The sequence below is a fragment of the Myiozetetes cayanensis genome, unplaced genomic scaffold (assembly GCF_022539395.1).
Source record: "Myiozetetes cayanensis isolate MyiCay16 unplaced genomic scaffold, myiCay2020 scf5-8, whole genome shotgun sequence".
NCBI lineage: Eukaryota > Metazoa > Chordata > Aves > Passeriformes > Tyrannidae > Myiozetetes > Myiozetetes cayanensis.
In genome coordinates, this window is record NW_026087742.1 from 88,107,878 (window position 1) to 88,179,966 (window position 72,089).

General features: G+C 36.5%; 1 long non-coding RNA gene across 1 annotated transcript; it reads left to right on the forward strand.

Annotated features, from left to right (window-relative positions):
- The first annotated feature begins 2,565 nt into the window (after nt 1-2,565).
- Nucleotides 2,566-53,205, forward strand: LOC126649781 (uncharacterized). Its single transcript, XR_007631170.1, has 3 exons — nt 2,566-2,655; nt 26,026-26,120; nt 53,057-53,205. It is a non-coding gene; the product is annotated as an uncharacterized LOC126649781 (long non-coding RNA).
- Nucleotides 53,206-72,089: the final 18,884 nt, after the last annotated feature.

The window sequence follows — 72,089 nt, forward strand, 5'->3', positions numbered from 1 at the left end:
AGAGCATTGTGGCAAATTGGGAAGTTGAGATGGAGCTGCTAATTATTCCAAGGCATATTTCTGAAAGGACAGGAGGTGTGGGATGTTCTCTGCCAAAAGCCCCTATTTCTTGAATGCTCTCACCATCTCCATATGCACATATGAAACTTTTAAGCTATGCTGTGTGTATATAAGCTGTAGATAATGTGGTCTTATCTATTTCTTGAAACCTTGAAAATCAGTAAGATACAATTCAATAGTGGTGAGGGCAGAAGTAGAATAATTTGGGTAAGACTAGATTATCAAAAAACAAAGAAGAAACTGCTATTAGCATCTGTTACAGACCCCCAGGACTATAAGAGAGTGAGGAAAAATATTCATAGAACAACTCTGGAGTAGTTCAAAACCACACAGTACTGTCCCAGAGGGGACTGTAACCGTCCAAACATCTGTTAAATTATAAAGCTACTGTAAATATAGATCAGAGATTCCTATACACAAATGAAAGTGTGTGGATCCTAAAAAAGATTCCTATCTTTAGAAGTGGAGTACCTTATCAAATATATAGTGCTAACAAGTCAATAAGGAGAAGGTACTTTGAAACAATGGGAACTATAGCAAGAATACATGAATACAGTTGGAAAATTCTAGTGAAAATGTGCTAATTCAAGTCAAAAACATATCAATAAAACAAATTACAACGTCACAACAGAAAGGAATCTTTTTTATATGAGACTAATCTTTACTTGATGTAGTGTTGTTGCAAAACCTCTCTCTCTCTCTCTCTCTCTATATATATATATATACACGAAGAAATTTATAAAAAAATTTGACCAGGAAGAACATTAATGGAGGTTTATAAATAAGAGTCATACAATAAGAGCCTGAGGTGTTGCAAAAGGTTTCATGTACACACATATCATGAAATTGCTAGAAATGGAGAGGAATTCTCTGAGTAAGAAATTTACTTCCTTTTTCATAGTGCTTGTCCCTCTAATTTGTGTTCTTCCTTTTCTTTTTCTTTGAAAAACAAGCAATTGTTTCTTTTCCATACTGGATAAGGACTGAAACACCAGAGGAAATAGTTATTTGTGATGCTGACATAACTATCTACTGACTCTTGCCTTTGTTTGCCACTCAGGATTGCAAATGTTTGACTTTGCAGATGTTTGAGATACTCGGAAAAGATTGTTCCTCTCCCTTTTAACCATTTGGTTGCCACAGAAGTTTGAGGCCATCTGGAAACAATCCTTACTGATTCCCAAAGCTTTTTTTTCCCCTTTTGGTGACCTGTGGCCCTTTCATAATGATGCACCAAAATTTATCTTTTGGTGCTTCATCCAGGTACACCAAGGTGTATCTGACCAAGGTGTAGCTACTTGGCCTCCATTCAATTGCTCACCAAAGGTAAAGCAAAGAAAACTATTTAAGTAGCCTGAAGAAAATTTCACTGGTCACTGAGTTACAGTTAGTGCTTTATTGACCATTTTGGGCTTCTTCAGAAGCATGAAAAGGTGCATGCTGCATTTTATTATGTTAATGAAACATGAGAGGAACATGTTAAAAAGCACTTGATTCACCCTGGAGGTACCCATTTCAAAATACCTGTATGTGGTTCACTAGCATAGGTAATTGAGTTCCAGCTTATTTCTCCTGTGAGTCCTTCTAGAGGGATGGTCTGTAAAGTAAGAAACAAAGAAAATTACATTTAAGGTACTGTTCCATTTTTTTTTTAATTTGAGCCAGAATGGAAATATTCTGTCACTCTACTATTATATTTTCTTTTAAGGGAATATTTACATATCCAAAAAGAAACCCTTTCCATATTCAGAGATAAGTACTTTAATACAGCCACTTATGTTGTGTATTTATGCAGGTGTTTTGCAAAAGAGCAAAATACCTGCTTGTAACAGGCTGTGATGACATGGGCATCCTGAGAATATAAATTTTTATGAAGAATAGGCCCCTTGATAATTACAGATGTGCTAGTGACTTTTTGCTTTCACTAAGAACTCGTTTACTCTGTGCATTTCTAGTTTGCATGGATTTTTAAAGAGTAGAGAAGACATTTTACTTTCCTTCTATAAAATACAGTTTATTCTGGGAAACCATTTCATGCTTTGCTTTTATTTATTTCTAATAACGTATTTTTTGTCAGGCTCCAGAGTGGGAAGAGATAAATTAAAATGCAGAGCTTCAGAACTTCTTTTATAGTTCTTCTTTCCTATGGCTGCTTACTTAGTCTTATAATTGTCATGATATGTCAGGTAGTTGAGAATTTGGTTCTTTGAAGTCCCAGTAATCTGCCTTCTTCACTATGATTGAAGAGCCATAGTTAACTCCCTCTCAAAGTCGAACTACCAGGTTGATCTCCTCAGTCACGATTTTGGACCTTCATGATAAAAATGTCTTCCACTATGTAACCTGCCCATGTCTTGGTCAAATCATCTTTTTCCCTTAGGATTTATTTGCACCTGTGGTTGCTGAAGGAATTCCCAACCCTCTTCTATTATTTTTTTTGAGACGTTGCCTCAGTTCTTCTGCACATATTCATGGCTTGAATATCTTGTTGCCTCTTTTAGACATTGAATTCCCTCTTCAAGTGCATAGACAACCTGTAATCCTGAACTCCTTGACAGTGACTGCCCATTTCTAGACTCATCTCTACCGTTTCAGGTAATTTGTGTTTATTTTATCCACAATGTTGTACTTCTGGCCCCTGGACAGATCTCTCTCTTTGCAATATATTTTGTTGTTGAATTCAATCATTCTCTCCATAAAGCTGTGAAAGTGATGAAGCAGAGTGGTATAATTTTTTTTCCTTTTTTTCTTTTTTTTTTCTTTTTTTTTGGGAGAGGAAAGAATTTATTTTCTGAAGAAATGAAATTACTGGCTCAGAGCTGTTTGTGGCTTTGTTTTCAAATCTGTGAAGTAACTCTGCCTAAAAAAACATTTAGAAATTTTCAAAATGCACTGCCATTGGCATTTTGCTAACTGCTAAGGCATATGGCTCAGACTGCTCAGCCACCTGAGGGGACCTGGAAGGAGGAGAGGCAAATTCTGCCCCACAACAGGGGCTGCTGTTACACTCCACTAGTCAATGAAGGAAAGCAGCAGTGAAATCAATACAGTGGCCTCTTGGTTGACTGGAATCACAGTTCCTGTTTTCATTGTGTACAGCATTACCAGCAGAGGACGTTAAAAAAACCATCTTTAAATCTCATATGGTATCATGATTTTTACAGATGTGGCAGAAGGAATGTCAGTCTGCCCAGGCAGACGTGTTGATCTGAGCTTGTGTCTTCCATGACCTGAGGAAATAATCTGAACACCCTGACATTGGTTAAAAGGAGAAAAAAAGAAAATGCAAACACAAAGATTGCAAAATTTGTTGCTGAAATTGTTATCATAGAGCAATGACACAAACAGAAGAAGAACAGTTTTCTATTGTTTGCCACAACTACCAATAATCTTGCCCATCCTTTCACATAGTTTTTGACCACTCCTCTTAGATTATCTTCTTATGTTCATGGCACATCCCACATAAAGTTTTCATTTGCTCCTGCCTCCCACCCTCTCACCTCTTTGGATTATGAAACTTACTCTGAATATTTTACAAAAGTTCATTTCATGATATAATAGCGATTTAATTGTGATACATGAATGAGGTTAGAAATGTTCTTCAGTCAGTCATGGACACTAAAATTCTCAAAAATCAGGGGATTGTTAAATGAAATTAGTCCAATTGTGTACTTTTACATAATACGTGACAATGTTTGTAATTCCTATGCAGTTTGAATATTCATAACAGGGACAGATCTCTGTGCCTCAAATGGTAGACTTGCCTCTCTCATAAGCTGAAGGTGTTTGTCTTTCAAATGCCATTCCTAATATTCAAACCTAAGCCTTGTAAATGCTATTGCCTTTCCATCCTAGATGCCCCATTGCCTTTGCTCAGTGCTGGGCACAGAAACAATGAAGTTACTTTTGGGTTCACAGGCAGGGATGAGGGAACATCAATCTTAGTCACTCAAAAACAGAAAGTTGCATTCAAGATGTTGGTTCAAGAAAAACACAGAACAGAATGACATCTATCAGTGAAGATGAAGGAGAGCCTGATTCTGGCAAGCACAATAATGAAATTGTTTGTGAACAGTTCATGCTTTTTTGTAAGTGACCCCCACAGGACTCATTATTCCTGCTGTTCCTGAAAATACTTCTAGGGTTAGTGAAATGCAGTGATACTATCTATACTGCCATTAAACTGGTATATGTCAATTAAATTAAATAAAAAAAAAAGTTTTGATGCTTGTATTTCCATGATTGCTCTTCCTTATCCACTGGGCCAAACAATACCATCTCTGCCCCTCTTCTCCCACTGTTTGTCTTTGTCCCTCTCCCCACTGTCCCTCAAACAAATATCTCTCCAGGTTCCTTTTGGACTTGGCAATCCTCTCACTGGGGCTAACTAGGGGGGTATGCCAGTTTGAGGGGAACTGTAGACATAATTATGCTTTAAAATACACAAAATCCATGTTCATGAAGCATAAGAACTGTACTGTAGCAGAGTGGAGACTATAGAATAAGGTCTGAGAGCTTCATTTGTAGGTGGCTGTACTTCAGCCTGGGTATGTATTAAATCTCTCTAGTGGTGCACAGCCCATTCCTCCTGGAATGTTTGTATTATTGACTCTATAGTATTTTCTCTGATCATTCACTAGGCTTAAGTATTATGGAAAAAAAAAGCTTTCCTGCAACTTTCATCTCCTATGCCTTTACCCTCCACACCGATTAGACATTTTTCTGTGCTTGTTTCCAGTTTTTAAAGAAAGGAGTTCCTCTGAAATTGCCACAGTGTTTGAATTTATGGAACTACTCGTCTAAATTACTTGCTGCTAGTGATGTCTCATGCTTGATCAAGGGTGACAGCTGCATTCTTCAATGGGATGACTGTGCTCAAGACGTTCAATAGGTGTTAAGTAAGCAGTTGTTACCTATGCTACTGGTGGTGGCCAAGACCTACCAAAACAGTAGAGGTGCTGTTACTGCTGCTCATCTTGCTTATTGCAGCAGTTGGCAAGCACTGCCAGTCAGCAGGGAATGGTTAGGGGGAAGGAGACCCAATCAAGCGTCTTGTAATTTACATCTCATTGATGAATGCATGGAGACTGTGGAAACACCAATTAGTAATAAAACTGTGGCAGCAAAGGGTTTAGGATGTGTTGTTTCACTTGTCCTCTGCCTCCTGAGTATAACCAAGAAAACTTGGAAAGTCTGACAGTTTAAAGAAATTCAAAAGGCAAACTCTGTGTGTGTCCCCAGCTCTTTTTGTATTACATTACATTGTTTGTAATATTTTGCAAAATTGATTGCAAAATGTTTATTTGGCAAATTTTTTGTGAAATTTAAAATGAAAACATAATTTGCAAGAAAAGGTAGAAATTATAAACCATTTATATTCTCATTCTGAGCATAGTTCCTGATTATAATAATTATCTAAAATTAACTTTGGATATGCTTTTGAGAATTTTTATTCAACTATGAGAAACCTGAAATAAATGTACTGTGTTTCTTTGTGTAGAATACACTGTTTTTAAATACATCAAAATAATTTTTCAGATTTTCCATACTGAGGGAAACAGTCTTACTTTAACATGCTATCCTTGAGCCAGGATTGCCTGTGCTACGATTTTGACTCATATAACCTGCTTTATGCAGTCTGGATCCTTCCTCTCTTTCTGTTTCTTATATGTGTGTTCCCGGTAGAGTGATTGATATCATTTATCTCAGTATAGAAGAATTGGAGTTGATATTGATTACGCTGTGTTAGATTTTGAAATTCCTCTGTAAATGTGTAAAGCCTGTAAACATCTACCAATCCCAGCACCTTAAAAAAAAATCATCCTTCCTCTGACCGCATAATTGTTAAATTGTGCATGCAAAATGGCTGGAGGATATTCTGTCCCTTTTCCAGCAGGTTATCAGGGAAAACTTGCCAGAGAACATTGTGTTGTTTATATATCCTGCAGGTTAAGAACTCTAAGGTCAATAGTTGCCAAAAGCAGTTTCACTTAGTAACTTACTACTTTTCCCAAGCCCTGCAACCTGCCTCAGCAGTGATTCTTATCATTTATTAGTGAAAGTGTACATATGCAGCTCCTAGATCTTTACCCATAGGCAAGTAATCTTGGTTTACTGAAATAATCTGTCCACTTTCTAGTGTAATTAATCATGATGATTAATTACCTGCATAAGCAAATATTACCCGTAAATACACTGAGCTTACATTGCAGTGTTGTAGTTTCCTAACACTTCTCACTGAGTGAATCTGCAATGCAACTTGATTGACTAAAAGTTTTCCCTTGTTTGGATTTTGCCTTTTTTTTTTCTTTTTTTTTTCATTAAATAACTAAGAATAAGATTGGTTTTGTATTTTGTTTGCTTGATTTTTAAATTAAAAAAATCATTACACTAAATTGTCTAGATTGAGAGATAGGGTGTTATCAAATATTTAAATTACATCTGTTTTCAACAGCTTGATTTTGTCTGTAAATACTTTATGAGCCCTTATTGATTTAAAGGAGTTGTTCCTGTTGCATGCTGATGGAATTGAAATGAAAATTAAGGTTATCTTTTCTGTTTTTTTGGCAAGGAGAGCTTTTTCCTTTATTTACAGGCTTTCTAAACTTTTGGTTTAAAAGGAATAAAAAAACTCTCCAATATTTCTCATTTTAACAGTTGTTTTAGAGGACAACACTTTTAGGCAGCAAGTTCTGTTAAAGCTGATAGATTTTTGCTTAGCTAAAAGGTATTCCAGAGTGCTGATAATAGTTCTGTCTTCGGGAAATACTGTTAATAGTTCTGTTCATTTCACAGAAGTTCTGCTTTTTTCCTGAACCTTTGGTAATTTTCCATCTTTGAGTCAAAACCATCTAACAATTATTGCTTAAACCAATTCTGTGCTTAGAGTATCCAGATGAAAAGATGAAGAAAAAAACCTTTATTTTAAAGTTTTGTAGATTATAAAGTAAAGGCATTCATGCTAAATCACTTCATAAAACATCCAATTAAAATTACCTTGATGCTGAAATTTGCAAATCAAGTGTGTGCATAACTTAGGGATTTTGAAATACTGCCTTTTTTTTTTTTTTTAAAATATGTGTTTGTGTTAAAACAAGTAAACAGTCCTCTCAAAACAAAACAAAAAAGTCCTAAAACCAAACTCAAAAATACAGAAACCTTTGTATTTTATCTAGAGTGCTTACAAACGAAATGTAAGATTCTGTTCAAATAGACTTGGACTTGTTTTCTTCAAATTGTGATGGCATCATCAAATCAAATAATATAGTTAATGAACATTAAAACCAAAAAGAACAAAAGAAAATAAATAGACAATGATGGGAAAGGAGTAGATGCAGTACAAGACATTAATCTAAGCAGATGAAATATCATGGAAAATTTGAAAGAAAAGAAATGAAAACATTGTCATTAGATCTTTTCTTGTCCCCAAAATTTTGATGCCATTTCTTTAGGGAATAGTTTGCAAATGATATATATGATATGTGTAGCACTACCATAAACAGGCAAGCAATTTGCCTCACTTACAATCTGTTCCATGATCTTTGTTCATCCCAAAGAAAAAAGACGAGGTGCAGATCTTGGAACACTAGGATGCGGAAATAAATCAGAGCTGCAGTTAATAGAACATGTTTGGGACATTACAATTGTAAATATTTGCTGGTTTTTCTTTGTGCATATTTCAGGATTTGTGCTAACTCCTGCTTTTCAGTGTCTTTGTGGAATATTTGTTAACCCATATTAACATAGGTAATTAGCAAACAATGAAGAAAATCAGTGAGAAATTGTGTTATATATATTAAAATCTAGATTTTTTTTTTTTTTTTCAAAACTAGAAATATTTAAAGTAATCTCATTGTGTCATGGGCAGCAAAGAATTCATCCTCTGCTTTTGCTTGGGCTTTGTTAGAACTGAGTGTCAATAAATGAGCAAGATTAAGGAGAAACCTGTAGTGGAGAAAATTACATGTCTGAGGTATTAACTGGTATATTCAATGCTGCTTACAGTTTCTGTCACCAAACACTTATTATTCTCACTCTGTAACTGAGCTGAGTACTTAAAATTTTATGGCTATAACTACTTTTTTTTTAGCTAAAAGACAGTTTGCTCTGCACTGTCCATGTGTGAGAGGGATGGAATGTCTCCCATAAGGTGCTGTCAGAGCATGGGAAAACAAGATCCCATAGTTTTTGTTGCCCTTATTCCACTCCTCCACTTCAACAATCCCCCAGCTGCTCATAGCAACTTACCACTGACCCCTGCCTTGTGCCATTTTTGAGGTCACATGTGTGACTGCACTGAGCAGCACTGCATTTGGAAACTGATTGTACAAGACTGTCCAGCACAAGTTGTGCAGAAACAGGAGCAGCTCCACGGGAACCTGGAGCCTTCAGAGGTGCTCAGCCCAGGCATGTGGCTCCTGACAAACCTTGTTGTGTCTGTTATGAGCTGCACGATCACTGGCGTGGAAATGCAGGACATGTGCTTGGATGAGAATGGCTAAGGAGATGTTTTTATTATATCATAGACTTTGTGCTCTCTGTGCCATTTAATTGAACAAAACCATCACTCCAATCAGAGAGTATTCTGTGTTATAAAGGCTGATCCAGTGATACACTTGATTCTTCCTATCTGTTTAGTGAAAACATCAAATATTTATTGCAGATAATAAACATTTCAGGGGGGGGAAATGAAAATGGCAGCAGATAGTAGGAATTGGTCTTATCCGGGTTACTTAAATTAATTCCTTTTTAATATATATCTGAATTAATCCATTTAAAAAAAAGCCAAGTCACTGGGCCCTCACCTACACACAAACAACAGTACAGTGAAGTGATGGCATAAATAAGAAGAAAAACCCATACTTTGTTTAGATTTCTAGATTTGATTATACTGCCCACATATATGCATAGTGATGACTGAAGAACAGTCTGAAATTATTAATACATATGCCAGTTGTTAATTTTTACCCTTAAATAAGGATTAGGACCTGTGAAATAGGAACAGAAAGAAAACAGGCAGTACAGAGCTGATTACACAAATAGTTCACTTACTAAGTGTTTTCCATTCATATTTAAGCAGGATTTCCAGATGTGTGCTTGCAAATAAACCTACCTCTATCAGAGATAATGGTAAAACTTGGACAACTTTTTAAAAATTACTATTTGAATTTAAAATATTGTGGTTGGTGCCATCTGAAATAAAATTGTTGACCATTCATCTAAACAAGATTCAGAAATAAATTTCTGTTTAGCCTCATATTAGAAAGAGAAAAATGTGAAGCAGGCTTAAAATGTGACAACTGATTGAGTGTGCACATGGATGCTGTGATTTTTGTGTCTGGCTTTACCTGACCAAAAAAAAAAAAGAAAATCAAATAAAACGTAAGAATCTGTAACAGGCTAAAATGTAGTAAAAATAATGGCACAGGCTTACAGTATTTAAAAATATTTAAGTAACAGAAAATGTTTTATTCCATTATAGTGTTGAACGCAGCATTATTGCTCTATGACTAAACATGCAAAATTCATGAAAAGAAAAAATAATGTGGTTGTCTTAACTTCGTTGTTTTGTGCATATGCCTTACAATAGAGGTATTTAAATACAATCAGCCTCACGTATATAGTTACATATACCAGTTTCTCAGCTTGCATATTTTAATGCAAAATATTACATACTTTTGCATATTAATCATAGGGGAAAAAATGCCACTTTTGTATGCTTGCAATAATGTTGTCATAATCATCTATCTGATCTATCTTAATTAATTCTGGGTCTGGCTAAGAGTTGCTTAAGGAGTACAGTGGCCCAAGGAAGAGTTGTCTTTTTGCAAAATTTATAGACTAATGTAAAAATTATTATCTTTTTTGGCCTGATACACAATTAAAACCACAGCAGTAATAAAAATCTTTGTCTATGACAGCTGCCTTCTCTCTGCTTGGATTCTGTTTGTTTGTGTTTTTTTTTTTTTTTTTGTCTTTTGACCTATCTTCCATATCATGTTTCCACCTTTGGTCCTATGTTCTGGCATCTCAAAAGATTAACAAAACTTGATTTCATATCACTTTTTTTTTTTTTTTTTCCTGGTGGAAATATTCCTGAAAAAATTGTAGTTGGGGAAGCAGAGATACTAAGGACTGGTAAATCCTCATTAATTTTCCTCACTATTACTCTTTCTCTTCTGTCCCTAACTGAGTGACCTCTTGGTGTCTACTGTTGAAGTATTATTGTTGTTTATCATAGATTCATAGCAAGTAGGTCTGGAAGGGAGCTAGAAAGAATGTTCAATCCCTCCTCCTACCCCAAGGCTGGACCAGCTGTAACTAAATCTTCCCTGACAGATGTTTGTCTATCCTGTTTTTAAAAACCTTCAGTCTGGGGATTCCAAAAAATCCCTAGGCAATCCATTTACTTCACTGTCCTTACAGTGGGAGAGATTGTTATTTCTTTTGTCTTTTATAATGTCTAAACTCAATAATAAGCTCCATATTGCAGTTTTCAGCATTATTCTCTCCTGCATCTTCAACAAACATAGAGTGCAATCTGCCGTCTTTCTCCTTGAAGCCACCTTTCTTGTATTTGAAGATTAGTACTGGGTTTTCTCTGTCTCGTTTTTTAATGATTGAATAAGACCCCTAGAAATTGGCTTTCTACCCTTGTACACCCTCATTTCCTTCCTTCCTTCCTTTCCTCCTTCCTTCCTTCCTTCCTTCCTTCCTTCCCTCCATCCTTTTCTTGCAACTAAGCAGCTTTTTTTGCTAAATCTTATGATTTGGATCCTCCACGTGAGGCAATAATTGCATGAGGCAGTACTGAAATTTAATGTGGTCAGAGCAGGTCCTATCCTACAGTGAATGTTTACATCCTTTATACAGCCAATGGAAAGGCCAAGCAGCTGGCTTCCTGAAGGAGATTCTGTGTTGGACCTGCATTAGGTTTTTAAACAGTACAGTAGGTCTTTTGGAGGAGCAGTGGACAATGATGACTTGAAGGAGGAAGAAGGAATGAAAACCATGACAAGTTATGTGTAAAATTAAGAGAGAACCAATCCTGTAAACAAAATAGTCCATGTCCAGAGTCCTGAGAAATCATTGTCTTCCTTGACATCGGATTAACTTGTTGAAGAACAGAGGGGGGAAGATCTGTCTGTGGAATCATGACTCCACTGGAAAGATTCTGACAGCTGCAATAAAAGGTCTGAACCTTCATTTTGCCACCTTAGACAACTGCAGTCACTGCAGGGCATACTAAATAAAGTCACGCTGTGTGTTTGCTCAGGAACAAACACTGGAAGTCCTACCTTTGCACGGTCATATTCAGTCCATTGGATTTTTTTTGGGTAGATTTTTATACTTTGTAGTTACAAAAGAAAAACAAATGCCCTCTATTTTTTGGTTTTCCTTTTTAATGCAGCTCACATAAAAAACAGTGGAATTCAATTTTTGAATAACCATTATTATTTTGCTCACATTTCAGACGATCTACTTTGTTATGAGCGTATTAGACTGTGTTCTTTTGATATATTTAATTTTTGCAATTGAAGCTTTCTAAACTCACAGTGAGGTATTTGTCGAAAGTTAATTAGCCCATGCAAATTCACTAACATCTGTTTTCTACTTTAAAATAATTGAAATTGTCTTTTATTGTACAGTTAAAAAATAAATAATTAGTAAAATTTTCTGCTATACAAATGACCCAGGCTGTGTTGGAATCTTCAGACAGGTTTGACCAACTTTCTTAGCCTGCTGATTGGAAAAAAAAAATCAATTTTACTAAATCGAGTAGCATATTAAAGACCTGATAGATACCTTGAAAGATAAAATAAAGGCAGACAATATGCTCCCATCTCTTTATGTAAAGCATATTATCAGTCTTGGAGAAAATAAGTCTGAGGTAGCTGGCGTTATTACAGTTTAAATATTGACCTTGCACAAATTAGGCCATAATCTTGCTATCAAAGTAATAAGGGAGGAGGTGGACATCTGAAAGATCAAGACACAGCAGCATTTTCTGTAACTAATCCCAATACTATTTCTTGCCCTAATCAGAACATGTTTGGTATGATTTTATCCCATTTAACTGTAGACACCAAATGAAAAATGTACCATAGCAGGGCTCCCTCTGCAAGCCAAGGAAAAGAAAAAAAAAAAACAACAAAAAAACCCGGAAACTTCAGAAGACCAAATTCCAGTAGTGAAAAAAATCCGTAGCCTGAGATCATATAAACACTCTGCTAACAACCTCATCATATAGCAAGGAAGTCTGTGAAAGCTGCCATAATCCAGGTTAGGGATCCAGGAAATACTGCAGCCTTTTCCCATTACTTGCATTTGAGTGTTTTTTCAATGTTAGACAGTTTTCTGAGGAAATAAGGCATCCAACTCAAGCATTTAGAGATCTGAAGTAAAAGTATTAACATTTAGTATGGTTATGTTTTCTCTAACAATATATTTTCTGTTGTTTCAGCATAGCGTCAAAAATAGACAAAATTTTTAGCAAAATTCTGCTTTTATGGGAAATTTTCCTTAATCTTTCCAATTTCCAAATGATCTTTCTCAAGGACATTGCTGTGATATAGGGTTATTTATGCATTCTTATATATCTTGTACAAGAATCTTCTCACACAGTCTTTACAATATGAATATTCAGTGTAAAGGTGGCCACTAGTGACAACAAAACATTAATCGAAGTATATGAAGAAATATTTAGAGGTGGAAATCCATAGTGCTGTGGCAATAAACACTGATGACCCCTGAAGAGTATCTCTGAGAAAAATAAACAACTGTGTTCTTAAATAATCGCAACATCAAATATTATAGCCACAAACAAATGGAAAATGTTCCTGAGAATATATCTGTGATTATACTGGTCAATATTAGAAGTAAAAATGCCTTTCAGTTTCTTATGAAACAGAACAGTAGTAGCAGGAGGGCTGGGTATGCTTGCATGCACCCCTCCACGGAGTTTGGTGCTAGAGGCTGCCTGTCTCACCACCACCATCCCCCTTTGCTGAGCAAAAGCAGCTACAAGGCTGCACATAAACACTCACACCAATTTATACTGCTTGGCAATCAGTTGCAGCAGGGATCCACCCAGATCACCAAGTTGTAAGTGTAACATAACCCCTCTACCAAGTGTGTAGCACTTAAATTTAAAATCTGCACGGTTCCTAAGAATCCTTTAGAAGACTGTCACCTGTTTGGCTCACTCCCTGACTGATAGCTGCATGCACTCCATGGCTTAGAAACTTTAAAGAATAAACATCTGGAATTTCTTGACAGGTGACCTTACTTGTAAAACACTCAGGAATCCTTCAGTACATGAATAAATTTAAGGGGGAAAACATAAATAACAAGTTGTGTATTAAAATACTTCCTCAACAAGTATGTGAGAGTAATGACAGTCTTCCTAACTTCAGTTCATATTACTGTCTATTTTATGTGTTAAGCCCTAGAGACAGGCAGAGGATGCAAAAGGTGCATCCTCTCCCATCCTTTCTGCTGCCATTCAGTGAACTTGGCACTGGGCACCAGCTGCCTTGAGATCAGCTTCCATACAACCAAGCAGATCAGCAGCTACTAGCTCTGCAAAGCCCCCACATCAGGTCACCTTGGGCTAGTTGTTTGAAATTAAGATTACTGGGGCCATGGATCTTGTAGTGATATTTCAGGGATACCACCAGCTCAATCTTACCAAGGTTTTGGCAAGAAACCATAAATTCCATGTTGAAACAAGTTGATGGAATTTGAAGTAAGATTTGATGAAGGAGGCGAAAATGCATCATACAGAACCAGTTTATTTCTATTCCTTGTATGTCATCTACATTTATAGGCCTCCTGTCTGGAGAAACCTATACATTTATGATCTAGATTGTCCTGCCATTTGTGTGTCTTGCTGTGGCTGTTCACTTGTATTTGAAAAGAGAATCTTGGTTTCAGATCCTTCCTCTGGAAATAGCCAGGAACAAAAAGATTATGTCCAAAGAACATTTAGCTTTTGCTGACATTCTTTTAGGATAAATGTGTACTACTATGACTGTATATGGAGCTCTGGAGCATTTACAGGAGGACTTTAATTTTTCAAGAATAGAACTTCACTGGTTATTGATGGAATCTGAAAAATACATATCCACCACTCTTTTTGAAAGGAAAGCAAACTTAAATTTCTGATTGTTGTGCACTGATCCTTATAATCCTGACCTATGATCACTCTCAAATTCTGATTATTTACTCCTCAAAACCTTAAATAACTTCAGATTTTGATATCAACAGATTTTGCAGTGGAAGTTTCAGAGACACAAACTGCAAAGATTTTGGCTCAGACTGCCAATGTAAAGAGTTTCTTAAGGCAAGGATATAAGAAATCTTTTGCTTTAAAGAAGAAATCTGACACCTTTTTTTTCACCTTTTGTAGAAGAATTGACGGCAACTTCCAAATGGCATACTGAATTTCAATACTTCTAAGAGTCATGAAGTTAAAACTAATTGCAACTCACTTATCCCAGTCCTTAACCAGTGCTACCACCTAACATTTAGGTAGACACTAAGAATATTTAGAGAAAATTTCAGTGATTTAGAAACATGACTATTATTGAATTTTGCATAGACTTTTTTCCTGAATCATTGTATTGTTCTTAAAAATATTCAGATCCTTCTTCTTTTTCTTTCCTGTATCTTTAATCAAAAAAAAAAAAAAACCCAAGCATATTTTAAATCCCGACAGAATTAGTCAAGCAGTTTGCAGAAGCAACTACAAAATGTCTGTTTTACCATTGAAACTAATAGCATTCTTTACTTAAAGCAAATGATTGTGCACTAATTTCTCAGTGCAAGAAAAAGCAATGAAAACAAAATTGTCCCAAAACAGCATGGTATCTTAACACAGTAATAATATTCCTAAAAGTTTGTAAATTGTGACTTTTTTCACTTTGGAAGACAATCTATCTTCATCAGTGAAGATGCAAAATGTAGAATCAAGATTGTAATAGCTACTTACCCACCCTTTCACTCCTACACACACTATTTAGAAACAGTAGTAGCTAAAATTTCTGCCTCTGCCGTGGAATAGAGAAGTATTTTTTCTTATTTCAGATACCTGAAAAGGTGATTTATCAAACTCTTTCTTCTTCATGTGATACCATAAAATCAGATAGCATATTGAACTGATTGCCATAATTCTTCAAAGTTTGTTTTCCTGAGCATAGCAGATGCATATCATTAGCTGTTTAAATACCAAAAAACATTGCTTGTGGATATGTTATTACATTCCTATACTTTTGTTTTCCTCTTAATGGCAAAATATGCATTTTCATAGAAAGTTGTGGTGATAAAACTACTTCAAGGTAAAGACCTAATTATTTTAAAAGCATTTATCATTTATCACATATCATTAACAAAATATTTTAATCACTATAGTTTATGTAGACTAAATGTAAGCATTTATTAATACAAGCTAAGCGCTTATTATAAATTTGCACAGAAAATGATAAAATATTATGTATGAAATGAATCATTAGCATGGACCATTAAGTCCTCTATTTTCTTTTAATTGAATTTGTCACTAGTACCCTCTTTAACTGAAAACCAGTCATAACCACAAAATTAAATAATAATTAAAGAAACAACTATTCAAAGAGTTGCTTGGTAGCTAAGGTGCCATTTAACCAAAACAGCAATTTAATGTAAATTGCAGCCCATGTAGATGTAGTTCTGAAAATTATACATCCTGCGGTTCGTATATGTTTGAATTAGCAAACTATTTTCAGCATCAAAGTCTAGATGTTCTTATAGTGGTTCTGTAAGCATAAAGAAAACTGAATAAATGGGTGAAAATAGGTATAAATAGACCTATGGCAATTAAAGCTAATTAAGACTTTACAGAAATAAATTGCTGGCTGTTCAGAAAATTTTAAGCATATTAGAAAATGCACCAGCTTAGAGTATAGGCATTCTGTCTCTGTACGCAGTCATTCAGTAAAGATGTACTGGATGTGGAACCAAAAATAAACCTTTGTCCACATGTGTTTTTTCTAACTTTACCCAATTATCAAAAAATACAGAATACAGAAACTTTGTTACACTTTCCTTTTCACACACAAAAAGAAAAACAAAACCAAACAACTAGCCACCCCGCCCGCTTCTTCCCCCCAAGAAAACACCAACCAAACAAAGAACCAAAAAGCCCATACAAAAATAAAACCTCAAGAACCAAAAAACACCACTGTCATGTTTGAGAGAAAGTGGATTTTGCTGTTTGAGTAAACAATGACGCAGCTCAGAGAAGGTCCAAGAGCCTCCATTGCATATATGGATCGCTACTTCAAAATAAAGACTGGAACTTTCTTATTGATGATGATTTGCTCATATAAATTACCTCTAGGAAGATGTGGGGTTTTTTTATTTACAAATTCTGTTTTGCACAACCAGCAGGGGGAGGCAAGATTTAAGGAAATAAACTGGGAAAACTTAATGGAAGCAAGTATGTTAAATAGGAGAAGGTGGTGGAAAGCTTTGAATAAAAGAGAGGTGAGTAATACAAGACATGAGAGTTAAGCTGGTATTTTGATTGCTATTCTCATGTAAACCAAACCATAACATGCAGTTGCCACATGTGAGAAATTTGAAAGAGCTCACATCCGTTTGTCCATTTTCCCAGTGCAACCACTTCTGCTTGCTATGAATACACAGCGGTAGTAAAAATGATTTCATTTCTGTTTTTTAGTAATATAAGCTAATATGAAAAACCAGAGCTGAAAATAAATGATGTTGCAAATTTCAAAGACAATGTCTCTTGTTTAAATATTTCACATAATTGACTACTTGTGTGTAGGAACCAATGAAAGAGATGCACAGCTGGACTGAATGCCCTAAAATTATTTTCAGAAATTGTACTTTTCAATTCTTACTTATACAGTTTTCATTCTTCTGCAGAACAATTTATTAAAAAGCTTGCATAGCTATTATGATTAAAGTTTGAATCTGCTAAAAACGTTTCAAGGTGTTTTCAGATAGAGGATCAAACATTTTGATGTATATTCATGTCTTCTCCATGACTATTATTTAGGGATGCAAGCTACATGGTGAAGACTAGTAGTCAATATGTGTACCACATAAGACCTATTTTGCAGAACAAGAAAAGGTGCAGATCAGCTGTGAACAATGGGGCTGTTCACCTGTATGTTCTGCAACAGCCAGGGCAAAAGGTACAACCAAGCCCTAAGAGCTTCCTTGGTAAAACTCCATATGCAAAGCTGCCTCCTGAAGAACATGGCCATGAATTTCATCAGGGTTGCTTATAGGTTCCTGGGTGAACAGCAAAGTATACCATGTGGACCACAAATTAATATCCTGATGGTTACCTATGTGGATCATCAATGAGCCTTTCAGCTCATTGCTCCTTCTGTACTCCTCCATAGATCCTACCTGTTTTCTGCCTTATAGATCTTCTTGCCTCCATGCAGTCTGGACTTCTTTTTACAAATATGATTATAATGTATGTGCATGTTTGTTTAAAACCCTATAAATAACATGCATAATTATTTTAGTCTCATAAACAGTTAGAACTTATAGGCTTACAAAGGAAGTATATATTAACATTTTCAACTGTAGACCACCACAGCAAGAGGGCAGCAGTCTGCTGCCCAAAGTCCCTGAGGGGGTCATTTGCCCAACAGACCCTAAGTACAGTGTGGTATGATATGGTACGTTTTGCTATCATTATTACCTTAACCATAAATGTCTAGTCTCTAGTCCCAAAGCAGGCAGATATAACAGTTACTTGTAATTACAGCTTTGACGAGTTATTTGAATCGATGTATTCCAGAGTATAGGAAAAGTTCCAGCCTCATGGCTTTGATACTGACAGATCTGGTGCAAAGTGGGTGTTTGGATACAATGCCAAGCATAATTGGTGCCAGCAGTGGAGATTACATGTGCTGGCTCTGTGGAAGCTTTTAGACTTATACAAGTGTTGCCATGTATGGTAGCACACATGAAGTCAGAGAACAGCCTCCATGTGAAGGCTATATTATTAATTTGGTTTTGGCCTTCAGTCTGATTTTTTGAACTAAGAAGGGATACAGACCTTATTGCTTTGGTTCTACATTTCTGTCAAGTTCTTCACTCAAATCAGAGGGTAGATTCTGGCACCATCCTCCAGATTCAGCTGCTCTCCTTTACCAGGTTTCAAATATAGCATCTAGAAATTTTTATTTTACCTCCTCCAGTAAGGCCATCTGTTCCCATAGCATTCCCTCAAAACACCTGGCATAATCTTTTTTAGAATTTCTGGACTTCTATGTTTGGGTTTTTTTAGCATGTTTAGGGAGAAATAAAGATCTGAAAATACACTTTTAAGTAAGGAAGTATACACACCTCTTTTGTTGCTCCTCCCATTTGTCATGCAGGAAAGTTGCAGGCCATTCTGGTGAATACAGAAGTCCATTTCACCTACAGTTCTGCCAGGATCAGATGCCTATTTAAGATGCTTTACAAAGTGAAAAGGAAAATTGTTTTAAAACCGAGTGACAATAATTCTTCAAAGCTCGAACTCAGGATTATTTTATTGAAATGGTGTTCTAACAGGAAATAGTTGGTTTCATTCCCTTTTTCCATAGCAAGTAATCTTAGCACACTACAACAGTTTTCCAGAACTCATTGTCTTAACATAAGTATCTTATATTATTACTTAAATAACTAAAGGTCTGGATTCAAAACCAAAAATTCACAACCTGGAAGGACCCCACATACTCTTTGTGATTTTGCAGTTGCATGACAAAGATATGAAGGTTTGATGGATCTAAGAAGGGATTTGTGGTCTGGAGAACTCAGTGAAATTCCTTGGCCTGTCTTATGCAGAATGTCAGACTAGACTCTGGTGATCACTTAAAATAGAATAATTTAAAGCAGATTCAGTTCCAGCAGTTTCTAAAAGGTCTGGTAGGACTTAGTGAATTAACATTTGGAAAGTTAGATCACAGTCTTGCTTCAAGTAGTCACAGCTTCTCATTGGCAGACTTTTTTTCTGTGTGAGTAACCAGGGATGAGTAATGTTTCTTGACCAGCAAAAGGATAAGACACCTGAACTGCACCTACTCCTCTACAGCCTGTAAATTCTGAAACAGGAAAACTTCTTGGCTGACAAACTGAAAAGTTTTGGATCCAGTGGCTGCCCCATCATAGGTACCATTTTCACATTACACTGCAAGTGAATCTGCCTAAAGTGCAGACTTATTTCAGGGATAGCATTTGGGACCAATGACAAATGCCTGGCTGATCCAGTTGTATAACTTATGCTAAGCTACGGAGACAACCTCAAAGAAATTGTTACAAGCTTGTGTTACAGCACTTCTAAAAAGAGGGAAGGATGCTCAAGAGCCAAACCCCATCAAGCCAATGTCTTTAATATAGGATTATAAAGATAAAGCACTGAAGTAATTTATAAACTGTCTGTCACCAGTGGCTGAACACCACCTTCTTTTCAAGCAAGCTGAATTTCACTTGAGAAAGTATGTCCTGGCTGAGGATTGAACATCATTCAACTTGCTGAAGTTGGGCTTGAAGTGATATGGGCGCAGATGCAGTGTTCAAAGGCCAATCAGCTGTGTCTGACACCATATACCACCAGATGCTTTTAGACAAAATACAGCACATGAGAGAAAATCAAGGCAAAGTATGACTGATACAATCTCTGTCTAAAAAAGAACAAAACTCCCCATAATCAGCAATGATTTCTATGCTGATCTCTGCAAGAAGAGCCAATAGTGGAGGCTACAGTATGACCTACCGCAGGGGGATGTGCTTGAGACTATATTATCCAGCATCCACATGGAACAACAAAAAATCCAGTCTCATGGCAGAAGCATTATTTCTTCAAGCAATATTTATAACTTTACCTAAATTAAGAGCTTCGCATGAGTCCAGACCAGCTTTAAGTCCATGTTCCTCAGGTGTTCATATTAGACTATCAATTTTTTTCTTTTTTCTTTTAGTGAAATCACAAGCCCAGTAAACTTAATGTAATTTGGAACAGGATGTAATTTAGAACAGGGTATAATGTGCCCACTGTTGCAATCCTCTTTATTTTGGGCACATGTAGAAAAGAAAAAAAATATAAGGTCCATGCACATAATTTTATACTGGAGCTCACAAATTCTAAATGGACACTAACCCAATAACATCATGAATGAGTACAGATACCCTCTCCAGGGGCTTAATATAAGAACAAGAAGGGGTCATTCATGTAGAGAAGTTAGACAGAGTTAAGAGGAAGTGGCTGTTGGACTATTTAATGCCTTAGACTAGCTGAATGGAACAAACTGCCTGGGCATTTTGGGATCATCCCACTGAAAACCAAAAGCACAGTTATGAGTAAAGTGAAATCCTTCCAACAGATTGAAGACTGAGGGAGTGACTGCTGGGGTGTGCTGCAGCTGTTGGCCAGCTGCTGTAAGATTTCCAACTACAAGGGAACCATTTAATAAATCATCAAGAGTTCTGCATCCCATTGAGTTTGTTTAGTGAAAAAAGGGAAAATGATCACTGACTTTTTCAAATACCTACTTGGGAATTCAAGAGTAGACTGACCAGTCTGGACATGTTTGAGTTATGTTCAAAAACTGTTGATGGCACAGAAGAATTATATGAATATAACCCATAGACATGCCAATGTGGAAAATCACAGATCAAAAAATATCTTAATGTATTGTGGATGGTAATTCTTCTGTGGAGCAAGTCATAACATGCAAAGGATTTTTGGAAAAACCATACAGTCACTCTAGAAGGGAAAAGGAAAAAACGTCTTTGATGCTCAAAAGGTTTAACTTAAACTGTTTTTTACTCTATTCCCCTGTACATTTCATCCAGCATGCATGCCTCATATTCTAAATAAGAAGTATGAAAAGATTTTACAGAGAAATTCATATAGGTGAACATCAACCAAAAAGTGCTGTCCTGTATTAGATCAGCTCTTTCAATAGTAAGTTTGGCTTTTTTTGGTGTTTGTTTTTTGGTTTTGGATTTATTTTATCCTGGGGTAAATGCATACCTTTATCAGAGGTACCATAAGACAATTCAAAAAATACTGTAAGACTTTTGACTTACAGATTACACTGATTCCCTGTCTCAGGTAGACACAGTTGATTATTAATTTTATCTTCCTTTTTTTGAAAGGAGCTGGTTGTTTTAGAGTGATTTCAGGTTGCTTGGCCCCAGACACCTTTTTATATCTGTCTCTGTGTCTCTTGACTTTGCAAATATATATCGCTTTCCTTTTCAAATCTAAACAATTCAAAGATGCTTCTTCTTCAGGTTTTGAGCCAAATGAAGGATATTATTATATTATTTTACTATAATACATAATAATTTCAATTAGCTCACCCACTTCCTTCACCTCAGTAGGATGAAAGGAGAAAGAAAGAAAACCAGGTAGAAGAATGTAAAGGTAAAGGTAATAACAGGAAAATTGCTTAATAATAACCATGGTGGGTAAAACAGACTTGCCTTGAGAAAAATAATTTATTAGCAATAAAATGGATATGGGTAGTGAGAAACAAACAAAAATTAAAAACATTAAAGCAATAACTTTCCTTTTCCATTTCCTGGGCTCATCGTCACTCCTCTACTCCCATCTCATTCATTCATGTCACATGGTATACTGGGAAATGGAGTATGAGGGCTATGGTCAGTATATAAGCATTTGTCTCTGCTGCTCCTTTCTCCTCATACTTTTCCTCTGATCCAGCATGGACTCTCCATGGGGCTCCTTGCCCTTCGTCAAATATCCACTGTCTCCCCCATGGAGAACTTCATTTGTCTCCTGCTTTTACTTTGGTGTTCACTTTGCTTTTTTTCCCTCTTAAGTTTTGGATTTTTTTTTCTCTCCTCCTCTGCTGGTCCATAAATTTTGTCATTTATTTAATATGTTTTCCCAAAGGTAACACTGGCTTGACTGCTGTGTCCTGCCATGGGTTTGCTGGAGCTGTCTGGCATCAGCTGTGTATAACACAGGGCAGCTGTTGGTCTCTTCTCACCCCTGTAGACCCCCATGGCTGATAAAAGGCCACCTGGGTCTACTATGGCTTTGCACTGAGGTATAGTGATGCTGTTCCATCGGAGGCACAGAAATCTGAAGGACTCAGTTAGTATTTTGCACGTGAGGTGTGTGTGCTTTTGCAAGCTACTGTATCAGAGGTGAAAAGTCCACACCTGGAAAAGAGAGTAGGAGGGAAGGGGAAGAACCTAAATGTCAAAATCATCTACTTTTTCTCTCATAAACCTTCCTGGGTATCCGTGTTAGTTCTGTAAATGATTATTGACACGGCCCAATAACAAATTGTTACTTTCTCAAGACAGGGGGAGCTGGTTGGGGTAAATCACGACATAGTGATCCTCCACTAGGTTATGCTGCCTTCAGATTTTCAATGCAGGTCACAGAGTGTGACCTTCAACATCTTTTTGCCTTTACTCAGGACTCTAACTACAGGTCTGACATTGCCATAAGGCTTTGTTCTAAAAGCAAGAACTTGCTTGACTAGCATTTTTAAAGGAATACTGGTAGTAAAATCATTAATAAAACTCCAAAAATATTTTGCAAAAGACAATAGGTCTTGTATTTTATATATATACATATATATATATATATATATAAATGCAGACAAATTCAGAGCAAGGAGGTGAAATAGAGAAATAGAGTCAACATTTATAATAGTTGTAATTATTACTACCCTTCAGTGGGAACACAAGTGGACTGTAGAAGTGAAGAATAATTTTGCATCTCATTTGAGCCTAGCCATTTCCTGGTTTCTACTCCCACACCACTTGAGTGGGAGAGATCTTTGTGCTTCCTTGAGGATCAGCAAGACTTAAATCTTCCTTAGATGGTGAAAGACCTTGCTGGGAAAACACCTAATCCTAGTCCAGTATAATAACAATATACCATTTCTTATTTTGAGAAAAAAACATATTCTCCATGATGATGCATTTAAAAGAAAAATAAAAAAAATAAATAAGATTTAGTCTCTAGACATTTTGTCAGTAATTAATGTGTTAATGTGAGTAAACCCAAACCTCTTTTAATATAATTCCTGAATGTGTGCTCATCTTGGGTCTTTATTTTAAAAGTTCACAATACATGACACAATATGTCAAGGAGTCACTTTGTAAATGTCAAGCTCTTGATGTAAAATAAGTCTTTCATTGTTTATAAAGATAATCACAGAAGATAATCATAGAATATATTGAACTGGAAAGGACCCACATGGATCATCAAGTGAGAATCCTTAGCCCCACATAGGACCATCCCCAAGAGTCACACCATGTACCTGACTGTATCATCCAAATACTTGTTGAACTCTATCAGGCTTGGTGCTGTGACCCCTTCCCTGGGGAGCCTGTTCCAGTGCCCAACCACCCTCTTGGTAAAGAAGCTTTTTCTAATATCCAACCTCAACCTCCTCTGACACAGCTTCAGGACTTTCCCTTGGGTCCTGTCAGTGGTCACCACAGAGAAGAGATCAGTGCCAGCTCCTGTACTTCCCCTCACAAAAAAGTTGTAGACTGCAATGAGGTCTCCCCTCAGTCTCCTCCAGCCGGAACAGACCAAGTGACCTGAGTTGCTCCTCATATGGCTTTTCCTCAAGGCCCTTTCACCATCTTCATTGCTCATCTTTGCGTGTTCTCTAATAGCCTAATATCTTTTATTCAACTAACATCCTATATCCAGAAACATCAGGACTAGATTTGTCCTGCCTAGTTACAGGTTTATCACAGCAACATGTAAATTAAGATCACTGTTCATTTAAGAATATATTTTTTCCCATAAAAGCACTGAGGAGGCTAAAAGACTGTAAACAATCAAACGGCCTGACTAAGAGCTGAGTCACTTTCAGAACAGTTCCTTTTCTTTCTTTTTCTCTATTTTTTGTCCCTAATGAGCGCTAGGGGCCATGTTTCTGACTCAATCTTATGGATAGATGATGAATATGAGATAATCTGTATAGTTGTGCTTATTATTTATCTGTTGTTTTTGTTTCTTCTTAGATAGAGAAGGATATTCTGCTTGAGCTCAGGAGGAAGCTTCTTACCAGAACGTTCTAAGATTAGAATTAGGATAAGTATCTCCTTTTCTCAGAAGTCTTTGAGAAAAGGGTGTCATATAGGAGGGTCTTTCATTTATATCACCTGATACCTGAAAACAGATTAAAAGTATCAACATTCTAGGCATTAGCAACAGTGAATGTAAATTCTTGTTTGGCTGAGTTCTCAGAGATTCTTAGGAGTTAGAATAGCTGAGCAGAGGCAGAAGGAAACAGCTACTGAAACAGTCTGTCAAGCAGATGTGGATAGAAGGCAAAAACATAACAGGGTGATGTTTACTAGTGGCACAGTTATTATGCGTAATACCCTACTCAGAGTAAAGCATTCTTGCTCAGGAAAACCATAGTGATTCATATGTGGTTGTGAATGAGTTTCTAATAATGCTCACAAATTCTCTGGAGTTTGCAAAGGGATTCTGGCATTGTTTAGTAATAAAAACCAACACATTCCTTGTACTCCCTGACCAGCACAAACAAAACTGTTTCTACCATTATTAACAGAACCCATAATGAAATTACTTATTTGGGGTGGGTAGTAGAAGTAGTAGCATTATAAAGCAGTAGCATTATAAAGTAGTAGAAGTAGTAGCATATATAGATGATCATTGATCTAGCAGACTAATTTTAACAAAATAATGAATTGCACTCCTCAAAGGAAAAATACAGGTAGCCAACAGTAGAAACATGTTAATTAGAGGCAGTCAAAAATAATCAGGTCTTTCTTGCTTTGCATGATTTGTACATTTTCCTTCTGCATGATGTATATATTTAATTTTAGACCAAGCACTTTCAAACCCAAACAATTGGAAGGAAATTTAATGTAGAAACATCAAATCTTTGTGGTTTTCAAAGAAATCTGCTCCAACAGGTCCATGTCTCTCCTGTGCTGAGCACCTCAGAGCTGGACACAGTACTTCAAGTGGGGTCCCATGAGAGCAGAATAGAGGGGGAGAATCCCCTCCCTTGTCCTGCCAGTCACACTTTAGATGCAGCCCAGGATACTGTTTGCTTTCTGGATTGTAAGTGCACATTACTGACTTGTATCTTGTATCCAGTTTTTCATCTACCGATATCCCCAAGTCCTTCTCTGCAGGGCTACTTTCCATTCATCTTCCAATCTGTATTGATACTGGTGAATGCTCTGACCCAGGTGCAAGACCTTGCGCTTAGCCTTGTTGAATTTCTTGAGGTTTATTTTGGCTCACTTCTTAAGCCTGTCAAGGTACCTCCATTATGACATCCCCACCCCCATGCATATCACCTATATATACACAATTATTCAAATTAAGTAAATATTTTATGTCCTAGATAATTCCAATTTATTCTTCAGACCAGTAAGGATTTCCACAAGAACTTTCCTTGTCTGTAGTTTTGTAAAAGACAATTACTAATTTCTGTAGATGGCTATAGAGGTTTTTTTATTCTCCTTTTTATTCTCCTAGCATCCTAGTATTTCCACACCGTGATATTTTTTTCCATACTACCACTGAAGACACTTAGGACTGTACTGTGTTTGCTGTAACTCAATTCATTTGCATAACTCAGTTCTTAATACAATGTTTCTTTAGGATCTGTGTCTGAATATAGGCTGACCTCCCTTAAGAGATATTTTAGGAAAACACTGATAGTTCAATACTACTCCTGTGAGTTTGGTTCCACAGGGTCTGATTGGTGGTGCTTTGCCCTTGTCACAATGACAAAACATTTCCCAACAGCCTGGGTAACAGTGGTGGCAACACTGGCTACACTTTTACATGGCGTTTCAGTCATGTGAAATGATTGCACTGGCATATATGTGGCTTTCACATATCACAAGAAGGATATAATACTTTCCAGTTAATGATGCTTTTACTGAACTGTATTGTATTATTTCTAGATGTCCCAGACCTGCACCTTCACCTTGAAAACACTCTATTTTGGTACCGGAAAATCTGAAGCTGTCAGCAGAGTGGAATTAGAAAGACGACACATGTAAGTCTACATAATCTTTCCAAGGTTTTAAGTGACATCCACTAGTTTAACACCTTACATATCATTAGATCTCTTGGACAGCAACAGGCCAGTGGAAAGTGTAGGTTGTCAGTAGAGTTAGTCAGAAGTTTTCCAGCAAAGCAAATGCTGATTTGTTTATCCTAAAAAGTTTTGTTTGAAGCCCAGTTGGAACTAACATATGTCAATACCATAAATTAAATCGCAGCCTCACCTTTGCTTCACTGACATTCTGTGTAATTTCCTGCTGATTTAAGATTAATTTGTTGCCTAATGATTTGAAGTGGCATCTGAGCTTCCCCTACAATGAAAATTACTGATATGTAGAAAAACATGTTAACTTGCCAAAACCCCTCACAGTTTCATTCATTTATGCTGCAGAAACAAAAGAGATTTATTGGCATCTCTTTCTCTGAGTAATGCTTGGGGCAGGAATTCTGCTATACTACTATTGACAAAAAAGTTGAAAATTATGTTAGACTTTACCTGCTTGTCTATTATGTGTCGAGGAGTATTTATGTGTGTAACTGCATTGGAACTTCTCAAAATGGTGTAAGACATATTTAAAAAGAGGAGGGTCCTTGTCTCATCAGCAAATAATTAGGCAGTATGAACAGGTTCTAGACAATTAGCCTGGAAGTGTTTTAATTTTCTAAGCCAATAGAACCTATCTATAGCATTCCATGATAAACCAAATTAATTAATTTAATTAAAACCCCATAAATTCTAAAAGGGAACATGATTTTGAATGGGTAAGTACCCATGCCAAATAGTGTCTTATAGCAATACAATCTTATTCAACTGGTTGGACAGATTACTCATGTGGCTTCACGCTTTCCTACTTGCTGGCAAGCACTAGGCATGCTTGGTTACTTTGAAACTTCTGCTGTATAGACAGATTGCCATTCAATTATAGAGAAACTCTGGTGTCCTACCTACTTTCTATAGTGTTTTTAGGCTTTTCACATAAGAGGAAAGCAAGTGCTTTATCTTCCTTTGTCTTTGAAGAGAAAATGCCAGAAAGGTGATGATTCTCCTGCTGTTAAAATCTAATGTAACGTCATAGGCCCTTCTTTACATGTACTTCGTCCCAGGGGTTTACAAGCATGAACATGAATGAATTTTCTCAGGCCTTGACTCATGGGGTAAATCTATCCAGAGACATCAGACCTCTAAAATGAATCTGAAGGAGCAAAAGGTCTACCAGGTCACTGCAGCAGTTCAAAGCATGCTGGTGCCAGTCCCAGTGCACTTACACCATACCCAGAAATTACACAGATATAATAATCTTATTATTTTCACTTGCAAATTCTCAGTGATTTAAATTCATTATAGAATGACACTCTTGTAAAGCTTTTTCTTCTGATCTTGTCCCAGGTGCCTGATTGCAGTCATCAAACATACCATACTAAGTATTTATATAAATATATCATAAAATAATCAAATATGAAGAGCTATTCCCTTTGTTCCTTTATGTTGATACACTTTTCACAAAATATTTAATATGCTTCTGAAAATGATGATGCCAGTGATAAAGCTAGTTTGCAGTTTCATAGATAATTTATGGAAGTTATAAAAAATGAACCAAATTGTCATAACAACATGACAATGTGAACATTCATGTTTACATAGTGTCCACATACAGTACAAATACTGAATATTAATATGAAATGAGAATTTATAAAATTTGCAATAAACATAATGTAGAAAAAATAACAACTTGATAAAATCTCTGCTTGTATTGCAACCTATAAAGAGATTTTACTTTATGAATGACTTTGACATTTCCTTTAATGTGTATTGTTTTACACCTTTAACCACAAATCCTGGTATATTTTAAATGTAAATTAGATCATATCTATCCTGTTTCCCCTTTCAGATAGACAGTCACTCTAATCCAAGAGAAGGAAAGAGAGTCCGTAGACAGCATTTTAAATGTACTTGGCACATATTCATCCCAAGGGGTGTAAGTAGCAAAAATTGTCTAGGTCAGATTCTGCTGCTTCTGTTCTCATAAAGTAGCTGTTTGTTCAGTGATTCTTTTGGCTTGAAGGAAAGCAATATACAGTCTTTCATCTAAATATAGGCATTTATTGCTGTTTCGAGATACGGAAAGACATTCTTTTGGGGCAGGCAGCTGGTACACAGGATCTATGTGAGACCCCCACCTTCACGATGCTACTCTGGAACAACAGTTATGGCCAGGTAGGATACAACAGGGTATCTCAAATGAAACTCCATGCTTACTTTTAGGCAAGCTGATCACACCTATATTGATAACAAGTAACATATCGCTTCTGAGGACAGCCTTTGCACATGATCATTGCCTCACAGTGATGGCAAAGGATGCAGTATCTGTCTGGTAACTCTTTGTTCTGGTGGCATCTTCTCTGTGGTTCATCGATATCTGAAGAAACTGAATGAATCATGAGGCCTGTGCCTTTGTACCATGCGAATACCTTGAGAGTATTACAGTTGTAATTATAATACTTGAACTGTGTTTATTTCAGTAATCTGTTAATTACACTACTAGCAACTGGGAATGAGTCCTGAGGTTTTCATTTTCCTAGCAACTCTAAAGCCCACTTTTTTCTACTACCTTTTGCCAAGGAATGTCCTTAGGCATGCTGAACTGTGGGTTTAAGTAGCAAATCAGAAGTGCCACAGGCCACTGGTTGCCTGTATGCATCCGTAAATTTGAAGCTTTGGTTCAAAATGTGAACATTGTCTAGTATTAGATAGCACTTCAAAGTTCCTCTTCATATGTTAGAGAGAAGTTAAATGTCACATTCCTTCATGGCAGAATTGCTCTTGTTTTCACCTTCTCTCTCTCTCTCTCTCTGTCTCTTTATCTTCATTGACTGTATAGGGACCCCAGACAGTTATAATCCTGAATTTAGATACCCAAAAATGTTTTTTTTTTTTTAAATTTAGATGAGATAAAAGTAACCCCTAATGAATTGGTTTCTCCATTACATTGATGAACTAATGTTATGTAAATATATTGTTGCTGTCTCGTGAAGGATCAGTTAAGTGGATAAAAGTGAAGTTGTGAAGTCATGTTTAAGAGTTTAGGCAATTTTATTACTCATATCAGGAATGTGAATGTTGGAATTTTTGAAATACAAATATTTAATCTGGGTGTTGTAACCCACGTCTTCTAAGGTGCATAGTACACATTCTTCTTCATCTCTTGGTAAAGCATCCATATATTACCACATCAGCTGAGCTGAGGGTATCATATAAACATAAGTGCTTTGTAAAATATTAAAACTTGAAATATTTTTATTCAAATACTGCTAACCTCCAAAAACATTGCAGAGGGACAAATGACTGAAATCGGTTATATGGCAAAAGATCCCCTGCCGCTTCATTCTGTGCTAACAAATAACACACTACTGAATTGTTATACCACTTTCAGCCTCCTTCACTGCACAGTACCCAGTATGCTTACTTCCAAGGACCAATACTATGTAACTTGGTTTAAAGGGAGAAAAGGTAATTTTTACTTCTGATAATTAATTTCTATGCCTGAATTTTATTCTCCTTTTAGCCTAAGTGGTACTCCTGTTCACAGTTTACTCTTGTTTTAACTATTTATTATGTAAATTTGTATTAGTTATTTCTATCTATTTTTTAAAAGTATTGTCCATTCCATGCATTATTCATGTCTACATTAGAAAGCCTGGGCAAAAGTACACAAAATTAGACTTATTACAGAGGCTTTCTAAAGGTTGGAAAACTTTCAGGTACAAATCAAAATATCTGCAGCAGTCTTTGGCTTATTTCTATCTTGGTGAGTAGAAATAGATCCTTAGTAATCAATTTAAAAGGTATTAGAGCCATTACTGGTTGCAATTCTTATGACACCTGATTTCAGACTTGTGAAATAATTATTAAAGGCACCATCAGTGTGCAAGGGTTTCTTTAATCGTTGGTTTTATATCACTAAGTGTTTAACAGATTTTGTCACTCTTAATATGAAGCTAAGTGTCTATTTCACTTACACAAGTATCAAAAATAAGGAAAATAAATAAAACACACACACACATTATCATAGAGACAAATCAGAAATAAAGAATTAAGGTGAAGATACCATCCTCTTTTTAGAATTCCAGGGTTCAAAATCAGAGTTGACTGGTTTGAAAAATGCTGGTGTTATATATTGAAATAGCTTGTGCCAAATAAAATATATGCAAGAGGATTTATAGCAAGAGATTAAGGAAGGGGCCTTGAAGTCTCCTTTTTCTTAATGCTATATGTGTTCTTGAGTATTTTTATTTATTTTTTTGCAGCTGTGACCCTGAATATCTGAAACTGAGTATATACCAGTTGCCATTCCTTCTTGTTGCTCCCACCACGGAGTTAGGGAAAGATATTAGCAATGGGAGTTTAGAGTCATTTGCCACATTCTCTGTAACACAGCTTTTCTCTGGACACCTCTGTAAGAGTTTTTGCTCCAGGGTAATTTGTCTTTCTGCATTGAAGGATTAGAAAAACTGGCTTCTAAATTAAGAATTCAATGCTAACAAGTATGAATATCCCCTTCTTCTTCCCTTCTGCCTCCCTCATATGCTATTTTGTTCAATATGTTACTGCATATACTGTGTTTGGCCTAAAAATGGTGTGTCCATTGATCTTCAGTGGTGATGAATGAAACGATGATGAATGGGCATCCTACAGAGGTTAAAATCATCACACCTGTGAAAGATCAAACCTACCTACATCAGGGAACTGAGGTCTTTTAACACCTGTTTTCTACACATTCTTGACATGTAGTGCTACCTGCCTTGCGCTGTGGGTCAGAGTCCTTTATTAGTTAACTCTTCTTTTGATCGTTTTGGCCTATTAAAGGTCTAGTTAAAACTGTTTTCCTGCAGTTCCTGTAGCAGAGATCAAAGGGTGCATTTCACATCTTGTATCTAGCAGTCCCGAGGCCAAACAGTTGATGTGTAGGTCACTATAGCTATGGTAACAGATTTTACATTCTAGTGGATGGCCAAAGATGTATAGCTTTATGAGGATACTAACTCACACTCAAGATCATTTGTTGTGCATATGAGATACCTGATTAAAGAATCAGGTCTTCATTTGGCTGTATCTTCGAAAAGGAAGATATGAGGCATGCATCTAAGGCTCAGTTTTAACGTCACTGATTTAAGAGAGTGAATCTAAGAGTTAGGTAAAAAACCTTGTGGGTAAGGGATGATGGCAAATAATGAGTTTCTAAAAACTCCTGGCTAGACAGCAGAGAAAAGTTATATGGGACAGATTTTGTTGCAGTGACTGAAGAATTCCAGCTCTGTATAAATAACAGTAGCAACATTACTGTCTTGTAACTATGTTTAATTAAAGGTCTAAATAGAAATGGAAAATTAAAAAATAAAAAGCAAAAATTGTACACAAAATGCCTAAATAAAGCCCATCCTTGTTTTATACCTTGTCACAGGATAACATATCTGAAACTCATCATGATGAGCTGTGTCATGAGAGAAAAATGATCCCACATGTTTGAGCTAATTCTGTAACAAAACACATTAATTTTCAAAATGGAGAATAGCAGAGAGGAAGTGTGAGTCAAAGTTGTAGAAAATTTGTGAATCTAAATGACTGCATGTATATATCAAACTAGTTACACTGTATAGCTCCTTTGGAAAGTAATGGAAGTTCTTGCACAATGAAAGGTCATGTTTCTTCCAACCATCTATGAAATAGTATCCTAATATCCTAAATAATATTTGTCTGATATCTAGTGATGAAATTTTGTAGAAGTTCACCCATGTTGCCTCTGTGTATGTATATTCACAAATATGAAACATGAATGTATGTGTATATATATACACATATGACATACATGTATTTTCATATACCTGTATTCAAAAATGCCCCCCCCCAGAGGGACACAGTGGTCTAGATCCACCTTTTCTTCTGGATTGGGTTCCAGAAAGTATTTTCTCCTCACCATCTAATCTGTTATGTGTGGAGACATCCTGTCTCCTGTGTGAAACCACTTGAATAAATTACGAGTCCTGGACAGTGTTAATGCAGTGTTTTCTTAACCAATGATATCTTTGATAAGAGATGCAAAAGGTGACACTAGGACTCTTCTTTATTCAATCTCACTTTCTCCCCTCCCCGTGGTGCTGAATTCAGCTGATCTACTGAGATGGAATGTGCACTCCAAATTTTTGTACTGAAATTTTTTTAGCATGCCCTTCTCTAGCTGTTACACATTTATGAGAGTATTATACAAAAAAAAAAAAAATCATAGTGTTAGCAATAAAGCGTGGCTTACTGAAACTAATCGGAAGATAGGACTAAGGATAGAAAGAATTAAATGAGATTATATCTTTATCATATCTTCCTAATAAGTAATCTGAAAATCTAAATAGCTATTCATTTGCTATTATGTACCATGCAAAGTGGCAGCAGTATCTACAGTGCATGGGTTGTTGGTTGTAAGTTCACATAAGCAGAGGGGGAAAATCCAAACAGGTTGTTTAACCTATTTGATATTGTTTGCCTTGAGAAACAAATGGTGAAACATTTTCCTACGTAAAAAAAAAACTTAAAAAAAAAGTTTAAAAAAATGGAATTCATAATGAGGACAGAACACCCCTTTTTGTGCAGTATTTCTATTGAAAAGATTGACAGAAATCCATCGATGTGCATTTGCAATAGCAGTGGATTGCACCATGCAAAGGAAAAGAAACGCCCATGCCTGAGGAAGATAATTACACTAGACATTATGTTTGAGTACATCACATAGGCAAACAGTAAAGCAGTGGGAGTAATACAGTTGGAGAACACCTACAAGGAGAGAGTTTTAGCAACAATGATACTGTTTGGTTACAAAACAGAATAAGGAGAAAGAAAATGATGAAGCAAGCTTAAATGCCTTGGTTCTATGGTTTGGGTAACTAGTACCTTCCTGGAAAAAGTTTCTGGAAGAAGCAATACTAACATTTACAGCTGACACTGTGACTGAATGAGTGACATTGCAGAACAAAAACTATAGGAAATATCAACCTCTTCGCTTAGCAGAAATATTGTCTGCATCCATAGGAATGGCAGGATGGGTTATAGCCAATGGGTGAATGAAATGTTAAATGCAAAGAAAATAAAAAAGACCAAAAGGTAAATTCTGTCAGCAAACCAATACTGAGACTTGATACTAGATTTACAGAAAGGCATTGTGCCTTGGAGAAAAATCAGAAAGGATTTTTTTGAAAAAGTCATGTAGTATCTATAAGAGTGTTGCAGATTCAAGACTGCTATGCCCATGTAAAACATTCTGTATGTGACAATGTCTTCAAAAGTATGGAGAGAAAGAGAGCACATCATGAAGCTCATAATCTTCTAGTAGAGGAAGAATATAATGGAGTAGCATATCTTAGCAAATCCTGTAAAAAAATGAGAAAGTCAGAACACACATCAATCCTTGCAAAACTAAAACAAAATCAAACCCACAACTAACCCACCTTGGATTCCACAAAGAAAATTTATTTACTGTTATTGGTGAATCTTGAAAACAGTTCAGGAATTCAGGTATTTTCAACATTCCTTTCTGAAGATGATGTTTTATCAAATAAAAAGATACATGAAATACAAGTTAAAAATGCAGAAAATTCATATAACATGTTTTTAATGCATACAGTGTTAAGGAATTACATGAAAAGGTCATTTGCAGTCAGGACTCTCAGAGATGTAAATGCAGGCATAGTTAAATTACTGAATTTTTGCCATAGGATGTTAGCAGTGTGAAATGTTTAGATTGGTTCCTACTCTTGGAAGACAAATCTATCAAGGTCTACTAAGCCCAAAGCTGCTATGCATGGCTCAAGAAGTCCCAGTGCTGGAAGCTGGGAAGTATCACAGTCTGTTTCTCCGTTCTTATGTTGTTTTCTAGGTGTCTCCTGTTGTGCACTGTTGAAGATGGGAAATAGACCATTGGTCTGACCCAGCTGGGCCAATTTTGTTTGTACAGGTGGAGACTATTGGTGCAATACAGACTTAATTATTGTTTAATGAAAAAAAAAAGTTTCTCATTGTCATTGAAAGTTGGAAATTTCATCAAGTCTCATCTATGTACACAGTAGAACAGCAAGACCTGTAGAATTTTACAAAATCTTAGACAGCATTCAGGACAAGGCTCCAACTTCTGCACCATCACGATTTTTGTACATGATCTTAACAGAGAGATGCATAAACGTAAGTCATAACAGGAAATCCTGACGTACACCTCTTCTTTCTTTTTTTCATGTGGTTTCACAGAAAGAAAGTATGTACTTCAAAATGGCTTGGATAAATTACAGATTTCAAGCAACTTAGTTAGAAACAAAAACCTTAAAGTAAGTAAAGAAGAATTCATAAGACATACTAAGGTTGGTGTGTCTATTACAGGTATAATAACTTTGCCTTTTTTTTTTTTCGACACTGACTATATTAAATAAAAATTGAAAGTTGACAGAGTAGTGCTACAAAAAACCCTCTATTTTCACAGAGAATCATGGCAACTTGTTTTTCTCACTGTCTAAAGAAAATCCACAGTCCAAAGCATAACAGCAAAAAGTGTACAAGTAACCAAGAAGAAATAAGCCAAGAAAAATGAGGACAGTCAAAATATTTACTTCAGCTTTTTAAAGCATCTAATTATACCTGTGGAAACTTGCTTCATCTGAGCACAGACTGAGGAGCAGAAATCTGCAGGTATCAGTGCTACCTGCAGAGTAATCTCTTCCCATGTGCAATTGCTAAGCACAGACACTGTTCTGGATAAAAAGAAGAACAGAATCACAGAATATGCTGAGTCAGAAGGGACCCACAAGGATCATCATGCCCAGATCTTAGCCCTGCATGGGACCATCCCCAAGTGTCACACTATGTGTCTGGGGGCATTTTCCAAATGCTTCTTGAACTTTATCAGGCTTGGTGCTGTGACCAATTCCCTGGGGAGCATGTTCCAGTGCCCAACCACCCTCTGGATGAAGAACCTCTTTCTAATATCCAACCTAAACCTCTCCTGACACAACTTCAGACCTTTCACTCAGGTCCTGTCCTTGGTCACCACAGAGAAGAGATCAGTGCCTGCATCTCCTCTTCCTCTCACAAGATGGTTGTAGACTGGGATGAGGACTCCCCTCAGTCTCCTCTTCTCCTGACTGAACAGACCAAGTGACCTCCCTCAACCACTCCTTATTCTCCTCAAGGCCTTTACCATCTCACTGTCCTCCTTTGGATGCTCTCTAATAGCTGAATATCTTATATTATGGTGTCCAAAACTGCACACAATATTCAAGGTGAAGACAGTATCTGCACATCACTGCAATGTTACACAGAAATATCTGGTATATCAAAGTGAAGCTCCAATAATTTGCGGCATGGTAGCAGAACACACAACTAAATGGGTTGTATGAAACACGGACAGCAAGTTTGTTTGGCTGATGCCACAGATCCCAGTGGGTCACAATCTGCAAACAGGACCACCTCCAGTGGGCAACAAAAGCATGTGAGAAAACCAGCCATGACCCTACAAATCTCTGAAAATCTAATTACTTTGGAGATAAAATACATTCCAGACAGGAGGCAGTACAAATGTTAGAAGAAGCTACTGTGTACCTATAAATGTAAGGAAAGACTTGCTCTAGGTAAGGCAGAAAATTCAAAACCAAAGAGTGGCAGGGCTACAGTGGCTGAGGTTATTATTCAGAAAGGTTGAAAAAGGTGTTTCAGTTTTACCACAGTGAGCAACCTAGACAATGCAGATAAGTGGAAGAAGCTTCTTGAAAAGATGCATCCTGAAAGTGTGTTTTCTTAATTCTCTTTTTTTAGGGTTTTATTTTATTTTTTTCCCCACTGTGCATAAGTAACCCACAAACTGTAAATAAATAGGGTCGAGAAATGGGAAGTTCTTGCTAATTTATTCTTTGCTTTGCCTGTCTGGGAGTAATCTAAAAAGAAGTAATAACAGCACAGATCTATGTGCTGTAAAGATGAAGATGACACACATGTATTTGGTATTGCCTTCATCCTCACTAGAAAAACCCAATGTATGGAAAACATCATCCAAGAGAGGCAGAGCAGTTGGCTCAGGCTAAACTTAGAAATCTGTTTAGCTAAAAGATGGGAATGTTTTGAATTACTTGGGAACCATTAGCTGCCAGAGAATCAGCCCACACGACAGCATCAAACATTCCAGGTAATAGAAACTGGGGACAAGGTCAACTCACAACTAAGTTTTTCATTTTCCTTTGAGGAAATTCTGTTCTTCTCTCAAGAACTATCTTTTCTTGAATAGTCCAAGCCTTATTTTTACAGGATTAAATGAAAATTTCAAGAAAGGTGGGAACAGTATGGTCTGTAACAGTTCATCTCAGATATACAAAACACATGTGCAAATACATGTCCCCATTTGCGTTCAGATTCATGGATCAGGCTTTACAACACATTTCTCCAAGGCTTTCCATTAATTCCTCCATCATCCAAAGGTGTGGTAACTTGGGACTCATTCCCTTCCCTCCCTACTTCAGCCCTCTTTAGAATGAAACCAGCAAACTGGAATTCTGGCCTGGCTCTTGGTAGTCCAAAACTGAGGGTATTAATGGAGAGCCCAGTGCAATTCTACAACAAAATATGTGATTATAGGTATTACATAAGTTAAAATTTTAAATTACCTTTGAATATAAAGAGATGTAAGTCCAGAACCACAGAGGGCAAGTTATAGAGAGGCAAGAATTTTTTGAAGGTGAAGTAAAGAACTGAGGTGTAAAAGTTTCATGAAAGAGAAGTAGCAAAATTAAAAGAATTGAACTTCTTCAGTACTAAATTTGAATTAAACAGTAATAGCTATGTATTTTCAGATGAACTGTTCATATTTCACATATTTGGATACTCTGTGATTCCTGAAGAGTTAATAACAGATAAAGGATTGGAAGTAATTTATTTCAGAAAGTCTTCTACATATATCAATTCAAGCTGCCATATCAAATCTGTACTATTTACAGTTTATCAATCTATCTTTAAAAGTCTGTGAAGATAACAAAGCTCTTCATATTTAAAAACCCACGTAAGATTCAAAAGATTGCTAATGCTTACTAGGGTTGCAAGTAAAGCTAATTGAGAAATTAAAAAACTGACAGGAAAAGAAAAAAAAAAGAAAAAGAAGAAAAGACACTTCAGCCATTCTTTTGGCTGCCTTTAGTTAGAATATCATGATGCTTCTTAGAGTCATTCATTAGTTTTGTCATCATGTGTGAACTTCATGGAAGGAAGAATAAAATCTTTAGTGAGAAATACCTAACAAGCTTCTGGAGCCAGAGAGCTGTGACTGCCAGGGAACTAGAAGAGGGAAAAAAAAAATTAAAAGCAGGGAGCAGGGTTACCCATGTTGTAAAGGAAAAAGAACATGGGACTGGAAATCGGATGTGAGTGGCAGTCTGCCAAGGCAACAGTTATGCCATCTGCAGCAGGGTCAGAAGTCAGAGCCATCTTTGAAAGTAAGCCCCATGGAAGATATCTAAACAGGACCAATGAGGGCACTCTCTCTGTTTTGTGAGGATACCCAATATGCTGCTGACAGTTTCCTGCCAGAGCTGCACACGGGCACAGTGTGCAGTGGGGAATGCTGCTGCATCGTGGAGGAGCTGCCCCTGATCCCTCTCACAAGGCAGTGAACACACATCGTGCAGGGTGTTGCCAGCAGGACCCTGAAACACGCTGGAGGCAGCTGCAGTGTCTTATCTGCTCTGGAATATATTTGCTTCAGTGCCAGACTGAAAATGAAACAAAATGGCACCAACAAATGAAGGAGCCTACTGGCAAGCACAGGGTCGCAGCAAAGGCAACTTGGCCAGAAAAGACATTGCCTGGAGGGCAAAGGAGGGCTGGAGTGTCGGGGAACACCACCCCGCCTTGGTGGCGTTTGTGGTGCAGGTCTGCCACACAAGGATGTTTGGCTTCTCTGTTTGTGGATGTGACAAAGACAGATTTGGGCAACCTGATTCTGGATTATTGTTAGGTTTTACTTGAAATGGGTTCTCTTTCTCCCCACTCCCCAAAAAAATTGATAGTGGAAAAAAGTGTAGCATCCACCTGACAGTGGCCTCTAGTAAATTATCTGAGTCAAATGACAGGGACAAAAAATAAAATCTACTCTCAGCAGCACTTCAGTTTCACATGCCTGGAAGCCAGCCCTCTGTAAATATTTGAGTCTTCTTTTTTTTTTCCTCTCTCATTTTTTCTTCTTACTTTTCCCTTTTTTTATCCCCTGTTTTTCTCTGGTTTGTTGTGGGTTTTTTGTGTTTGTTTTGGTTTTTTTCCCCTTAAGGTGCGTGAGTATTCCATCTTGTTCCAATACAGTTATACAAGGCATATGAGGAGGGGTCTTGAAATGCTTCTGTTCTAATAATCTTCTTCCACAGAGAAAGAACAGGTCAAAAGGCTAGCGAGAAATTTATTGTCTAGCAGGCAGTGTGTAATTACCATAACTTACAAAAAAAAAAAAAATCCACATATTGGTGTGTTTGATTTAATGCCATCAAAAGTGTAAGGTTACATGAAATAAATGGCTAATTGGGTTAATTTAATAGCAGGTTAAATCTTTCTTTTATTTTGTGCTAAAGGAACATTAAAATGGTGCAGTTTTCAAGTGGTCTTAGAAAAGTAAAGTAGAGTTTCTTGATAAAAAAATATATATAGTGTTCCTACTGCTAGGTTTATGGTGGGAGCTTCTGGCATTCTTCCAGTTCACCGCATGAAAATCTAAGCTGGCTGTATAAGTACAGAATTTAGTGTTGGGTCTTAAGGTTTTGGTTGGCATGTTGCCAGAGATGTTATGTATTTAGCTGGGAAAATTGCCTAGAAGTTAATTGAGAGGAAAACAGCAATATACAGCCTGCACCACCTTAAAAAATGCTATGGATGTGCATATGTTGCTGATCCTTGATAAGAGATGAGTGTTTGCAGTAAAGAATTAGTTTAAAAATTGGTCCAAAAATTGGCTAGATTGAGTTTTTCAAGCTTCACTACATTCACAAGTAATATTATTGTGTCTCTTCTCTTTTTAATCTCTCTGCTTGCACCATCCTTAGATGGGCCAGCAGCAGGCCACATCATGACCACGATCTTCTTTGGGGTGGGCACAGCTGAAGCGCAACACCTTCGTGCCACCTCCAAGGACCAGGACAAGAGTAAAGACCCCCGCTCTCACCTCCTATTCTTTTTCTTGTGACAGCCCCAAAGCTTATGGTGTGGCTGCTTGTCTTACTATCACCACCATCCAGTAAATTCTGGAAGTTCTAATTACAGAATGGGCATTGACACTTAAGCCGCTTAAGAACGGCAGATGACTTTTTCCTGCCACACAACTGGCCATGCTGCACGCTATCACCCAGCACAGCACCATGTGCCTGGGAAAGCCCCTTTGTGCTGGGCAGCCAGACCTCAGCAGTTTGGTGATTTTTTTCATCTTGCCAGAAAAATTAGGCTTTTTTCATCTCAGTAAGTGAAACACTGTCTTTAAACTGTACTGAGCCAGTCAGCAGCAGAGCTTAAGTGGTTAATGATCACATCTGTGAGTAGGCTCCAGATCAGACAACAGGCTACCTTCGGAGCAAGGAGGCTGGGGGGCAAGAGGCACAAGAAAACAAAACTAGGAGCTATGCTGAAAGTAAATGAGGAAAAGGTTTTCTTCCAATTGTGTCCAGCTGTCTTTTGTACACCTAGTGGATGCTCCTGATGCACTGATCTAGAAGAGACATGAGCAAAGTAGAAACAATGACATTTTGCTACTGTATGAATTCCCTCTCCCTTCAGTTAATCCTGTTCTTACTGGGGCCTTGTGCTGAAAGCTGATAATTTTGATGGCCCCTGAATAAAGCCGGTAGCTTGAATTCCTGCCACCAGCCCCCGTATAATGAATAGGGCTAATGAATGCTAGTAAGTGGTAGGAATCTGTGACCAGCTGCATCAAGGCAGGTAATACAGCTCAGATTTAATTGGGAGCAGGTATTGGAAGGCTGTATTACTTTAATTGGTGAGGGGGTTTTATAAAGGGAAGGGACAAAGCATAATGGACAAATTGTGCTGTACAATAGCACTTAAGCTGGGATTGTATGCATTCGATAATCTGTTGAGGAATGAGGCAATTCTAAACAATTTTCTCAGTGAAACCAACTCCAGAAAGCTTGTCCCTTTTGTTCTCCCTTGGGAAAATGCAAGATTGAAACAGAAAATACCTTTACCAAGGCAATCATTTGCCACGTGTGGAAAGCGGATACAGCTGTAAACTATGAAAGAGGGATCTTTGTAGTACAATAAAGGATGGAAAAAGAGATAAAGCTGGGGATAAGAGTGGGCCTGTCACTGCATCCGAAGGAGGAATAAAGTGATGACATTTACAGTGACAGATGAGACTGTAAAGAGAACTCAGGACAATTTAGAGAGGGAAATTTGATATTTAAAAGAAAGGGCTCTGATAATTAAAAGTAGCATTACATTAAACTGTTACGCATGTCATTAGTAACAGAAGGGAAGTGGTGCCTTTTGAAAAGTTAATGATTCGCACAGACCTGCTCTTGAAACTTTGTATGTAGTAAAGTTCACTTGAACACAGCATACTGTATGCAACACAGCATAAATTTTCTCTGTGTTTCATAGTGGGAAATAAGAAAGTTATATGATAATATGGAAGGTGTACTGTAAATACCATATGTCAATGTGTGTACAGTGTGGGTGTGTATGTGTAGAATCGTTGTACGCTGGAGGTCCAAGGTAGAGTTGAAAACCCAGCATATATAAATATTGTCAAAAATGCTCTTTCTGTGGAATCCTTGGAAAAGGCAGGGTGTCTCTTTCTCAAGGCACAGGTTCACACGTTTTATTTTTGTCTTGTTTGTGTTTAGCTAGATCTGTTCAACCTGGAGTGCCTATGGCAACAGAAGATAGCTTAAAGACTAACCTCTAAAGGTAGAGTGTGTTTAAAGTGAAAGAACACAGGTGTATGCAGCCAATTTACATGTCTGGTGCAGCTGTAATGGGTTAAGAGAGCATTTGTAACTGAGTTCTTCTAGTAGAGCTTTTGCTCCAGTGTACTTCGTTACAGGTGGGAAAACAAGAAGGATTGTATGTCCTTCAGAGTTCATGTAGGCTGGGAAGTGGGAGGAGAAAAACAAAACAAAGCTGAAAATGAGTGTTGAATGGGCTTTCCCAGGATCCCCAGGTGGGTTTCATGTATTGCCTAATGCAGAAAATGAGACAGATTCAGCTTTCTGTACTGGTTGTAAAGGCTGAATTATCTTACTCTTACTATTGTTCACAACTAGAAATCAATACACAAAGCTGGAGTTTATTTCAGAAATTCTTTGTCAGTAAGAACTATTTTGTTTTCTTCAACATTTTCTCATTTTTACAGATAAGGATAGAATTTGGTCTCAAGCTCACAAAACATTTGCATATATGCATAAGATAAATTCTAAATTAAAAATTATATGCAAGAGTAACATTATTTAATTCTAAAAAGGGGCATGAAATTAATACTTATCAAATTGTGTGAAAAAGGATCATAAATGTTTTTGCAGAAATCTGTGGTTAGCACTGTGTGAACTGTAGCAAAGTTTGCCAGAAAGTAGGTGAGGTACACAATAAAATAATCTATAAAAAAGCAAATACACACAAGACTACCTATGTGATGAGCTATCATCCCTTAGCTCTTCAAATAAGATGTTTGAACAGTGACAGACAAATGAGAAAGCAACTGGGAAAGAACTTAGATTTAAAAATAAATCATTATTGTGTGATCAGAGCAGACTCATTTGAAATCCTAAAAAGTCATACTGATCAATCACTGAAAGTGTCCTAAGATCAATTTCATACAATAATCATGTTTATTTGATATGGAGAAAATTAGGCAGCTTAATGTCACCCTCTCTCCTGTCATGTAACATGTGTTATCTCTGTAGAGCATCTCTGTCCCTAATCACACAACATTAAAAGACATTCAGGGAAACTCCCTTCACAGGGGAAAAAGGAGTTTCATTCAAAAACACCCGTGTTCCCGTGTTCCCGATCTTTCAAAATAAAAAACAGATTCAGAAAGTGCAATGACTTTAGTAGGCTGCTTGAATGTTTTTAAGGAAGTTGGGACCACAAACTTCATGAAACTCCTGATTATCCAGTCTCTCTCTGAGGCTCAGACGAATATCTAAATACAAAGAAAAAGAAATCTTTTCCTTCTTTAGCCTGGAGAGAAATAGCCAAATTTCATTAAAGTTTGGACAGCTTGCTTTCTCCGTCTGTGCATGTGTGTATATATATTTATGTATGTCTTTGAAATTAAAAAAATGTTTTCAGAAGCCAGTTCTGAAAATAGTAGCCCTGTCACGGAGTTTCATTATCTACATCTGCTTGCTACTACCATTAAAATCTTATTCTTCAGGCTAGATTCTTGCACCACTGCATGACCTAAGGGAACCTCAAGAAAAACTAAAACCAATAGTTAATTTACAAATTGAGAAAGGTCACAGATCACTATGCCTTGGCACTGCAGTCCTTTAAAATAGGAGCATGTGTTGTGTCCTACTTTTCCTAGTTAGTGTGAATGAATCATGATTTTGAAAAGCCAGTTCTTTGGTCTTTGGAGGTTAAGTTCTCCCTGGCACCCAGCTGGAGTGCAGAGCCAAGAAGTCTGTCTGACATGCAATGAAGCCACCACACTGTTTCAGTCTTCAAGCAGCTGCTCTATGCCATCTCTATGGCACGAGTAATATCTGGTTATTGCTCATCTCTGTTAGGTAAGGGTGGAGGAGAGGAACCAGTGCTGACTGGCTTGAAGTACAATAAAGTGCTGATTGCCTGTCATCTCACAAGATCCCCAAATAGAACTTGCCACACTGCTCTGTGGTCCATGATCATTCACAAAGTTCTTCTGTTTCTGGAACCCCAATGGTCTTCTGGCATATAGGTTTGCTCACTTAGACTTGCTTATCCAAGGAAGAAGATGATAATTCATAAAATAATTTTATTAACCATATTCTGGAAATAACATTCTTCATGAAAAACGTTAGTCTGCTTGTGGGATTTGATGTAGGTGGGACTGAGGGGGGACATTGCCACTGTTAACATGTGATCTGTATGTTGGAAGAATTTAAGGATACAGTCCACTGCATGTGCAGCTTAACACCTTTTGTATACTTCTACCACTGTTTCTGGAAAATGGATGGTTTTGACCTCCTTCTTTTGATAGCTGCATCTGAAAGGTCAGACTATTGTCTGACCCTTCCACTAGTCAGCATGATTAAGTGACTGTGTAACTTGTGAGTGCTTGTTCAACTGCAACTTCTGCAGCTGGGGCAGCAGCCTCCCTACAGTTCCCTTTATGTCTGGGCTACACAGGGGAAAAGCCATGGGAAAACAACAGTCTGTGCCCCAATCATCTCTGCTGACTGAGCCCAGTGCAGAGAGAGGTGAGGGCCCAAGCCAGTATGTGATGTGACTCCCAGAGCCAGGGTCCTCTCAGTGGTGTCCCCAAGGAAATACTGCACTATCCCCTGAGTAGGAGTGTTTGCTAATGGCCTGGTTCACCTCAAGTGACTCTAAGAAAGCTTCAGGTGGTAAAAGTTGCGCAAAAGAGAATAAATGAAATCCGAGAAGCAAATGGTAAAGAAATCTATTGAATGCAAATCAGTCACTGGAATTTACATCCCAGATTATTCTCACTGCTACAGATATTTGAGATTTTGCTATATTTATTTGGCATCAGAAGATTCTTAAGATGAATAGATACTGTTTCTATCTCTAGATATATAAGATTAAAACAGAGGGGAGATCATGAGGTAAAGTTTATTCCTCTCTATTTTCTTCTAAATGGCAGAGTGACTTCCATGGCTTACTTTGATTGCTTCTCTCCTGATTTTACACTTTAAAAATAAAACATTAAGTACATTCAGCTTCCCATGGTAGCTTTGGAGAGAAGGAAAGAAACTGAGAATACCTTTGCGCTCATAGAAATGTTTTCTATGCAGATCTGATGAGACCATTCTAGCAGATCCAGTGCAAGTATGTAAACTTTTCAGAAAAGATTATATTCTGTGCAATTGAAGAATTGAAAAGACATGCAAAGAAGAATTATTTTTTAGGAAGTACTCTCTTGTCAAATTAGTCATAAAAGCAGAAGTAATTAGAGAGGAAAAGAAAAAAAGAAAAAAGTTAAAAGCTTTATTCTACTTCAGCTCCAACAAGGGTAAAACTGAAGAAACTCTAGAGAGGTCAAAGGAGTTGTACATACATAATATGCTTGGAGTCCATAAGGATCCAGTCAAAATTTCTATTACATTAAATTTTGCGCAGCTTCAGTGTCTTTACTGGAATTTGGAAGTTTGCTTTCACAACTAATAGACCCATTGGGCCCTCACTCACTGTATTTGAGCTACAAAAGCATGAAGTAAGGAATGTGGAAAAGATGATGAAATATACCTGAATATGCCTCTGTACTTTGCAATTTAAACAGGGAAAAGGCTCTGGTTACATGAATGAAAGCCTACGAGCAGTTTGGCAAACTTACTGAGAACAGTTTGCTTGTCAATACTACAAGGAAGGTTCTTAACAATTGACTTTTTAGGAGATTTCCAGGTCTGCCCTGATTTAATTTTAGTATTTATCTTACAATTTTATCTGCTGTAGCTTAAAAATATCTTTATAGTGCAAAAGTACAGCTGGTAACACTGATAAAAATATAAAAGAAATTAAAATCCCTAAGTATTTTAGATGGAGTTTGGATTTTGAAAAGATGTTCCCTTTTCAGTTATCACTATAAATTAGTTCCATCTTTCTTTTTTTCTCACTCATTAACCTCCTGCCCAGAAATAGAGGCATTCCAGACATAATACCCCAGAAGGAAACAGTGTAGAATTGTCCTGCCCACTTGTATCTCTGACCAGAGAAATGGAAAGGCAAAAACTACTTGAGAATCAAAGTAAGTAGATGAATTTTGGAAACCTCTGGAGCCAAAAAGTTCCGTGGGTATCTTGGCTGTGCAACCTATCTTTGAAAGAGCAGCTATTGCCATGTTAAAGTTAATAAATCCTGAAAATGTTGACAACTCTGCTTCTAATGATGTTGTAGGTGACATTTTATTTAAACCACTATAAGAGCTTTTTTCCCTATGTGGGTTAGGCTAAATTCCCTCCCCTCTTACAGGGAAATTATTACTATGATTTTGAATTGAATTTCCAGCTACAATAGGAGTGCGTTTTTTCACTTTTTGGCCAGCATAATTTAAATCAGTTCCTGCCTGAGCTTTCTCGATGTAACCATTTTTTTTTAGAAAAATTTTTTTTGCTCATTGATTATGATAAATTTTGAAGCTAACAGAATGATGCCTGGATGGAAAAAATAAAACTAAAAAAGAATAATTAAAAAATAATTAAAAAAAAAAAAAAAAAGACAAACCCCATGTGCAATAGTCACCCATCTTTAATTTCCAAACAACTAAGTTTTTTTCTAAAATGATCCTGAGTGGATTCCTCTCAACGTGAATTACATTATCTTAAAGTCCTGAGCATGGACTGTAGTATGTGTCTGAGTATTTTTATAAGCCAAATCACAGAATCAACTATTACACTTTCACAGTTTTTCCCTGGTTATTTCTTCCAGTTTCTTGTAGTTTGGGAAAAATTTTCTTCTTAGACATTTATTAGTAGCGAATAATTCTTCATGTTCACTTAGGTGGACAGAAAAGACTGGTATTAAAATACCCAGTAGAGGTTACTTAAATTTTAGTAGACATGGAGGTGGCCAGGTTTCTTTACTGTGCTTGGGCATTCTGAAAACAAAATTCACTGAGATTATTCAGCAATCAAAATGCACTTCTTCAGGCAAAGGCATTAATCAACAGTGATCTTGCATCAGGACCCTCCAGTCTTTTATGCAGCCAGCAAACATTCCTATCAGGAGGAACACTCACCTCTTCTCCCAGTCTTGAATTACAACTGAAAAGGTGTAATTGGTTGGGTGGAGAAACAAATTCATGCTTGCTGGATCCGTTTTTCTCATTTTATCTTTGTTTGGCTTTTTTGTTTGTTTCTTTCTTCCTTTCTTTCTTTCTCTCTTCCCAGGTTCCTTTTAATTCATTTTAAATGTGAAAGTTTTCCTGTTCAGAATCTTTCATGCTAGCTGAGTACGTACATCTGGTTGTATTGGAGCCTGCACTGCAGTTAGTGGCCAGCTGCCGATGTTTAGCACCAAACATCAGCTTGTTTCATCTAGCGCTCAATATCTAATGCTTCACTCAGTTGGAAAGCACAGTGCTATATACTATAGTGCTCAATGGTTACATATTTATCTTCCATATTTCTTAAGGCAAAACTCACTGATGTGCTCATAATCCAAATACCGTGTTGGCTGTCAACAAGACATGTGATACAAAATCCTTTTTTTTTCTTTTTTTTTTTTTTTTTTTTTTTTTTTTTTTAAGAGCTAGGCAAGGAGCAGCAACCTTGACATCTTTGTGCCTTTAGGGGACTGGTCATTATCCTGCAGTAGGTATTTCAAGTTGGCAAATCAATGTAGAAGATCAGGGCTGAAGATGAAAGACCCAGCTAGTCTTGACCCTTGCCACATCTATTTTTTTAAGCATCCTTCAGTGCTGATCATGCAAAGAGTTGCACTTAGGCTTATTGTACCACCAGCCAAGATGGAGAAAACTCATCCTTCTTTTGAACTTACCCTTCTTTTCTCCAAAGGCATTTTGAAACAGCCTCAGGTTTAGGGTTAATGTTTTGTCTTTCTCTTGCTCAAGACTTTATTCTTTGCCTCAGGAATTTGTGAGAATATTTCTTTCTTCTTGTGTTATAATGACCATCATGTCATGACAATAATGACAGACATGATCTAGTTTTACATCCCTAGAACTAGGAAAATGAGTGCAGATATGTCTTCATAAAAGCTTTTGTTCTGAAAAAGGGCTAAGCATGATAAATAATTTACTTTGCAGATTGCTGGAGATGGTTTAATGCAGAGACATATCCTGCTTTGTAGTGAATCCTGGAGTGTTAAAGTGTGCCAGGTATTATGAAGAGGAAGGATTCTCCATATGGAAATGGGAAAAGTTATTTTCTCAGTTGCTCTGCTAAGTAAATTAAAAGGTACAATCTATTTGTAATGGATGAAGGCTATCTGCTATTTTGCTTCTATTAGTCAAAGTTGTTGCAGTTATCTATATACAACAGCAAATCAGCAACATTTTCAGTGAGCTAAGGTAAGAACCAACTAAAATGTAATCTCTATCTTTAAAAGAGATTACTGTACATTATTCTCACTGTGACAAACTGAAAAAAAAATGTTTTAATGACAGCAAGGAAGATCCCAAAATAAGGTTTATGAAAAGTTCAGGAAATAAAAATTTACTGACAACAGTCTGCTGAAAAAAAAAGAGATATATTTTAGTATCTCATTTGAAACTCCTTAAATTTGCCTGATTTTAAAAAGTATCCAACACTTCTGTGAAAATATAATGTCCTCTGAAGTGTTTCCTGTAAACCTCCTCTAAAGTTGTGGGTTAGAGAGGTTGTAGGGCTTTAGGGTATTGAAGTTGTAGGGTTTCAGGTTATTTTAGTTATCAAAAATACAGTCTTCTTGTGACTTTTAACACTAACCTGGGTAAAGAGGTATCCATGCTTTACAAGCTAAGTCCTCACACTGTGTTTGAACACAGAATTCCCTTTTGATATTATGAAGGAAAAGAGTTCATTGTTTCCAGAATTAATCCCACTGAAGAAGGACGTGTTTTTCCATAATTAGCCCACTTCCTCCACACATGCTTTCTCAGCAGAGACCAGCTCCTAACAGTGCAGTATTTAGACATATTCTTGATCATGTAAATTTTAGCATATGCTTTAACATAACTGGTGGAACATTAAGTCACCAAAGTACATTAGTCACAGTTTTAGATTAATCCTTAGATTAAACCTCAAATGAGGTTTTAGCAATCTCTTAGATTCCAGCTTCTTCATAGTCTATAAAGATTTTAATTTATGAGACTTTCACCACTCTCTAGTTTGCTCCTCAAAAGATGTGACTTAATCTCTTTCTCTATTTGTACCAAAGCTGTACCTTGATTCATCAGTTTTTAGTACGGAAGGATGGGAGGAACACAGGGAAAGACCACTGAAGTCTTGTGAGTTTCCTATCAAGGCATGCTTTCTCTGGTTGTCACCAAAATGCCACCTTTTATTCTTTGAAGATGAGCAGAAAGGATTTTGACTGTAAAATCAAAACTCAAACCCCATATTTTTGCATTGCATACAAATATATTCCAGCAGTCATAAGAACTCAAGAAGTTAAAGTCTGAAGCAAAGAAATAGCTGTTATGAATTAAGAAATGTTAATCAGGATTAGTTTTACCTCAAACCTAATAATCTTGAAAGATGACACTTTGGGAACTGCTTCACTTTTAGAGATAACCCTGGTACCTTATTATTTTCAAATGTGATGAGCTCTACCTAGCAATCAATCCTGCTGCAGTTGCTTGCTTTAGGAGATGTCTGAGTAACGTACTAGTGGCCTCTGTTTGATAAATCTGTATTCCAGTCGTGCTTGATCTTGTGTTAACAAGTGAGGGCTGGTTATAGATTTGAAATGTGCAACTACTCATGCTATTATCAAGATAGTTTGGGGAGTTAAAACTGAAGTTGCTCGAATGTGAGTCAATGCCCTATTTTAGTGATACTGGAATACAATATTTGGCAAATAGTGTAAAAAATAAATCAAAGCAAAATTGTGTCTGTTCTGAGTATTTGAAGGTCATTTCCTTATATTTGTTTCTATCTTTTCATGTACTTCCCAAGAGAGATCTGCATGACTATTTATATTTCTGTAGTCTTGTGTTTTTTGGTTAACTTGAGGATTAAGTATTTTATTGAGTCTACTTGGTAATCTTTGGTTCTTAGTGGAATTGTATGGAAAAAACCACACAAACAACCTCTTTTCAGGTTTGAGCAGTGTAACAACTGACAGTTGGTACTGTGAAGACAGAAGACCTCCCAATGAAAGTATCTCATTGTCACCTCTGAAATGTAGTTACAGCATCAGAGAATGTGGAGGCAGCATTGTCTCATTGAAGAATAAAAATACTCAGATCACCACTTTAGTTCAAGGTTTTACACTTTAAGAATAGCCTTTACTGCTACATCCACATCATTGCTCCTTCACACATGAGACTGAAACAGATAATGTTTGTTTTGATTTTTCTTTTTTAGTTTTACAGGGTTTCTTTCTTTAGTGCTCATGCTCAGTATGATCTTTTACAATGGGAAATTTGCTGATTCCTTTTTGTAACTTCCTGTTGATTCCCATGAACTTGTTGGACAAAGACTTTTACTTAATTCTGCCACAAAAAGTTCATCTTCAGCTGACAGGAAGAGTTTAAAAATCTAGAAGCTGAAACAAATATGTTAATAAAGTGTATTTACTTTTTATACATGAGAAGAACTTTATGACCTGGGAACAGTCAGATTTTGGCATTGAGCCTGCTTTTTTGGGCACAGCAGCATTACTAGTTAGGAGGTAAAGTTGATCTGGAAAAAGTAGTTTGCATTATCAGTTGCTTCTCTGTCAACCTTCTATCTCTCTTGATCAAGAAATGAAGTCCTTGGAAAATGAATGTACAAATCAAATGTCTGTTGTACAGCAAGATGTTCTTTAATTTACTTCCTTTTGTTTAAAAGTGATGTCTGTTTAGCACATTGGTTTAGATATGATTTAAAGCAGTTGACATGACAGATTGAAAACTTAAAATGTAGCATGAATAATACACAGTAAATTTATGTTGGTATGTTTTTATTCACTAGGGAGTCCTGAATAAGTTAGCAGCACTTCCAGCCACAACTTGTATACAGGGGAATAATTTGTATTTATTCCATTCTTCCATGGAGTTAATGTGTGCTTGTATATATATATATATATATGTACACATGCACATGTATGTATGTATATCCATGCATAATATATGTATATATGTATATGTATATAGTCAGCTAACTGAGATTCACACACACACAATCCATGCAGTTTATTAACAGTTAGCATATCATCTCTAAATGGAGCTTACTGCAATTTGAGATGTGCCCTGCTAGGAGCTAATGAGCAAACTCCTGCCTAATATTGACAATTAATCAGGCATAAAAGCATCTAGGATCAGGACCCATTGCCAAGCATAGAAGACTCATACAGACTTCAATGAAACATGATATGTGAACAAATTTGTCTAATTGTGTATCAGTCCTACGAAGAAATTCCCACCAAAACACTTAATTACCCACAGTATAGAAACAATGCATCCACCTCAGAATATGTTAGTGGCTTTTTGGTTTGTTGTAAGCCATTTACCGTAACTAATAAACTGAAGGAAGTATCATTATGTTTTCTTGCCAATGTTCCTATTTTAATTGGTCTTGGATACTTGAGCCAATATCTGTGCATCAACTAGAGTAACCAAGTAATGACTGCACAATAAAAAGTGATCACTATTGGCCGAATACTTGTCTTCTGTTGATGTGGGAAGTTTTGGTCTCAATCTGATAAAATTAATCTCAAAAGTAAAAAGAAACCCACGACCAACAAACCAAGAGTGCAATAAAAGGCTCAACCTGGCAGTCTATAATAAAAAAATAAAAACATTATTGCTAATAAAAAATATTACTGCTAATATGAAAAACATTTATTTACTCAGGTTCTATGAACTTAATATTGATAATATATCTGGTATACAACTTTTTTTCTTCTAGAAAAAAAAAGTTTTAGTATAAAGTCATGGTACAGGCTTTTTTTTTTTTTGGCAACATCAATAGAAAGCCTGTTATGACACACAACAGAAAACCACTTGAAGTATTGCTGTTACTCACTACAAAAGAATGATTTTTGCAAAGATAAGATGCTTTGGCCTTGAGACACACAGGAGTAAATTGGGTAGTTTTCCTAAGAAACATTCTTGTTGAACTGTTTTTCTTTTCCATTTCAGTTGACAATATGGATCTGTAGTATATTGTTGGATCTACTGTGTGATAACACAACAAAGCCTGTGTTCTGCTCTCAGCAGTGCTATTTATACCTTGTAACATTTTTCAAAGTACTGCTTTAGTGTTCTTCCACTGTTAAAAAAAAACCAAAAAAACCAAAAAGAACAACAATAACCAAAAAAACCAGATAACCTGCTCCTCAAAAATATAAATAAATAAATAAATAAAAGCAGCCTGGATATTTCCCGGACAATAAAGCTCATTTTTCAGCTCATTTTGATTTATGGCTGAAGACCTGCATCTTGCAAATTATGTAATATGAGCCAGAGCCCACCCCTTACAATTGGAGAAGCTTACAATTGGACATCTGTGTTCAGATCTTTTTCTTCAGCTTAATACCTTGAATGGAGAGCAAGAACTATCTTTGGCATTGGGCTGAGAATTGACTATGAGTAGCTGTCATCCAGAAATCTCCATAGCAGTCAGGGCACGAACTACAGTCTCAAGTGGAAGGCAAGAGCAGTGAAGAAAGCAGGCTAAGCATCTAATTTTTATTTGAAGATGGCTCATAGCTAGAAAGCTCAGTGTGACTTTGAAGTGACTCTATATTGAAGTGTATCTTCATGTGGTCTCTGGGAGAGACCCTTCTGTCCTGGATGCCAATCAGTTATGATCAGCCAGAAGCTGAAGTGATACTTACTCATTGCTGGAAATCAAGGAAAAAAGCTGGAAGAGATTTATACTAGGCAACAGCACAAGGCTTAAGTCATCCTTAGGCAGTTAAGAAAGAGAAAAAAAGGCTTCTTAAAAATTTAATGTTGATATATATTTCAATATGTAGGTCACCAAAAATAAAACAAGACTAGTCATGATTTTTCCTTATACTCAGAATTTACATTTTCATGGTCAACACTGCACTGTTTGGCAATGGCTAACTTTTAATATTAAGCATTTTGTGTGGTTGTATGATGTGTCTGTGTATGTCAATGCTTCAGCTAAAACTCAAAGGAAATATGATGACCACTTGTTAAATGCTGAATTTTCCTTATGGTTACATTATATAGTGGAATTACAAATCAGGAAGAAATGTAGCCAATAACTTGTATTGGTGGGGGAGGGCTGGGGTTCAGTGTGTGTTAATATTATTTCTAGTTGTTCTAATAAACAAGGACAAGAAGAGAAAGAAAAACAAAATTGAGGAAGAAAGTACAACATTTCATTAAATGCCCAGTGCTTCCTTTAGCATGACAATGTCCTGATAAAAAGGCTGGATAGCCTCTGTGGCTCCAATACAGATAACGTGCTTTTTCATGGCACAGGATGAATATAATTTTTGAATAAGTGGAGGAAAAAAATTCACGTGGAGGAAATTGTATTCTTGATTATAAACTTAGGAAGATGTGTTATCTTTCTATTTAGGACATATCTCATTTTCTATAGGTAGATCATTTCTTCTCTTTTTGAAACATTATTTGTCTGGGCTAATCACAATCAAAGGAAAATATATTAACAGCTGTACTGTCATAGATCTGCTTTTCTCTTAATTCACAGTAAAACAGCAGTTTCATGGATAATTTGCTACACTCAAAGCATGCAGACATGGAAATACAGCCATCATAGAAAATGTTCTGCTGGAAGGAACAGGAAGAAAAACTCTTTGTTAAAATCAGACTTAGCACCTTTAAGCTTCTCTTTTTTCCCTCCTATCTTTCCTAAATAGAGTCTTTAGAACTCATGGTATCTCTCAGAACAGTAAACATTATTTTTTAATCACCATTAAAAGTCTTTCTTCACCAAAGTCATGGTCTTATAATTGAGTCAAGATGAAACTATTCTAGATTTAGGATTAGGGGCAGCACTCTGAGGGAGGAGGTTGCTGAAACTTTGATCTCTCCTTTATTTCCCCTGCAGCTTGTGTTAGTTTGGTGGAAGTTTTTGGCATGGTCACAGGACTACACAGTGCTCTCACTTGAAAAGGAACAACTGCCTTTGCCCAGCTTTATATTCTTCAGTTTTCCTGCATCTTCACCTTTTTACCCATCATGACACATGAATTTGAGGTATGTTTTGGAGCAGTCTGAATGAAAAATATTGAAAGCACTTCTATAACACACATATTGCAATTGAAAAGAAAAAGACCAGTGAGTGTGTGTATATCTATATCTAATCTGTATCTATCTATATCTATCTATATCTACTCTAATCTATATATCTATCTATATCTATCTATAGATATAAATATTTTAAATTATAACAATAAATACATAAATATATATATAATACATATAAATACGTGTATCAGGATGACATTTCAAAATAGCATAGCATGGTTCTGTTAATTTCTGGATGTTTATTTTCAAGATGTTAACAGGTACACATTTTAAAATGTTTGGTAAAATTAATTTACTATCCCTCTGTTCACCCTTGTACCTGAGCCAGGCCCACTGGGACAGAGCAGCTACATCACTGCAGACTGTGAGGGAGCAGGTGACATCAGGGTGGGGAGCAGATCATCTCCCTCAGTGCTTGGGACACAGAACTGTCTCAAGTTCCTGTGAGAACAGTCCTCAATGCACAGTATTTCTTGAAGAGTTAAAATTATTTAGCAATTGAAAGTAAACTTTTGAAAACAATCTTGTCTGTTTGGTTTTTTCCTTTTCTGCTGAAGAAATTAATAGAAAAAAAATCATGGAAGTGATCCCTGTGTCAGAAATATTTATGCTTAAAAATGTATTTGCCAGCTGGAGCGAGGCTGAGCTGTTCTTGAGCCTTCCCTCCAGGCTCTATCAATTGTCCTGAAGGCTGATGTAGAGCTGTATGTGAAACTTGGAGACAGAAATCTGCAGTGCTTACCTACATCAGCCAACAGGTTTAGGACACCTATAAACTTAGAATACCTGTTGAGTCACCTACTGCATTAGGATTTTTTGTCTGTATGCACTGGAGACACAAAGCTTTAATTCCCTTAGTTCTGCCTAAAATAATTGGCATTTAGATGTTCGAGTATGCACATGTTGCTTTTCCCATCTAATAATGGTTAGTCAATATAATGTACAGCTGCTCCTGCTAATTTTCCCTTGAAAAGCAACTGAAGCAGCATTTAGTGGAAGCATTCACTGATATATCAAGCCTAATTTTAAGGCAACAACAACAACAACAACAACACCAAACCTAAAAAAAAACAAACAAAAAAAATGAAGGTAATGCATAGCTGAAGTGGCAAACTGTTGAGATGACTACAGTTTGATGGATACAAAACTTCTTGGACTCTGAAAGGGAAAATAATGTCCCTCCAGACTAGTGAGCCTCTTTGGAGAAGTCACTGCAATAAAAGACTTTTATCTAAGCAACACAATGTGCCTATTCCTCCAGAAAGCCTTGAAGTACAGTCCAAACTGAGAGGTTGTAATAAAAATGTAAGTAGTCATGGGATCAGAGGCAAAATTCTTTCCTGAGTTTCAGTCTCATTAAAAGTGAACAAAAATAAAGCTTAGCAAAAACTGATTAACTTTCAAGGTGGAAGGAGGATTTAAAACCAAACCCTCTTCTTGCAGACTGTTTTCCTCTGAGCTCAGTGTGTTGTTTCTGGTCTTCAATGGTACTGCCTGTGTTTACAGTATAAAGTATATGTCATATGTTATTTTATTTTGTGTAATATGCATCTTCTTAAAATATGATACTGTTAACAGCCATAGAGGAAAAACTTTGCCAAATTATTGAGATAGTTACAAAGCACTGATATTTTTTTAGAAGCATTTATGAAGTTTCTATATTTCAGAAGTTCAGAAGGCTGGTAAACAGAAGGTGGTATTGTTTGTTCAAATATTCAAAATTTTAAAGGCCAAAAGAATAGTATAGGAAGGGAGAAGCAAACCATGCAGCATAAAACTGGTCCTGAGAGACTCTAGGGAATACAAGTCATGAAAACTTTTTAAAAGTACATTATAGCTTTTGTTTGACCAGCTGATAGTTGGAAGAAACAGGCAAACTTTTAGATATACCATTCTCAAGTTCAAAGTAGAAAAAAACTTCATATTAGCACAGTCACAAGTAAAGTAAAATGTAAATTTCCCTGGTTTTGTGCATTAGAAAAGGATACTAAGGCAGAAGGTAATAAGGTATAAAACTTGTGTTAGCATTCATTGCAGTGAAATACCATTTTTGTTCCCAACTTAGACTTATAAAGGAATGCATTGAAGTTTGAGGAACATCATTTGTCATTACATATCTTCCTTTTCATATGATAAATAACTTTTTAAAAATTGATATAAGTTATGCTTGTAAATATCCTTTAAATCTCCTTCAGACATTTCTTCCATATCCTGAAGATAAAGGAGAAACTTGACTTTAATATTTTCTTGATTTTAAATGTCATAAGAAAAATGTGTATATATTTCATGGTTTAAACATGTATAAGCTTTACATTTTCTTTTAATGAGGACATTAGAAGCACAGATGACATGTTTGTTCAATGTTGCTGCCACAGAAGTAGAAAAGAGAAATAATACAAAATTCAATATTTCTGTCGAAGATAGATAACTTGGTTATTTTGGTAATTTAGATATGAGCATTATAATTTTAAGTGTAACAGTGCAGCAGCCAAAGGCAGACAGATGTTACCTCGGCTCTGACTGGACTGTGGGAGTTGTTGCTCAAAGGACATGTTCAGTGGGTGTCCCCTTTGTGTGCAAGAAAAGCCAGGTGAATTTCAGGTTAATGAAACTTCAGCTCACAGCACACACAGCCCACCTGAATTTGTCAACCAGTGGAAGAGGGTGACTAATCAAAAAAATGTCAGCAAGAAGCAGGGCAAAGAGGGGAAGGGCAGGAATAAAAACAGAAGTCAGCATAAGCACTGTCCAGGGAGGTGTTCCTTCCTCATCAAACTCAATTGCATGTAATGGCACAGCATAAACAAGAATCTGAATTTTTGAAGTATTTATTGGAAAGGCTACTTGATGCTGTGATATGCTTTTAATTTTCTCTAGGAAATCGCAGTTGACTAGAACTAATTCCTCTTTAAATCATCTAAATTCAACTTTATTGAAGAATCATTGCAACACTGTTGATTAATAGCACAAGATTCAATAGATACATTTGTTGCTCTCCCCATTGTAACAGAAGCTGTATTTAAATAATTCCTTATGAAAAGACCGGGAAAGAAAACAGAATTTTTAAATAAGATTTCTTTAAGTCAAAATAGAAGATCCCACAACTTAACATTTGGTGAAGCAACTGTCCACGTTGTTGTTCCATTTTCATCAACATAGATAATACATTTCATGTTTCTGGGTTCGGTTGTTCAACAAGTTCTAACGAAACACATGGGAGGAGACTGGAGAGAATATATCCCCCCCTTCAAAATTCATCCAGCCAAAGGTGGCTGTAAAAAACTTCCTTGCCCCTCTTTAGAAATGAAAAACACCTTTGGACTGAGAAAAAGAATCTCAAATGCCAGACCCTGAGGAACTGATCGAGAAAACTCAGAACAACTGAAATAGGTGATAAAACCAACATTACCCAAGTCTTCTAGAACTAGTGAAAAAAATTCTGTATGTATACAAAAACCTCTTACACTACTATATCCAAATAATCATGTCAAATATAATTTCTCATTAGCCTTATATAGGTAAAAATGTTTAGTAACACTAAACAATACGGTATTCAAAATATAGAACATCTAGTTTAATGCAGATTAATTTTTAACAAGAATTCCTATGCAGTAGGCAGATAGTTCCCACATTCCATTGTGATTGACAAGCCTGACATATGGAATAGTTCACAAATTCCCAGGTGACTGACAGATGGAGAATAGAAAGGCGGATAAAGTTGCCTAGAGAGCTGAGGACGATTTCATATTCAGCGGTTTTGATCAAAAGGATTCCAGATCTCACACTAAATTTAGCACCGCTGGCAATTAGTGCATGATTTATTCAGTCCTTTCATTTGCTGGTTGACAAATGGAAAACAAGCACAAAATTAAAAATAAGTTTATTTCCAGCATTTCGGATATTTAAAATGTGTGTGTCTTTGTTTGCACATAAATTAACATGAGATGAATTTATAGTGAGATTAAATCTGAAATGGAGATGCAAGCAATAAATAAGAGCTTTTTTATGTATCTTTCAGGCAGAACAGGTGTTTGAATTAAGAAATACTAATATGTTTAGCAGCATGACTCCACCTTTAGCATTAGGGAGTTGATGTTTCCCTAAATTTAGAATAATCCTTCCACAATTTAAGATTCTTTCATAAGCTTCCAGCATAGGTGACCATCTGTAAGTCAATACTAATGCTTTTTAGACCAATAATAATAATAAAAAAGCTATCCCCATGTTTTCTGAACACAATTGAACAACTGTATTTTTCCTACTGATGTGTCTTCTTACAAGTGGCAGTTAAACACAAACACAGAGCATGGGAATCTACACACTAGTAGGTAACATCACTCTCTTATGAAAAATATACAGAAATTCTTCAGATATGCGAGTAAAACTCTTTTGAAACTAAAATCTGGTTTCTCAGCCATTCTACTCATTTTGGAGTGAAGAGTCATTTGCTCCAAAATAATGAATTCATACGAACCCTTTGGACAGAATATGCCAATATCTCACCCAAAAGTGGAGAGCACAGCACGGTACTCCATTCCTGGGGGAATCTACAAGATAGGAAATTCCAGGTACATGCTTTCAATGCAGAAAACAATCTATCATATAATATGAAGACTGCTAAGAAATGTTCATTTCTAAATCTAACGCTGAATTCAGTATGAGCTTGTGCTTATCTTCTGAGAAATAATGCAGGCAACGTAAAACTCTGGGTACATCTTTTAAACCCCCAAGTACAGTTCTAAATCACTTCTGGAAAATACCATTATTTGCAGCCTGTAAGGTTGTAAGCCTGTAAATCTACAAAAGACTCTCTTTTACAACAAATAGAGAGATATGAAGCCAATCTGAATTAAAAAGAAAAAAAGTTACTGCTGCTACAGTGGAAACTACCGATGGTAAATGCTTTAAATCTGAAGAGTTAGAGGAACTTGTTATGAACAGAAAAAAAACCTGCATACCATAATTTCAAATTATTGTTTATAACTGAAACTATTTCAATTTTTTTTCTGGCTTCAGAAACTTGAAAATAATAACAGATGCAGTGTCACTCTGTAGCTACACCTATTTCCTAAGAAAGTAATATGTGTTTTCAAACTCTCCACGAAGATTCAGTCCAATTTCTAGCTCACAGTTTTAGGAAGTCAATGAGTTAGCATGGTACTAGCACAGACCAGCCTGTGTAGCACAGCACACTTTGTGCTCAATGGCACTCTGTTAGCCCTCTTTACAACAGCCGGTGGTTTATTAGTGGCATTTTCTCTTCCTCTGCATATCTTCTCCTAGTTCCCAGCAGCAACCCAGAGTAATTCCCAGAAGCAGGCTCAGAGCAGACTTTTTTTCAGAATTCCCTCTCCTCTCCTCTTATGTGCTACAGCAAGGTAAAATCATTGTCTCTCCATAAATGTGAACCCCCTCAGACTTTTCTGCACCTCTGAAAGACAATAACTAAGTCTCCCAGCTCCTCCCCTTTCTTTATATTTCTTTTTATGTTTAAAAAGAAAATAACAACCCAAAACTGAGTGAACAACTGTTGCATTCCCAGTACCTACAGCTGTGTGATCTAGATGGCAACATCTTGGGGGAAGGGATGGAGGAGAAGACCTCACAGACAAAATACATATAGTAGATTATTCCTAGTAAATCTAAGAAGATAAACTTTGAGTCTGCTTATGTAGGTTACGATATTTCCTCTATCATCTCCAAATCCTAAAAGATGAACATTTTGTTCAATGAATCAGTTGGGGTTTACATGTGTCTAAAACTAACTTGGTCCAAAATAGTTTTCTTCTCCTTAGAGATGGGAGAGAAGGCAGCAGGACTGAAAAGGGAAGTACGTACTCACTAAAGCCTTCTTGTAGGCTGAGAGCCTGGAATATCTGCTCCACTTCGGAAAGGTAAAGAGCAGAGCTGCATCATTGTTCTTTCCTCTATTAGACCTAAGCAGCAAATGTCATCTTCTTCCAAAAAAAGACAGACAGTTTTCTTTTATGGGCAAACCCACAAATCCACTATTGTGTAATAGGCTCTAAGTGAATGGTATCTCTGTGGGTATTATTTAAGACAAGCTTGTTTTGCTTTTTTCAGTTTTTCTTCATGTCCCACTTAGTTTTCTTCTCTCTTTCTGATGGACAGGAAGGCAATTCTTATTGGTTTCTGCTAAGGCAACATCTCCTTTTACTACACAGCTACACAAACTAAAGACATGTATTTAATATTTAATGGGAAATTCTGTAAATTCAAATTATGTCAGGCAGTTTGGATCCAGTCCAGACACTGGATTTTTTACGCTTCTGTCTCGTGGTTAGCAGTGCTTCAACATTCTTTATTATTCAGTGGTGAGTATTATTGCTAGTTTTTTACTAATATTCTAGGGAGTTTTGCTGAAGTGGAAATGGACTTGATCCAGTGCCTCATAGGTTCATCCCTTCTTTGTTGCCACCATTATTATGAGTGGTCTCCGTGACACTAACATACATTATGATATATGAGTTCCCAACATATATTATAGTATAATTTTCCATGTATTCTTCATAAACCAGGCACTAAACCCTTAAAGATCTCTCTTGTTCACCTTTTGCTGGTGAAGCCTGGCACCTAACGGGAGAATGCTCACACCAGAGGTAACTGTATAGTAATAGAGGAATCAGAGAGGCAAAGGATTTGTTTCCTTGTGAGTTACTTCCCCTGCACTTGAGTGATTACTGATAGTGAATACTTCATTTCTTCCTGTGTAGTTCAAATTGTTCATTTGATGAATTGTTCACCACATTTACAGTTTTCACACAGCATTGTTCCTTCACCATGAATAGATGACTAAACTTTTAATAAGAGACTAGGAGAGTAAAGAAGAGAGTGAATTCACTGGTAGCAAAAAAGTCAGATTTGAGTCACATCATCATGAATCTGTCCTTCATTATTTGTCCAGCTGGAGTTTATATCCATCAGTATTTCAGCCTCTGCTGATTTTTCACTTCATCATAATGTTTTGGTTAAATTTAATAATCGACTAACTGGGCCAGATTCTGCTTTCAATTATGTTAGTGTAAATCTAGAAGAACCTCCTTGAAAGCGAGTGAAGTTATTTTTATTTATTCCAGGGTAACACAAAATGGAATCTGACCCCTCTACATATGCTGCTGGGTCTCTTCTATTAATCTATAAAATCTCTCTATTTGTTTACAGATTTTAACAATTTTCCCCCAAAAGCTCTAATCACATGCTCCATGTGTGTTGTAAGGAAGGAAAGAAGGGTTCTTGCCTGATATTTTTTTCTTAGCCCTTTTATTTTTCTCTCCAGACACTATATTATGTGTTTAACTACTTAATATTATTTCCTCCCTGTCCACCCATCTGTTTATTTTAGTTGCTTCTTCCTCTTGGCTGGCTTCTGTATAGACTCTCCCCATATGCCTGCTAGGAATGTGAATGAATATGATTAACAAGCACTGAAATGCACAAATAAGATCTTGAAACTCTGCTTCAGGATCTGTGTGTTGTGGATGTTTCAGACTGTGTCTGCTTCTCAGCACATTAAATATACTGAACATAGGTGTGCAGACAAGAACCAGTCCACACGATGAGTTTCCTTGCAACTGATGAGTAAGTCTTATGAAGTGATCCTTTCTGCCTAATAATCATCGTCATGCACTGTAACAAGACAGTGGCTAACAGCTCTGTAGAAAAGCATGTGCTGTGCATTTGCATCTGTGTAGCAGATACGCAGAGTGGAGTTCTGCCAAAAGCCTCTGGAAGTGTCACATCTTACATGGGTGTTGCAACTTCCTCTGCCTCTGCATAAGCCCTACCGCTGTTGAATTCTTTCAGAGCTCTGCTAGCTTTACACATATAATTTAATCTAGTGTTACTACTCTGCATGAAAATACCCTGTCAAGCTCTGCTTGCCAAGGGTTTCCTGTTGTAGCAGAGGCTGCAGCAGCAAGCCAGAGACCTTAGGAGTTGAGATGAAGCAACAGGTTGAGAGAGCTGAGAAATTAAGACTGTGGGAAAAAAGGATGGCAAAGATGAAACCTACCGAAGCTTAGAATGTTGAGTTCTGTGACTCTGAATAAGTCTCAGCTAAGTTAATTATACAAGATAAATCCCGAGACCATGTGCCTTTCTTTCTGTATACCCCACTTCAGTCATCTTAAGGCTGATTTTCAGAATTATTTAGCTCAATTTAGTAGATTTTTCTCAGCTGTGGGCAATCATGCAAAAACACACGACCTACCCCAAATAGAAAGTTTTCTGCCAGATAAGGGGTGCTGCAGACCCCAGCCACTCCATTTCTGCATTAATACTCAGTTAGCAAGTAGTTATTACTCATAACTTTTCTGTCCCAGAAAATGGCAGTATCTATCTTTTACACACTTTGAACTTATTTCTAGCTGGCAGAATACATATAGAGCAAATGAAAACAATATTTATTTAGTTTTCAATTTGGCCAGGAATTTGAAAAGCATTCATTTTCAGTTGACCTGAAAAATCCGCTTATACAAGTGCTACCATAAATGGTCAATTCATAGATCACTGTGGATAATACTGAAAAACCCTTGCTACAAATAATTTTAAGTGGTTATTCATTTATGTTTTCATAGTAAATTCATTTGGCTGTGTTTGCATCTTCTTTGTGCTTGAACCCTGCAAGTCTGGTTTAGTCTTACTGGCACCTCTCTTTATGGAAAAAGACGTTTAAAAGCAGCTGCTACAGAGTACTTATACTAGGAAGCTCAGTCACAAGGGCCACATCCGTCCAACAGCAACACAGAAATGGTGCCAGCAGGCTCATGACTGCTCTCTGTTCAACTCTACAACTTTAACAGAAATCCAAAGACATAAAATGTTTGGCTATGTTTGAGAGGACAGTGTGTATATTTCATAAATGTAAAAGGAGGTAACTAATAAAAAACGTTATTTTCCTGAATAGAATAGGAAGTGAAATTAATTAAACAGACTATTCGCCTATGAATAAGTCCTATGTGTTGATGAAATTCCAGAAAATGCTCAGGGAAAACTTGGCTAAAAGCCAGAATGTAGGAGCTCAGTTCTCCAAAGGTACAGAAGTCTGAATAGGGGTACAGCTCCTCTGACAGGACTCCCAGCCTGCTACACAGTATGGACCTTTGGAAAGAAAACTTGTGTGCACCTGAGTATGTGAAAGTAGTTACATATTTGGAACCCAGATTTTATCATTAATAATAAAGTCAGAGCTAAATGGTTGGTGATAAGTTGCTGAAAATCAGAGGAAGAAATTTGAAAACATATGGTAAGATTTGGTTGAAATCCAACAGAATAAAGTAATTGAATTTTGTACAAAGGCCACAGAAGGGAAATGGAAAATGTGGAATGATAAATTAATGTGTGGCCAAGGGTTACATGTCCTATCCAGCAATATATACACTAGGAAGTAAAAAAGGTCAATGTGGGTAAATAAAGATGTGAAAAAGTAATTAAGGGTTGAGACACAGGCATATGTGAGGTATAAAACACCCAGGTAGGAGAGAGATCTGGGAGTATTAGAGAATGAATTTCACCAAAAATTATGAGGAAAGCAAAGGTGAAAAATGAAATGAGAATCACAGAAATGTTTAGATATATATTAAGGCATTTTTCAAGTGTCTAAGGAATGGGAGGTCAGTGAAGGAGACGGCAGCACCTCAAAGAGAATAGAAGGATAATTTATTGAGAGGTAGATGCTTCAGAAGAATTAAATGTTTTCTTTGATTTATTGTTCATAAAAGGAATGGGGGATATATGCCAGGAATAGACAAATACCAAAGGAAAACAGGATCGTGCCAGAATAAAAAAAATGAGAAAACTTTGGCATAGGCTCTCAGCTGGTGAAAATCTGCCAGGTTCGTTTGCCCTCAGTAGAGCCAGTTAACCCATTAAGGTGGTTAGGAAACATTTATCTCAATATTTCCCAGTTTTACTTAAAATACCTTAGTGAAACATACAAGTGTTTTTATATTCTTTTCCCCCTTTCTTTTCATTGATTTAGCTGAGAGCTTGTTGTATGGGCTTTAGAGTAGATTTTCTATTCCATAATTTATTCACTGTATAAACTTAAGTAGAACTTGAGGATGCTAGCTACAGGTTTGATGTATATTGCCTTTTATCATAGTTCTGCCGATAAGAGAAGTAATATATAAATAGAAAAAACCAGCCATAGTTACTTCAGGCTGCGGATTCACGAAAATGGAGAGACTGTTTTGGCCAATGCCAGGGTATATGATTTATGGGGTACAGAATATGTTTTCCTTCTGGCATTTTCAGTGCAGGGACTGACTCTGTAAGTCTGCAAGTTTGATAGTGTAACACTTCATCTGTGAGCAGTGAGACGTGCGATGGTGGAGGAACAAGTTAGAAGTTCTGTAAAAGAAGATTTCTGTGTGAATTTAACAATTTTTGGTAGCACATTTAATGAGTCATCATACTGACTCGTAGGACTTCAGGATTCCATAGGCTGTTAGGATCAAATATACTTCAGTACTCCCTAGGAATCTAATGGCAGAATAGTTCTAACATAACGTTTAGCGTATGTAGTACCATGTGCACACCAAGAAGTGTCTTGTCTCCTTTTTTCCATCAGTCCTCTTGCTGATGGATGGAGATGAATCTTTTTCTTGTGACCAAAATCTTGGAGTTTTTTTCTGGTTTTCTTTTGCATGTTCATTTTCACAAAGCTCTAAACTTAATCTTCTGCCTTAAAATCATAGTGTTTTTTTCTACATTTTCTTGTTATCATTTTGATGGATTGACTTAAGCAAAGTATTTCCATGGAGTAGTAATGATTAAAATCCTGATGCCAGTGACATGTTACTGCCATATGGGAACCTATGGAAAAACATTTTGTGTTAACACCTGGGTCAGGACTTTGCAGTCACAATCACTGGGTCGGGCTTGGCAGGAGGAACTTGAGCAGGGAGGAGGAGGAGGATAGTCCTAGAAACCTAACATGATTGCTTCCAATTTTGTTTTCCTCCCTTTAGGTACTCAGCAGGAAGGCAACAACAGAGCTACCTTGCTTTCTTCCTTTTAATAATACAAAAAATTGTGTGAACCAGTAAATAGAGTAAGCAGAAAAGTGTGTTCTACAGATGAGTCATTGCCAGTAACAAAATGGAAATCTACAAGCCAAATTTTTTGTGAAAACATTTAATCATTTTCACACAACTCTAAAATTAGCCCCAGTGACAGAAAACTAAACTTAGTTAATATATTTGTAGCTGTAAGGTGTGCTGATTTATTTATGAACAGTGAATATTTTATGAAGTTGAATGACTATTGCAAAAAAAAGGGAGATGAATATTCACTTCAATTTTAGAAAAGGGTTGTTGTGTTTATGCGTTCTCTATGATCACTTTTTATGAACCTTTTAGTGATTGGAATGTGATTCCCTTGAACTGTTATCAAACTGTACTGTCTGAGGGCACTCAAGGATAGTGAATATAAAATTCAATCTGAATGAATCACATAAGGACCTGACCAAATCCATTGCAGCTAGGATAAGGCTGCATGCAAATGTACAGTGACTAGATTTGGAAACACATTTTCTAGCAGAATGCTTTTATGTTTATTTTCTATTGAAAAATTCTATTTAATTAGCATAAAACATTTCCAGTAAGGCAAGTTTATTTCTCTAAAAATTTAATTTCAAGAAAACAGTATTTCAGTAAGGTTGAAATATTCTTGTTTAGCATTTTCAGAATACAAAGTTTCATTTTTATAAACTTTCAAATCACTTCCCATGTAAAAATGTATTCTTCGTATATTACCCAAATCAGTCATACCTAGGAGAAGAAAAAAAACAAATCAAAAATATTTTTATTTTTTTAAATTCATCTCATAGAATTAAAAAAAAAAAACCAAAACCCAGCCTTCTCTCCTGGAAGTTTCAGATCTTTCACGTCCTTATTAATCATATTCTGTCAGCATTTGTTCATTTTCAGAAAAAGGTGAAGAAAAAGTTATTATTTTTTTACTATTTTCTGGTACAACATTGCTATTCAAGCTGATGAAAATATTCTCCATATATATATGATGAGCTTGTGTGTGAGCTTCTAAAAATATCTCCTAGACAAATTTTTTGTGACAGGATGTCACTCAGAGCATAACAGTTTTTTCTTACTAGGTCAAATATTGAAAGACTTTCCAGATCAATAAAGTAGAGGCAAACTCTGCTGAAAGTGCTTATAGGAGACAACAGTGTGAAAAATAGCTATGGATACTTTTCCAATAAATTAACATACCCAAGAAAAGGGCTATCAGCAAAGGAAAGTTTCTGGTAACAAGTGTATTTTTTCTCCAGCACCATACTCACTAAGAATAAAATAATTTGTCTGACTCCAGTGTTTTTCTCCCAGTTCTTATACAAGAATTCATCTGCCATATAAAAGGAATACCAATAGTAAAATCATAAAGAACGATTATGTCCATTTGCTCATGTCATGATGAAAAAAGTCAAATATCAATCATTCTAGTTCAAAGCCCATCGTGTTAGTGCAAACCTATTTGCCTACCTTTGCTGCAAACCCTGCTCTAATATGCTTAGACACAACCTGAATTAGAGGTAAAGGGGAGATCTCTATCATTACCTGCTGCCTTGGCTAGCTAGCAGCCTTTGGCATCAGAATGGAGTGAAGAGCTCAGGCAGTACGGTCCAAAGCCTTTTGGCTAAGTGCCTTTTATTTTGCGTTTGTTTCTTAAGGTAACAAAATCTTTGCACAGTCTCTCACTGCCCTTTAACAAGGAGAATTTCTAAAATTATTCGCCCAAACCAAGATATATGAGTAAGTTAAAAGTTAGAAGCACGCAGGATTTGGTGTCAAGAACTATGCGTGCCTGCAACATCTGCAAAAGGGGAAATTATTGAGAACTGCAGTCTGCCCTTAAAATTAAGAGTTAAATTGAAGATCCTTGTCTTAGAGAGAACAATGGAAACAGGGATAAAAATATGGAGTTTGTCCCTCCAAGCCCTGGAGCAGCAAGGTCAGCACTGCCAAACAGGCATTGCATCTTATCTCACCCCAAGAGTGTTTCTCTACCTCTGGAACATGCTGACCCTCCAGTAAAGTGAAAGTAATCTGAGATTTCAAGCTTAATTTTTTTCAGTGCCTTTTTTTTTTTTTTAAAAAGTTGTCAGCACCATGATTTTCTGTAATGCCCTGATAAAGATACATTCACTAGAAAGGGAGTAGGCTGGGCTTCCTCAGCACAGACCTTCAATTGAATCTCTGTTTATGATAAAAATAGAAAAGGTGCACCATGTGTTGACCTCAGCCACTAGCCTGTTAGTCAGTATAATCCTGGCAGAAACACCTTACTAGATATGATCATCAAAAAGTGGTTTATGAAGCTGAACTCTGCTCCAATACTGAAACACTCAAATCTATTTGGAAAAGTGTCAGCAATATAGTGTTTGTATCCACAAGAAGACCTGGCAGAAGCTTCTGCACAGGTTATTATGCTATCACCTGAAACCAATTGCCTGAAACAAACTGAAATAAGTGCTTCCTTAAAACACCCTACTCTGAATTCTCATTAGGTGTTGTGACTAGTTTAGCATCTGTGTTCAGACTACCTTACAGAAACAGAAAGATGACTTTAATTGCTGGGCAGAGGGCTGCATGAGATTTTTTTTTTGGTTGAGTTTTGCTTTTTTTTTTTTTTTTTTGCTGCCCTCAAGAAATGAAAGTTTTTGACTTTTCTGAGAAATTACTGATAAACTCCTGTGCTTTGCTGTATTTATTTAATTTCAGTAACCTAGCCTTTGATAGGGTAAAAGATAAAGCTGTAATATAATGATGCATAGCTATGGTCAAGCTTCTTCATTAATTAGAAATAGAAGAGAAACTAATGGCATGTTCACAACATGCAGTGAAATATGTTTAATTAACATGGAGAGGCCTCCAAAAATAGTATCTGACTGAGCTAGATCCAAAAGCAGTAATATTGCATTTACTTGGCAAACCACTTAAGCTAATTAGCCTTGCAATGAGAGGGGGCTCAGTAGCTCAGTTTTATTGTCTTTCCTCTCCAAACATATTGTTTCTGGGCCCAAGCAATGGGCATCACCTGGCACTGCTTTTCACCCTTCAGGTCTGCTTCCACACTCCCACTTGCCTTCTGGGTTGTGCTGCATTCTCTGCTGTGTGTGTTGTGAATGCACCTGCCCTCTCTTCTTTTCTGGGTGGAGGGAAAAAACAAACACATCACCCATCCTCCACAAAAATAATCCAAACCCAAGTTCAAAAAACAATCTTGCCAGTCACCAAAGAGAAACAGACCAAAGTTGATGTTGTCTCAGACTGACCTTGCTAATATTGTCAAATTCAACAATGTGCTTAAGTATTCAGTGTATTCTGAAAAAATACAGTTGTTATTTGGTCCCACTTAAAAAAAATGCACTGATAAAGGCTGGAGAAAAAAAAGAAAAAGAAAGAAAAAAAGATATTAGAAAAATATCTGTAAGAAGAATAGCTGATAGTATAAGATTATTCAGTTTGCATAGGAAAGGCCTATTTTTGCAAAGTTTGGGGAGAAAAAAGTACTGCTTGTTCAAGTGTCACACACTCAAATGGCAATATGCATTTCATATAAGATAGTACTTGCACAGTTGTTGAGGCACTTAGCTGTCAAATAGAAGAGTTTCTCAAACAGAAGAACACAGGACAACTGAAGCAAAATTCTTAGTAGGAACATGTAGAAGTGTGCTGAGTATTGCAGTGGCATGCTTCTGATGTCCTCAATGTCCAGATGTTTCTTCAGGGAGACCATAAACATACTCCTAGAGCTTTGACAGCCTATCTTACATGGGGAAATGTAGGAAACTTTAAACCCCTGGGTCATCAACATGTAAGTTTTTAGGAATGTATGCTGAGGCACTTAAAACTATCATGTTAAAATTATCATGAACAAACATCTAATAGCAGCTGCATAAGTTATAGATTGATATATGTAATGTCAGTGCTGCATAGGCAATACCTGTCCTTTGAGGGTGGGGTTTGGTTTGGCGTGTAGTGAGTGTGCTGCCTGTTTTGTGCGGAAGCAAGCGGCTAAAAGTTTTCATTATAGCAGCATTTGCTTTGGAAAAGTGAAAGCACTACATTTTTAGAGTGATCCCAAATTTGTGTAAGTAGCACATTATGCAAGTGAGCTGAAGTGTCTTTGCTTACTACCTAATGGCTTTGCAAAACAAAGTAATGGGTGTGGATTAAGATCCTATATAATTTAATGGTTTACCAGAAAGACACAGAGGTGTCATTACCTACATAGTATGTTACATAATAGAAATTGTATACAAAGAGAGTTATGAATCCTGCAAAGCTTTCTCAGTTTTTCTGTTTCAAAAACCTACAAAGCAAAATAACAATAATAAAGAAAAGAGTATTCTATTGTTTTTCTTATTTTTAAAGGAGAGAATTTGTTTTGATGCAGATACTATATTTGCCAAATTTCATCCTTCAGTGGATTTTTAAAGGCTAGTTATTTGTTTGTCATAGAAATGACGGCTGAAACTGAACCATTACAACTCTTGTAGACAACACTATAATAAAGTGAGTGAAACACCTCAAAAAATAAGGAGAGCTGATCATTGTATTTATTACCTTGAGACCAAATCCAGAAATGAAAGTAAATGGATTTTGTTTAAAAAAGAAAAAAGATGTGTAGGCTGTTCACTTGTGGTGTCTTCATCTCAGAATCCCTTGGGCATGAGAACTGAGAATCGGCTGGCTTGTAATTTGATGCCAATATTCATAAAATTACTGAAAAGACTGAACACCACAGCCCTATCTCAGGTGTCCATATCCTCAGCACAAGGGGGTAAAGAATAAAACTTTTTGGAAAGTGTTTCAAAATAGTGACAGCTGTCACCGCTAGTTTGTGGAGATCTCAGTCTTGCTGGAACTGGTGAATGACTAACAGGTTGAAACTTCTAATACATAGACAGAGAAATAAAGTTAGTGTAAGAATTATGAAAACAGCACCCTTACACTACCAGAAACATAATCTGAGTAAGAAGGCAGACCATTTGGTTATATAAATTATATTTTTGAAGGTATTTTTGGCATATTTGTCCCAACTGTGAGCTAATTTTTAGTTTCAATGAGGACATAATCATGGGTTAATTATAATCAGCATACTTCTCTTTTGTAAGTCATGTCTCCTGCATGCATAATCTGCACTACAGTTCAAAAAGTTTTGCTTCAGCAAAAGAATTAACATGTAAGGGCAACATAACTGAAGACTTGTAAACTGGAAAGAGACAAGTAGTTTCACCAGGATGAGCATAGGCTAACTAAGTATTTTATTTAGCTTCTAGCTCAAATTTTGCAGCATATGTTGACTTTTATGTTAACTCATATGGGCTGCTACTGATGTCCAAAACAGAAATAACTGATGATAGTAATGCTTAAGGAGAGCCTAAAATTTTCAGAATTCATAGTGGGATATAAAAGTAACACTTAATAGACCTTAAGATTTTCAAAAGGCGTTGTAAGATATTGGTCACAACTTTCAAGTTTTCAACTGGAAGTTTTAGACAAGTGAAACCTAAGGAATTTGGCCTTTTAGCTGACTATCTCTGAAAACAGCATGAAGAAACAAAGGAACTGGAGAATGCTGAAATCTTGGCTGTATCTTAAAGAGGAAGTTCATTGTTCATTTTGCAACTATCTGTTTCAGTGCTAAACAGAGAGAAGCTAGGATAACATTACATTGTTAGTTTTCTGGGTTTATAAGGAAGTTTCTAAGCCATCAAAGAGAAAAGTGAATTATATCTGAGAAACAGGTAAAGAAACTCCTGTATACAACAAGTAAACACCTGATTGTTAAATTTTACTTTGAGTTCTCAAGATCAGATTTTTCTTTATCAACCTACTTAGAAATCCAAATAGATAGAAGTTTTTAAGGGCTCACCAGTTACACTTTGCCTGTGTCCTTTCGAAACTGCTGCATATTTTGACAGTATACTTCATCGTCGAATATTAAAACATTGGAACATTTTTTCCATTGTGGTGGTTGTGTATGTTCTTGAGTACTGCATAGACTAGTGGTTTTTTCAGAGCCTGTCTTTTCACCTGTGCATAAGCTCCTTTAAAATGAACAGGATTGTACTCTGAGCTTTAAGTGTACAGAAAAGGGATAGTGTGGAATACTAAAGGTTAATTTTGTAGCCAGTGATTACTGCCCTTTTAACGTTGCTTTTTTCTTTAATCTGGTATTAATTCCGTCCCTAACCTTGCTCCTGAGATCACTTATTGCCAGCATAAAACAAGAATCCTTCTTTGTCATCTACACTGTGATCTTTGAATTAAACTATTTGGACGCGGTATGCACAAGGTACAGTTCCGTAGGGTTTATTAAAGGAAATTGTCTTAGTAAATATGTCTGTTTCATTTGATTCTGAGAAATAATTGGTTAATGAGGGAATGATTACTTTGTTCAGACATGATTACTGAAGAAATGTTTGGTCCATATGTTGCTGAATAATGGGAAATTCTCCAGTGAAAGGGAACAATGATTAGAAGAAATAAGATAGCTGGAGAATATATTCCCTAAAGTGTTACACTAGTTTTTGTTAACAAGCCAACTCTAAGGATAGTTTTTCCCACAATAGACATGGAAGTTCAAAATAATCTAATCGGTTTAAACTGCTTGTTGAAAAAGCAGTAGGTAATTTTCTTTGTTTTTCTTAGATCAAAGAACTTGATCTTTCTCTGATAAACAATGTGACTATCACAGCTGTTTATCCCCTTTAACATAATGTTAATTTGTTATTGTTGCCTTGATAGGCACATAATAAGACAACTATATCTTTAAAATAATCCCTTCCCCCTCTGCTGCTTATTAGTTGCATCTTTAGTGTTTTGGTACTGTGAAATACTTGCAATGCGTATGTGTGTGTGCATGCAGGCACATTATAGGTGGTGTGCATTGCAATTCTTATGGTTAATTAAGAACATTCAAATGCTTTCATTATCCAGGGTAATTTTCACTTGCTTAGAAATTTTTCTGTCTTACTTTACAGCTGAAACTTGGTGTGCTTGCTTGCAGTCCCAAATTGTCTTTTTCCTCCCAATAAATATGGCTGCACACTCTAAGAAATGAATGAAATGTAGATAGATAGATAGATAGATAGATAGATAGATTTTGTATGACAAAATTAGCAGTCTAATAGAAGATACTGAAAAATTCAACACTGTCAGTTGTAACGATCCAGATTAGGAATACGTTCAAATGGATATCTGTCTTGAAGACTGTGGATAGTCCCGCAGAAGTTTATGGCAGGGAAGACAGGCAAGCGATGGCAGATCAGTTGAGGGATCCACAGACACAGATCTCTGAACTTTCAGAAATGCTGGAGTGCCTGACTACAGTTGACTTAGACCAGAATTAAACAGCTCAGTACTGTTGAAGATGCCTCTGGCACCTCACTTTGAGCATCTGCTGATTACCCTAAAAAACACCTTGGACCAAAGTGACTTGCCCAAAATTATACACAAATGTGTGGCCTCTTTTCTAAAGTTGAAGGAATGCTCAGTAGTTATTTCATAAGAAAAATGTTATAAATTTAAAGGGTTTTTTTCTGGCTATTTGCTTTTCATGCAGTTAACTTTTATCAGATCTGACTACAGAGAGGGAGTATCCAATATTCCACATTGTCAGTTCTGCTGGAAACTTTCTTTTTTAATTTTCTGTAAGTAAAGCCAGTTAAATCCCCAGGTACCTAGCTTTCATGCAGTTGAAAATAAATGTTGTAAATGAAACATCTGTTCAACACTATTATTTTCTAATAACATTAATAGGCAGATGTTTTTAGATGACAAAGT